The sequence below is a fragment of the Lethenteron reissneri genome, chromosome 17 (genome assembly GCF_015708825.2).
Source record: "Lethenteron reissneri isolate LAM-NWPU_2019-01 chromosome 17, ASM1570882v1, whole genome shotgun sequence".
Taxonomy (NCBI): domain Eukaryota; kingdom Metazoa; phylum Chordata; class Hyperoartia; order Petromyzontiformes; family Petromyzontidae; genus Lethenteron; species Lethenteron reissneri.
Window position 1 is genome coordinate 7,476,321 of NC_083795.1, and position 60,948 is coordinate 7,537,268.

The following is a 60,948-nucleotide window of genomic DNA, read 5'->3' on the forward strand; positions in this document are numbered from 1 at the left end:
GATTTGTGAATAGGTGTCATGGATCGAACTAGGATTGGCCGAGTGTGTAGTGCAGTGCGCTAACCATCGTGCCACCCCTCTCTAAGACATGAAGCAAATCAACTGAAATGTATCAGACTGTTTAAGGACAGCACAGAATTCACATAGACTGCCTGACAGTTAATTCACCGTACATAGCCAAACCGTGCGAATCGGAGGTTCCGGCTTAAGGACAACAAAATAAACACAACACTGCCTGCCAAATGCATTGATACTGCCTTAAAATAACGTTGCTGTCTGACTGAAAGACAGGCACTAGCAATTTGGATTTGCAGAAAATTCGGAAAAGTTGACCTGATGTTTTTGTTAAGTTGTTCCTTCGTCTGCAATAAATATATATTAGACTGTGGCTCACATATTCCTTAAAGTCCGTATACAAACATTCAATACACTTGGCTGACCTCATCAAGGCGTTCATCAATTATTTAAGAGTATTCCTCAGCTGTACGATGTAAGCATTCCTCGCGCCAGGAACGACATTGTATGATTCTCTTAAACTCTTCAGGACATCCCTTGCATCCAGTCAATCAATCAGGGGTGCAAAGCAATGAATAATCAGGCTCATTTAATTAACTCTCTAAGGTATGGCTTTTTTTTTTTAAATGGACTTCCCATAATGAATAAGCAACCGAACAATCAACGTCTCAATTGAGGTGGGAGGGGGGGGGGGCATTGAATGGACGAGCGGGCTGCATGGTTTGATGCTGCCCAGGTGACGGTCATTAACTTTAATTTAGCGTCGCAATTGCTCGTCAATAGACCATAATGGTACACGTGTACACACAGAGCCTAATTTAAAAGACCACACAACAATTGACTCGATGCTTTGCTTTTTTCTACGTCGCTATACTGCAGCTCAGCTTTCTATTGATGGACTGTCTATTCACACGCGGTTCATATATTAATATATATCAATACCGGTCCGCATACATTTGCAATAATGCGAACGTCATGAATTGGTCTTGATAGACTTTCCAAAGCGCAAATTGTGGAAATGAAATGACGGTTGGCCTTTCTCTCTGTATGCACACCACACTGGGTCTCTTGCAATTGCACCCAATTTAAAAGGCAAGACCTTCGCTCTCAGAACCGTAACGACCTTCGGGGATGTATTCATTCATTTACCCGTGGGTGGAGATGGTTTTTTATTGTTGTTGTTTTTTTTCGCATTAACATTTGAATATAGGTCAATGTCAGATGAGGAGCACAAGAAATGCAGAAAGCATACGTATATATATATATTTTTTTAATGCAGTCATTTGAGCACAAGAGTGGTTGCGTGATGCCTGGAGGTATCTTCCTTGGCTGTGGATGTTTGGGCTGAGCGAGAGAGCGACGACAAGGCCGAGGTTTGCGCGAGGAATTCTCAGCCCCCCCCGACTCAACGGTGCCTGGGAGCAGTGGGACAGAATTGCGTGGTTGGCATAGTCCCTGGTGCAATAAATATACGGTGGCGAAATGTTAACTACCTCGCCTAGTGTATATATATAGGAGATCGTGGGTTCGGTGCCGACTCTGACACCTGTATATTTGGAGTTTGCATGTTCTCTCTCTCCCCGTGATCGCGTGGATTTTTATCCGGGTCCTCCGGTTTTTCCCTCCACATTTAGAAACATGCGCTTAGAGTATTTCCACGTGATAAGCCACTTCGTTGAGCTATCATTTGTGGCCAGGATGCTTCTGAAATAGAGCTACATAGCTCAGTGGGTTTTACCCGGTTGACTTTACCGAAAGAACCAAAGAGTAATTCCTGCAATCACGAAAGCTCCAAATCAAAAAGTGTAATAGTTTAAAAACGGGACCACCATGATCCAATTTCCTCCCCTCTTTGCAACCCGTCCCATGGGCCCCTCTGGCCCTTGAGCCCCCACCAGTGCAGTTGCACTGCCTGCACACTCATTAGCCCAGTATCCCAATCCCTTTGTGATATGAAAATACGAGCTTACATGCCGAGGACACCAGCTTTCTGTGGACCTGATCCTATTGAATTGGCTAAGGGAATTGCCGGAACTTCGTGCACTTACATGCACGTGGAGATGGAGCAATTAAAGTAGCCTCTGTGCGGGCGCTAGATGACATGTCACACATAATCACAGCAACAGCGTGGGGAGGTCTATATCCAATAGTGGATAGACCATGCCTGTAAATTACAATCATGATGATGATGCAGTGCACAGACTTATCTCTTGCTCTTTGCTCTACCCGGAGCAATGTCTGGCGGTGTGAGTGTCGGAGTGGACGGTGGGGTGAGTGTTGGAATTGAGAAACTTGATAGATGGTCTAAAAACAATGCGGCACCACTGCGTGTGCCGTGAATGTGCGTGATCCGCGCGCGTTCTTCACACGCAGAGATGGTCTCTGCTGAGGCAGCACAGGAATGAGACGTGTGGGTGAGTCAGTAATTCGCCGGAATTGTTAGGCAAGTTCGAAAGATAGGAATATCATGGCAAGACAGGATAAGCCATGAGGACATCTGGAAGAGAACACCATTGCGGGTTTAGTGTTTGTCAAAATAACGAGGCAAAAACGGCTGCGCAGAGTGGAACGTGTGTGTAGGATGGTGGAGGGTCGATGGTTCACACTAACATTGGAGTGGTCTCCACGAGTCCAGCAACAAAGGGGAAGAGCTGAAAGCAGATGGTGGCAGACTGCCAGGGCAGATCGTGGAGGTTGCGTGCCTGTACTGCGTGCTGAGGCAGCTCCCCTGTTGTCTGGAGGAGGGTGGACAATGCTGGCGGCGAGGTGTGGTGACGTCGACGGTTTCGGCCAATAATGACCTCTTGACCTTTATCCTTGAAATACGGAGATGCCTCCGTGTCTACACGTGTTCACCTCTTTCAAAACTAAGCTAGTTTTATTCTAGCAGCTAAGGCCCACTGAGCTGTATAGATTTTTTTTCCAGAAGCAGCCACAAATGACAGCTCAATGAAGTGGATTATCACTTAGAGATTTAGAGCGGACGAATACTCTTACAGTCCAAGTGTCTATGTCACTAGTCTGCAACAGATTAAAGAGTCGTATATATATTTTTAGAAGCAGTAGCAATAACCAATAACTATTATCGCGTCTCAAGCGTTTTGCGTGGGTCTCACGTTTACATGGCGGTGGTCGTGATTTCCCATGCACTCCGCGTGCGTGAGATCCGAGAGTTGTTCTGCGTTGTTCCCTTTCGCTTCACAAGTGAGAGCAGGTGTGCAGGAGCTCTGCTGAGACTCGTGCTCACAGGGATTTGCACTTGTGACTTCCAGGTTTATTTAGCGGTTCTGAGAGCAGATGTCTCGTCTCTGTGTCCCGTTCTGTTCAGAAGGGGTGGGGTATAGTGGAGGGGGGAGACAGTTGAGAGTGGGGGGGGGGGTAGAGAGTCAGAGACACTCAGAGAGACACGCGGTGATCCAAACAGCGACTGAGACACACCGATAAAACAAAAAGACAGTGGAGACAATCTCAGACAATAGAGAGATGGAGTGACAAATGTGCATACAAATACAAGGAGAGTGAACCTGACCAAGGAGTGAACGCGGCTGTGTTAAGGGGACGCGTGGTGGTGCAGTTCCCATCTCAGCAGCCTCCTAGTAACGGCCCTGCTCTCAGCTACACAGTCAGAGTTGCCGTTACGGTTTCCGACTTCATTCAAGTAATCACTCCGCGGTGTATCTAGAACGTAAGACAGCGGCAGGAGCCTTGTGTGATTCGTCCGTGAGCTGAGTCGCGAATGTCATGTTCACGTAAAACGGAAGTTATCTGAATTGCCTGGGCGTGAACGAACTTATCATTTGACTTCGTGCGTGCGGCAAGAGCATGAGTCAAACTGGGGCTGCGAATGATCACGAATTACTTGTGCCCACTGAACAGCTGATAATCTCGTGGGTGTTTATGTAGTCGATACTGCTGTGGGTTGCGTTGAAATAGAATGCAATCTACAAATACATTAGGTTAAAACAGTTTTTTTATGCAATTTGAATGTAAAGGTTTTGCCAGCGCGTGCTCCTCTGTTTATGAACAATTTTAATCTCTCCTATGATCCATCTTCCAATGAACCACGGATCTTACGGGTGATGAAATTGTATCAATCACTTTGCGAAATATTCGTAGCTTGCTTAGCTGTGTAAAAAAAAGCATTTTCCATTGGGATGTCCTCCATGTTGTCATTCATGCTACCATTATCAGGTGGTTCATGATGTTTCAGCTCTTCAAATGCATGCACTTGATTAAAATCATTTTGCAACTGACGATGCCGTTACCGTTGAATTACCATGTGAGTGTTGGACATCTTCAACAATTCTTCTTTGGCAATACATGCTGCCTTAGCTGTTTCAAAGCCCTTAAGATGTTCGTGTTCATTCCTGAAAGAAGACAATTGTGCTAGCAAGCTGTCGTAGTAGTTCTCTGGATCAGATGAGGATTTAAAGTAGGGAACTCTAACATAAGCCGGACGAGTCCTAATTCGCGTTTTGCCGTTATCTTGCAGTGTAATCAATTGAATATTGATCTGTGCAGTCGGTTATTGATAAGCATCAGCATTTCCGTCATCCTGATCAACTTGATCTGCCCTCTTTGTATAATGGGGCTCGAAAAGCATGGCAAACTCTATCAGGGACATGTCGTTAAAGTTGTAGTCGGGGTGCTTAAGTGGTCGCTTTTCGTAACGATGAACGATGATGGATCAAAATCCAGACACCTCGTCATCCAAGATGAATGCAAGAACGTTCTAGCGCTGCTTATGTTTGCGGCTGTTGAGAAAGACATTTTTAATTACTTTCTCCGTTTTAAGGTGGCACAATCGATGGACACATTCACAAGCAAACACTTGGCATTGATTCCGCATCGACTTGCAAATTTTAATTGCTTTTGAGATACATCTCCTTCTTCTCGGCGAATTTGATTGCTCTCATATTATAGACTTGAATTCTTTTCTGATGGCTCGTTCTGGGAGATATACTTTACAATGTAGAAAGTGGATCCACAAGGTTGGATATACATGTTGGCCTTCCAGAGCTTCAACATATTAGCATTGCATTTCAACACGTAGGATTTTGCGACAAATATCATCCATAATATAGGTTTTTTGGGTTAGATCGCGTAAATATAAATGTGTCGTTAAACCCGTGACAAACCTTACTAATTGTCTGTGTCGGGTGGTGGTGGGTTTAACGACACATTTATATTTACGCGATCTAACCCAGAAAACAATATTATGGAGCATTGTGTTTGTTGACAAATTCCTCATCTTTGCGCCGTTTCAATGTGCAAATCCTACCGCCGTTTCTGATGAATTCATCGGATGAGTGAGCTTCAATTGTAGCCGAATCAGAAGCTTTGCGTGGGAAGTTGAATCTGCAAGATGTTGAAATGTTCTTGTTGCATGTGGGAGTGTGACGATGAATTTGTAAGGTGTCCACTAACTTGCTAATTACTGGATCCTATTGCATTTGACATCTGATCAGTTCACCGATCCTATTGATGAACTGTTCGGTGTCAAAATCATGAGTATTCTCGACCCAAATGACCATGTGAAGATGGGGAGATCCTCGAATCTGGAACTCAATTCACCACCATTAGTCAATAATATTTCCACCAAAGAGCTGATCATTTGATGTGATGTAGGAAATGAATGCATTCAATCGGATCATCAAATGGTCACTGCCATCAGTTGTATAATTCTTTACGAAATGTTGCACCTCATGCATTGTTAGGTCCGTCGGATGCCTTTCTTTGTACCCATCAGCTTTCAGCAGCGTCTTGATCATGTCTATCCAGTGCAGATAATTGCAGCTCAAGGTGATGAAGTAGTGAGGTGGCCCCAAGCAGTGAATTTTAGCAATCAGGTTATTGAGGGCCCTGCTCCAATAAGCACCAGATCCGTAGAAGTTTTTCACATGTAAATCCTTTCGATTTAAAACTTTCGTGACGGCAGGGATTCATCTTCTTGGTTCTTTCGGTAAAGTCACGTAGAAGGGAAGTAATAAAATAATAAAAATAAAACATAATAAAGTAATATAATATATTTTTATTTTATTGTTTTATTTTTTATTATGTTATTACTTCCCTTCTACGTGACTTTACCGAAAGAACCAAGAAGATGTAAATCCTTCTGCCGCAAAAAAAAAAAAACATTTGACTTGACCCTGTAGAACTTGTACATGGAGTGCATATAAGAGGTAATTGTTGCGCTGAAACCTGAGGTCGCTGCTAAGTATTCGATATTAGAAATAGTCCAGTGGCATGATATCTACCAAAGTTTTCTTTCAATCCATTTTAGCCTTTTGAAAACAGGTAGAACCAGGCAAACTCTTCCATCTTTAACTCGTGTGCCTCATTAGCAATGTTAGCCATAGTTTTGCGCTTGATCTGGTTAAGGATGGCGTCACCTTGAGGAACTTCTTCCAGCACTACATCTTCTCTTGGCTGATGACCATCTATTGCAGGGGTGGGCAACGTCCGGCACGCGGGCCGTATAAGGCCCGTGAAATCATTTGGTCTGGCCCTGCCAAGGCAACCGCATGACTCGAAATTCAATAAATCTAGAAGCTTTTTTTCATAGCAACATAAATTTAATTTTGTATGGCCCGCGAATGATGTTATAAATATCCAAATGGCCCTTGGCAGAAAAACGGTTCCCCACCCCTGATCTATTGGCATCAAAACGGAAGTCTTAACAGGCAAAGTATCAATGGCTGCTCCTGTTCCGACAGCGCTTGTCTCTTCATTATGTCTGGTGTGAACTGTCTGGGCTTGAATTATGACATTTTTGGGCTGGACCTCAATGAGATTCAAAGCATACACTGAGTTAGTTGTAGCGTTTATGTTAAACTGTATTTTATATATGGTGAGACATTGCAAGAAAAATTACGTTTTAGTCCCATGTTAACTATTAAGAACAGCAAGAGTCAAACCTAAATTCCTATGAACAAATCACCCGAAATTGGAATGTGGCTGATCTGTTTGGACCTCGAAAGCCAAGCAGTTCTGAGCCTGGACAGTGGCTGTAGGAGTGCGCACCATGCACGAACAAGTTGTCATAGGGCTGCAGGGCCACGTTGTGCTTATATGCTGTTGTACTATATGTCTATGCTGCCCGCCTTTAGCACTTCGAACTGACCAGCCGGAGGTGAAATATGGTCAAACGGCCTCCACAACCAGCGCGGAGTGTGGAGGCCCTCATGCGGCAGTGGCATGACAAAAGGTCTCTATGCTCTCTACGGGCATTGTGCAGCACCCATCTCCACCAGTGGCCATTCCTCATTCCTATGACAGGGGCCATCTTTAACAACTACTGACGACTGTGCCTGTGGAACCTATTTTATGAGCCTGTAGAGATGACAATGATAGCGTGGGTATGTCAACCGTTGCTGTTTGAGTCTAGTGAAATAACATTTAGAACAAGGCGATACGTTTCGCGCGTTAAATTGTCGTTTTTGCGATCATTAGGTATTGAAGTGTATGGAAGACGGCAAGGCACAACATGGACTGCAATGCTTTAACAATGCACAAGTGTATATATCGCGGCAGCGTATTCAACGTGCACAGAATTGGCACTTTAATTTAAAATATTTGAACATTCTGCCAATTATAATAGCGATAACATTAGGACATGTAATGTAAGTTGTCTTGTGGTTGTTGTTGTTGTTTGACTTGCATCCCACTGGGATTTTTGCACACAGTGTTGGTATACGGTGTTTTTTTCTGCAATATTTTGCTGTCTTTTCTTGGATTTTCTGTTTGCACTTAGTCACATATTCACTTTAAGATGTTTTTTGTTCGTGTCTTTTTTGTTGTTGTTGCGGTTGTACCCGATTCCAGAGCCGAATGGCTCACAGGGCTACACCTAATCAATGAACTTGAATTTGAATTCAAAATCATGAGCACAGCTCTCACCTGCTCGCTCAACGTCAGCATTACAATGCTGCCCTCAGCGTGTCGCAACGGGCGCCACAAAGTAAATGATGATGCAATGTATGACGATTACAACTATGTAAGTATGTTAAGAATATCAATATTAGTAATTATTTTTAATAATGTAATTGGTGATCTCAAGCTAAGGAAGAGGGCAGCACAATGGCCGCTCCGGCGCCATGACGAGCGGCGCTGTAAGCGCGCCTTGCATTGGTCATAGGCCGCCCAACAACAGCCGCTCTGATTGGACAAAACATTTCCCCTCGTAGATGGGCGTGACCAATTGTGACTGGGGATAAAAAAGAGGGGGGGGGGGCGATCGCGGTGGAATGTATGAGTATCGATTACAATATTTTTTTTTAAAACACGAAGAGTCCCAAGATTGGCGGGACCTGGACCATCTTATTTGACAGGTACTATTCTACTTTACCGAGTGTTGACATCCCCAGCGATTAACAGAACTGCCTTTTTTGTATTTGGATTGTCAGCCAACACCGGTTACAACCCCAAGTCGAGGTACACTGATTGTTCTCTTTTGGCCCCACCCACCACCCCCAACGCGTTCCATTCATTGGCTACCACATTCAGATAAGCCCCTCCTCCCCCCCTCCCCCCTTAACTTGTATTTAAGAGCTTGTCTCTTGGAATTTTGCCTCACTTGATACAGTAAGTTTTTGCTGTGACGGTCCCACCTGATGACGGAGACTTATGTTGCCCCCGAAACGTCGTGATTTATTATATTATTTATATTATTTTTATAATTTATTTTTACCTACGTGACTTTACCGAAAAAAAAACCCTAAGAGTATGGGACCTGGACCGTTTAAAAAAATGAAATCTTGAATTGTCTCGCGTGACGAGTGTTATTCTTCGTAGATCCGAAGATATTAAGCGTCAAAGATTTGAAAGACTATAAACAGACAACTGGGCAAGTTCAATCAAATATGTAACCCCCCCCCCCACCATCTCTTTTCTTGTTGCTACACTCCTGATCCATTGTGTCCTGCGAAGTCGGACACGCCGGTTGAAGCATCGTTTAGCGAGGCCTTACTCGATAAGTGGCACTATTGATGTTATTGTGACAAACAACGAATCTTCAAACTCGTGATGATGATGCTGATGGTGATAATAATACGATCAGCCCAAGACGCACGGCTTATAGATGTATTTGGCTTTTGTGTGACCTCATCTTTGAAGTGACCTATTGATGGACGAAAGAGCACGCGGCCTCCCCAGTCTAGACGCGCGCGCACAAGTGTGTTAGCGAGCACCTATTAAGGTCAACACGGCACACGAGGGGGTGGTGAAGCCAGCACCCCGAAGGGGGGGAGGGGGTGGTCTTTGTCTCTCCAACGCTTAATTAATCACTGAACACCTCACTTAAGGCCGTGTCAACGTCGAAGAGGCCCATGCTATGTTCAGATGCCACTTGCTACTGATGTCCACGGCTTAGCAATTGAATCTGTTTTTTTATAACAACCACAGTTCGCCACGAAGTGGCGGTGATGTTACGACGGCACCTTGAGACCACGTGACGTGTGGAAGGCTCGCTACTGATAGGTCACTGGACAGAGCCAGGTGCCGTTGGATGATTGGCTGAGATGACTCGCAGATGCGCCACCAGTGCTCCCCTCCATCACACACAAAGATCCCCCGTGTAGCCTACGCAGACTGTTGGGGCAAGTGCTGTGTTAGCAAGTATATATGAAGGCCAGCACGGCACACACCAGGAGTGGGTGGCCAACTTCGCGCAAGGCCGCCTTTGTCACCCTAGTGGTGAGTTTTACACACCTAACAATATACATCTTTTACTGGTAGGAACCCACTGGTTCCACCAGCCCACAGGTGCTTATTGTGTCTGTCCGTCGTGCAGGAGAGGGACTGGGTGGGGAGGGAGAGGCTGGGTGGGGAGGGGAGGGTGGGGAGGGTAGGGAGGGGCTGGGTGGGGAGGGTGGAGAGGGCTGGGTGGGGAGGATGGGGCTGGGTGGGGGTGGGAGGGGTGGGGTTGGGTGGGGAGGGGAGAGGCTGGTCACCCCGTGGTGCCCTTATAAAACTCAAAGTTTAACCTACTCACGCCGGTTTGTGCCCACCCTCACAGTCGGGCATATTTGCGGAATACACCACGCCGCCGTTGACCCTGGCCATTGACTGAGCAACCCAACGTTCCTACCAGCTCCCTCCGCAGGAATGTGTTTTTAAAGGCTGAGTCGACATACGGGATGCTCCAGAACAGGTTCAGATAATCGTCACTGGAGTTGGCCGTGAGCGGGAATTGAATTCGGGTAGCCGGGTCCATAGAGCAGCGTGCTAACCGCTACACCACTGCTCCCTAACCACATATATACAGACACACACAGACATACACACAGACTAGCATACATTACCTATTGTTACACGCTGCTTTTAAAAGCGGCGATCATATCGGTATGTGTCAATAGCCAAAGCATTGTGGACCTTCTAATGTTAACAATGTTAGCAATTTCGAATTGCTAACACCCCGGTAACCCTAGCCTCATGCATGCAGCGGCACCCCTTTTAGATAAATGCTGTGAGTGGTCGAGGGGGAGAGGGGTGAGCGTTGGGGTCTCGGCTACAGCCAACAGTTCCTGCGATTGAGACGAAGAGATTTCGGAGGCTGTCACACAGCTTTAATAAATAATAATTTCAACTTGTAAAGAGCACAGTGTTCGCTCGCCCTCGAAGAGGTATAAAGAACGACTCAGAGCTGCGAAGAGTCACAGACAAGCAGGGAAGGCAGCCACGTGGTGATTTGGCGACGATTACCCCAAGCTTTGCAGTCCTCTCTATATATCAGAGGTCGCAAACGGGTTTTGATTCCTTACCCGTACCCGTACCCGGCCGCACCAGGGTCGCAAACGGGTACCCGTACCCGGCCGTATCCATACCCTACCCGTACCCGGCCGGGTACGGGTAGCGTATGGGTATCGGGTATCGGGTACCTGATTGCGACCTCTGGGATGAAGCCATGTTGCAGGCGCGGGTGGGTTGATTCTAGAAACTTGAATTGTGAGAAGAGACAAGACGTTGGGAAATGAGTGACAAACGGTGACTCACCAGTGACTCACGGCCTACCCGTACCCGGCCGCACCAGGGTCGCAAACGGGTACCCGTACCCCGCCGGGTATGGGTAGGGTACGGGTATCGGTTACCCGGTTGCGACCTCTGCTATATATTAATGTGTGATCGGCCAATTCACGAGTGTTCACATGTGAGACCTTGAAACTTGAGCACCCAGAGGATGGAACAGGTGGAGTCCACATTTTGCTGTACAGCATTCTCCTCGCAAGCCAGGGTATGGCACCTCCTCGCCACCCACGGGAAGGGAGTTTCACAACCTCAGTGCGATCCACTACCCCTCGCTGCTACATTACAGGCGTGTATAGTCACCACCCTCCCGGCTATCCTTCAAGTTACATTTGAATCCTTCACACACGAAAAGTCGCACTTTCCGACACGCTCCGCAATGATATTTGCTCGCCAGGTGACAGTCAAATATTTTGGAATGTTATTTTCGGTGCGGTCAAGTGTAATCCTGCTGAGACCATCAGCTCCACACACTTGAGACTCCGGTTTAAGGACGGACATCTGCAACGGAGATGCGAACTCGGGAACTCAGCGGTGTCGGCTCAGGTGCCCTGGCCTCTGAGCTACTCAGCCACCTCCGATTATCTCGCCTTTTTCACTTCATATCTTCAGCCAATTCCAACGTATTTTCTCTGTCTCCCAACGTCCTGTAAATGCTTGTATCAGGCACGTGGATTACAACACGTCCTATTGTGCACACTTTGATTCGTTCATTTACGTAACAGGCGCAAGCGATTGAAACAAATAAAAAATATTTAATGCGTTCTGCGTATTTCAAATTTATAACGATTGGAGGGACGTCGACCCTGACAATGACAAATGCACAAACGCTCAAATTTGTCCAAACAAGCACGGAGAGAGAGAGGAGAGATGCGTGCTCGGAATTCCCGCTGAGAGATGGGAAGAGGTGCGCGCGGATCAAGGGACAAACGCAAATCAGGGACGTCGTGTTTTACCGTCAAGGAATGTCGACGCAGGGGAGGCCCGGACCTGGTTAAGATATTCTCCACTGATGTTGGCCGTGAGTGGAAATCGTCATCGGAATGCCAGGTTCGCAGCGCGGAAGCGCTCGCCACACACTCCCCCCAGACAAAGATCACCTCCTCTACAGCCTTAACAGACTGTTGGGGCAAGTGCTGCTTAGCGAGCAACACCTTTGAAGGCCGGCATGGCACACGTAGAATGCGGTTGGCCAACACGGCGAGCTCTACAGGATGATGATGGCCCAATGGACGAGACGAGTGATGGATTGGCTGCCAATGGGGCGAACACAGCGGAGATGTCGAAGGGGTATGGCAGATGGGATCGGCTCGCGCGCAGGAGCGAGATGAATTGCGGCATCGCGGCACCGTGAGGGATGACGACGGCGTGGAGAAGCCTTCATCGAGCGGTGGATAGAACGCGGTGCTGCCGATTACGCTTGCTGATGCGTTGCTTAACATGCGTCAGCCACATGTTAGAATGTGTTTCTACACTGCCCTCTGCTGCCCGTAACGTAGCCCAGCAGCAGCCTTACACACCTGGTTTATCTTCGGTGGTGGCCCATCCAAATACACTCGTTGGGTCTTTCGGTAGTCACGTAGAAAGACCCAAAGAGTATGAATTCCTGCAGTCATGAAAGCTTTCCAGGCGTAAATCCGCTTAGCTTCCGAGATGTGACGATATCGGGCGAATGTTGAGTGATTGGGAGGCACCTACGTAATGTTGATCGACCAGCGTGGGAGTAAGCAAAGCCGGAGGCTGCTCATGAGACAATGAATATCGAAACCGGTGCAGAGTTTTGTTTCTATTGATCCAAATGCTGATGAGAAAGTGCACTCCTAGAAGACTGTTGAGCCGATGGGGATGCGGAAATTTTTTTGTAAAAAATGTATGTTTTTATTTGGAGAAATAATGATTGGAAGGAGGCATCGTTCTGTTTGAGTATTTATTTTTTATGAGTTCGAGGGTTTCATTTGGGGCTGAAGCGTCTCGCTCGGCTCCTATGCTGATGTCCACAGAGCACGGTGCGTGCCTTCATTTAGCGAAGGACATCCGAGTGGACGCGTGCACACGGGAACGTAAATATGGAGAAGACAACGTCAATCTGCCACTGTGGCACCCCTTTAGTTGCGGGAAGGATTTTGGTGTTTATCTTTGGAGGAACGTTTGCATAGCGTGCAATCGGCGCGGATGCGCGAGACGTTTCGGTCTCGCCTTGCGCGTGATAGCAGCGGTATGTTCAGGAGACAAATGCCCAATGTCGAGTTCTGCCAGTCACGACGAGAGGGCTTCAGGTGAGAGTTCGTGTTGTGTTGCTATTTCGTCATTGAAGGGACGCAGACTGCAGTGGTTAATAACATGCCCATTGGCTTACATTGCCCGTAGACAAACACTGCCCGTAGACTAACATTGACCAGAGGCTAGTCTTATTCTTGCGGATAGCAACAATATATTCAGGAGCTAAATGCCAATGTGGAGGTCTGCTCGCCACGACGAGAGGGCTTTAGGAGGGAGTGTAGTTCTGCTGTTCCTCCAACACTAAAGGAACAAAGACCACAGTGCTATGGGAACCTCATTTGCCAGTAAAAATATGATAATTGTTTTTTTTACCCTTCTATCTGGCAACAAAACTGACACCTTTTTACAAGGAGTCATGTTTGCATAGACCGCAATACCTGCAGTCATAATACAAACAAAAGACATAACTCTGATAATGTGCACTGTCCTGTCTTTTGTTTGTATTATGACTGCAGGTATTGCGGTCTATGCAAACATGACTCCTTGTAAAAAGGTGTCAGTTTTGTTGCCAGATAGAAGGGTAAAAAACCAATTATCAAAGACCACAGTGGTTTACTCTATTGTTGTTCATATCGATGGGAAATGGAATGGACGTTGTTGATTCGAATCCAGATGACGTCGTACAAACGATACAATTAACAACACAAATGATAATCTGCGCTGCTTTACATTTGCCTGGGCGAAAATTGGGCGACATTTTTTGCCTAATCCTGGCGAGCTGGCTGAAAAATAACTTAATAAATAAACAATATCATCAATAGATATCTCGGCTCGGAATACCATGCACGAGGTGGGTTGTAAAGTACGTTTAAGACTAAGTTATCACGACACACAACACTAGAAGTGACAGTGGATTGGGGAGACCATCTATTATCCGACAGCGGATGGACCGTGGCTAATGATGACGAGGATGAGCATGTGTATGACTTTTTATTCAACGCTCGTTAGGTGATGGTGAGTTGTGTGAGTGTTGTAAAAAACGCGAATACGCTAATAATGTTTTGGGCTATAGAGCTTAGATTCAACACAATCATAACGAGAAAAAATAAAAAATAAATTTATTGGGCCATCCAAATATGACTTGCCGGTGAGTTGAATGTGTTTACTGCAAGGGCAGTGAGCCCGGATAAAAAAGACATCGTTGAAAGCATTGTTCTTGACACTGCAACGCAGACAATCTGAGTCATCGATAAATCAAATATTTGGTGGAAACTAAATATTGAATATATTTTATGAGCAACGAGTCGAATTTAACAGCGGCATGATGTACACGTGTACGTGTGTGATGCTTGTACATGTGTGACGTTACGTCTAATGATGATGATGATTGTGATACTATTTGTGCGGAGCGGTAGTGCAGCGGTTTGCGCGTTGTGGTTCCATCCCGGCGTCCCGAGTTCAATTCCCGCTCACGGCCAACACCGGTGACGATAGAGCGATAGAGTGGGTGAAGGAGTGATAGCAAGAGAGCAATAAAGAGTGGTGGTGAGAAAGAGAGAGAGTGATAGTGAGAGCGTGAGTAAGAGTGAAAGTGTGATAGTGATAGGGTGGGTCAGTAAAGTGTGGGAGTGAAAGAGTGAGAGAGTGGGAGAAAGAGAGGGCGAGTGAGAGAGATAGCGAGATCGTGAGATAGAAGGCAAGTTGGAGAGTAAGTGAGAGCGAACGAGAGAGTTACGGAATGATAGTGAGCGAGAGTTACTTGGAAGATAGAGTGAGTGAGACAGGACGACAGTGAGTGGGGGCTAGCGTGAGAGAGAGAGAGAGACAGAGTGCGATGAGTGTGTGAGAGAGCGTGTGAGATAGAGAGTGTGTGAGAGAGTGTCAGAGAGAGTGAGAGAGAGGGGGGAGCTTTTGTGTCGAGAGGACGAACTTTGGGCTGTGTCCCGCGTTCTGACTGACAGATCGCCGGCCGGGCAGCGGGTCCGCTGGGTGTGACGCCTGTCACTCAACCTCGCCTCGACACGTGACCTTTCCCCCCCTCCCAGCTCCCCTCCGGCACCATTCATCTCTGCCCAAGAGCCACACGCGGAGGGCCTCGGGGCCCCGTAATAACCCAATTAGGTAATGGTCGTTCACTCACGAAACCCGCCCCCGCAAAGACCGCAGCACAAAGAAGAGAGCCGCGTGGCTCCCGCACCCGACGACGAGTCGGGAATGCGAGCGACTCGAGCGAGCGCGGGGCGAGTCTCGTCGAGTTTATGTCGCTCTCGCATCGTCCCCACTCACTCACTCACTCGTCGAGGCACTCTTCACTCGGTCTGCGTCTCTCTCTCTCTCGCCGGGGTTACCGGCAGAACCAGGGAGGCTCAAACTGCACGCCTCGCACTCGCACCCGCCACGCTCGCTTGAATTGGCGCATTGTCCGACCCTCTCAATGGTCTTATAGGGGGGGGATGATTGTCCGATCGGCGGAAAGAAAGGGGCGATGTTCTGACAATGGAATAACTGGCCCGCAACTCGCCCCTCCTTCCCTTGTGCGATCGCCTTAAACGCATTCATTGTTTTTTTTTGAGTGGCCAAAGTCTATAAATAATTAAATAACGGCGATTTTGCCGACGTCCCCCAATTTTTTTGTCTCGTGCGCCACTTTTGTAATGTTTATATAGGTGCCTCTTGAGAAAAAAAAAATCTGACATGAAGAAAGGGTCATTGCCCGAAACGTCGCATATTGTGCATTAGATATGCATCTTAGTGCAGTGTCATTCACGGATGTGTTGAGTTGTAGGTGGCGGCGGCGGGGGGCGGACGGTCTCGTGGTTTCCATCCACGCGCGGCCGTGGAGTTGTCGCACTCGGAGACCTTCTGGCGGTGGTCGTGGTTGTGAAAGAGACGCGCGCGCTGGCGAACTCTGCGAGTGAGTCGATCTCGCTGCGCGGTGCACGCCTCCACGTCTACCTGCCCCTGCTGCTGCCGCCGCTGCTGCTGCCCGGGCCTCTCCTCCACACACGCCGAGTCGCTGTTGGGGTGGAGGGGACGGCGGGGAGAGGTGGAATCGCGGGAAGCGGAGCTCCCTTCGCGCGCGTAAGACAAAAAAGAAGCAGAAAGCGCCTTGAAATATTCGCCTCTATTTCCGATCTATAGTTTGTCACGCGGAGCGGACGCGCGCGTCGTGGGGGGGTAGGGGGGTGGGTGGAGGTGGGGGGGGGGCAGTGTTTGGGAGAGTGGGGGGGGGTCCAGTCGGTGTGGGGACGGGTGGTGTAGTGGAGGGGGGGGGGGCTCGGGTAGGGAAGAGAGGGAGGGAGAAGGGCGGGATACTGCCTTGGCGTTAGGCGCTTGCTCTCGCAGAGTTGGCCTATTATTCAGTCAATCAAAAGGCGGATGATCATAGGAGCCGGCATCATCGCCGCTCGCACTCCTCCTGACCGCGCACAGCGGCCGCGCCGAGGCCTCATCGCTCGCCACCGTTTCCGCGCCGCGTGTGCAGCAGTAGCAGCAGCAGCAGCAGAAGCCCCTGCAGGGTTTGCCCGCCGTGCCCCCGACCGCATCGCCAGTGCTGTGCTGAGCGCGGTGTCGACCACGCTTCGTGGCCCGGCGAAGATTCCAAATCACCGCTCTCTCTCGCCGCTTTCTCTCTCTCTCTCACTGCTCGGCAGCGCCGGACCGCTCGCGCTGTGTCTGCCCTCTGTTTTCCATCACGACTAAACCCCGCTCTCAGCTCTCTCTCTCTCTCTCGCTCTTTAATTTATCCGCCTCTCTCATTCTCACTCTCTCGCTCGCTCTCTCCGCCAACTCTGCCCGCTCACGCTTGCCCGCGCGCGCTCTCTCTCTCGGTCTATTTGTCACACGCGCGCACGCACGCACAGCCCTCGTTATCTCCGTGTCTCGGGCTCTGCCTGCGATTTGGCTCACGGACCCGCGGGGAACTCGGCTCAATCTCATCGCGGCGAGCGAATCGGCGGGCCCATGCCCCGTGAGTAAGGGGCGCCTGCGCGGTGGGACATGGAAGACGAAAGCGCCAAGGGGCAGGGACAACAGCAACATCACCAGCAGCAGCAACATCAGCATCAGCAACATCATCATCATCATCAGCAGCAGGGTCGGTCGAGCACTGCAGCGAAAGCAAGGCGAGAAGAGGCGGGATCCTCACCCGACCTGCCGCCTTCTGGCCAGGACTGCGCCAAGGACGGGTCTTCGGATCCCACCGGTCCCGACTACTGCCGCAGGATCCTTGTGCGAGGTACGGGGTTGGTTGTGGTGGTTGTGGTGGTGGTGGTAGGGGGTGGGAGGGGGATAATGGGGGGGAGGGTGACTTCGCCTGGGCATCAACGCGTTCCCTCCAGCACTTTAGTCGAATCTCAAGTTCAAACTGCAGCGTCTATTCATTCTTTTCACGCACACACACACGCGTACACGCTCGCACAGCAGCTGACGTGCGCCGCTAAGTGGCGGTGACGTCGTCGCGGCGCTTGTGCCAGGCTAGGTGCACCTTGAGGCCCTCACGTGAAATGTATATGTATCGCTGCTGACAAGTCACGGGACAGACCCATGTTGACTGACTCACTGACAGGCGCACCACCTGGGCTCCCCACTGCGATACCTTGCTCTGCCTTAGCCGCCTGGCACTACAAAGACAAAGATCCCCCGTATAGCCTTGACAGATTGTTGAGGCTGTTAGCGAGCACCTATGAATGCCGGCACGGCAAACGATGAGTGGGGGGGGGGGGGATATCCAACACCACGCCCGGCTACTTTTGTCTTCCCAGTGGCGATGTTTACGCACCGCACCGGCTACTCATTTGAGGCCGAGTCCACCCAGGGGGGGGGGATAATCGTCACTGATGTTGGCCTGAGCAGGGATCGAACTTGGATGGCCATATCCGCGGCGCAGCGCTGTCACGGCAACCCACCGTACGACGAGATGAGACAAAGATCCCCCGTATAGCTCTTAATATATTATTGGGAAAAGAGCTGTTAGCGAGCACCAATTAGATCCGGCGCGGCACAAAGACACACACAGACGTATTCGTAATGCGTTATTTTACGCGTTTTAAATACATTTTAGGAAGATTTTGAAATGTCTTAAGAAGCAAAACTGTTCGAGAAGAAGCTTTCGCTTAGCTCGGGGGTTTGGGATTTCCTCTCCCGTTGTTAGAAACTTGGCAGCGGTTGTTCTGAACGCGTACACGTGTTCATTTGTTGTGATTGTTACGTGTGTATGTTTAGATGTGTAGGTGTGTTTAGATATGCTTGTTTGTGTGTAGGGGTGTATGTTTTTGTCTGTAGGTGTCTGTGTATGTGTAGTAGTGTATGTTGTGTATGTGTGTATGTTGTGTAGTATGTAAATTGTAGATGTGTTTTACGTGTATATATGTGTAGTGTAATATCTTTGTACGCTTGCGTGCATATTCACGTGTATACGCCTACGTGGATATGCGTGTGCATGTGTACGGCCTGAATATGCGTTCGCTAACAATATTTTAACCTGAAGTCTATAAATGTTAAAGCGGGGATCTCTAAATATATAAACGCATTGTCAACAGCACCCTAAGCCGTGTATTGTTGTTGTTAATTGTATTTGTGCACAACTGCAAACGCAGCAGTGTGTTCGTGATCTATTATGCATATCACCGCTGCACGTGGATATGTTGTTGTGTACATGCTACTGGATACACCCACGTGCGTATATCCGTGTATACAAGACAAATATCTCACGACCATAACAGGTTTTATTTGGGCAAGTGCTATTCGCGAGTAACCTATAAAGGTCGGCACGGCACACGAGGGGGTGGGTTGCCAAGCACCACGCCCGACCGCCTTTGTCTCCCACAGTGGCGATGTTTATGCACGGCACCGGGTTCTCAATTTATGTTGAGTCGACCTAGGGGAAGGCCTACGACCAGTTAAGATAATCGTCACTTGCTATTGCCCGTGAGCGGGAATCAAACCTGGGTCGCACGTGTTGACCCCCCACCCCTCCCTATATATACACGTGCGGTGTATATATATATACAAAGATAAAGATCCCCCGTATAGCCTTAACAGACTGTAGGGGCAAGTGCTGTTAGCGAGTACCTATGAAGGCCAGCACAGCACACGAGGGGTGGCCAACACCACGCCCAGCCGCCTTTGTCTCCCCAGTGGCGATGTTTACACATCGCACCAGCTACTCATTTGAGGCTGAGTCGACCTAGGGGAGGCCCAAGACCGGTTCAGATAATCGTCACTGGTGTTGGCCGTGAGCGGGAATCGAACCCGGATCGCCAGGTTTGTAGCGCAGCGCGCTAACCGCTACACACACACGTACATTTACGCTAACCGCTACACACACACACGTACATTTACGCTAACCGCTACACACACACACGTACATTTACGCGTGTATGGACCAGGCCAGCGCCGAATCATTGTCTCCGAGAGCTGCATGGAAGAAGCGCCATGTTGATCGGCGCTCAGCCAAGTTCGGTCACGGGGGGCGGTGTGGGAGGGAGGGAGGGGCGCGCGGTATTTATCGATTCAAATTTAAGCCTACGAAATGCAACAATTTTTTTTCATCGCGGCGTATTCCACACTCGCCTACCGACAAGACGACGCTACGGGCCGATCGACCGAACGTGACCCAATCATTGCAACGCGCAGTTGAACGCGTCCATTCACAGACGCGCACGTACGGAAGACGCACACCACTCGCCTCTCACACGTCACACGTAGATCACACAACACACGTAGATCACACACACACCACTCGCCTCTCACGCATCACACGTAGATCACACACACACCACTCGCCTCTCACGCATCACACGTAGATCACACACCACTCGCCTCATCACACGTAGATCGCCTCTCACACACCACACGTAGATCACACACCACTCGCCTCTCACATATCACACGTAGATCACACACACACCACTCGCCTTTCACACATCACACGTAGATCACACACACACCACCCGCCTCTCACGCATCACACGTAGATCACACACCACTCACCTCTCACACATCACACGTAGATCACACACCACTCGCCTCTCACACATCACACGTAGATCACACACCACTCGCCTCTCACACATCACACGTAGATCACACACCACTCGCCTCTCACACATCACACGTAGATCACACACCACTCGCCTCTCACACATCACACGTAGATCACACACCACTCGCCTCTCACACATCACACGGAGATCGCCTCTCACACATCACTCGCCTCTCACACACCACACGTAGATCACACACCACTCGCCTCTCACACATCACACGTAGATCACACACCACTCGCCTCTCACACACCACACGTAGATCACACACCACTCGCCTCTCACACATCACACGTAGATCACACACCACTCGCCTCTCACACACCACACGTAGATCACACACCACTCGCCTCTCATACACCACGCACACATACACGCCTCGCCTTGTTCAGTCATCGTGATACTTATTTTGTTCTCGTAAAATTACGTGAATATCGAGTACAGTACGGTAATATAGGATTATTATTTTTATGATTATGGCCGGGGAGTACCTTCGCCTTTGCAGTGGTAGTGCCTTACGCCGATAATCCAAGCCAGCCGAAGTTATCAGCGCTCCTCAACATATCGAGCGAGAATGATGAAGCCCTCAATGCAAGCCTCATGTCCAACCCGTACCGCCCTACTTGCATCACGTAAATAGGGTTAGTGACGGTCCTACTCGGTGGCTGGAGTCGCTGTAGTATATTTGGTGTTAATCGCCGCTGTTGTTTCGTAGCCGTGCTACCATTTTACGCCTTCGCGAGGATGAGAATAATTACTCGTCGTCGACAGCGGACGACAGCGCTTGCGACGGTGTGCGTGCGTGCGTGGCGAGGGTAGGCCAGCCCTGATTTCTCAGGGCTCTGTGCTAGAGGGTAGAATGATGATGATGATGATGTTGTTGATAAATCGCACAGCAGCAGCAGCAGCATGGTTTAAGTGCTGGACCCTCCTCCTACTCCTCCTCTCTCGAGCCGGGCCGCGTGAGTGACGCGGGCCCCGCGCGCGCGGACAAAGCCCACGCGCCCGCGTGATTGACGCCCGTGAAAGAACCCGGCAGTTGTTTGCAAATCATTAGCAGTAATTATGAACTCGATCCACTCTCCCTCCTTCTCTTCTCTCTCTCTCTCTCACACACACTCACTTTTGTTTTCTTCTTCTTTTTCGTCCAGCATTTATTTGTTTGTAGGGAAATAAGAAAAGGGGCTCCCACGCATAATTCTTTGCTGCCGTATTGTGACAGCCGAGGCCCTGCCGAGCTGTAGAACGAGGGAGCGGAGCGAGCGAGCGAGCTTTGAGCGTCCGTCTGTCGCTGCGTACAGACGAGTTGATGCGCCTGATCGTGTGAGTCGCTCGTCGCAGCATGGACGTAGCCCGCTCACTTTATTACGTTATAGCCCAAAACTACATCGGCTTAATTCGCAATTCGTTTTTCAGTTCGTTTATTTACTTTTTGTTATTAACGTAAGATATTTTTTTGGGGGGGGGGAGGGTATTTCCATTATTTTGTCATCTCTGTAGGTCCATGCGATGATTCGAAATCGAGCTTGGCTGAACGCATAGATGTCGACACACGTGCAGCACAACCACAGCGCGCCTCTTGCAAATCAAACTTTGTACGTGCACCACCGTGACCTGAAATAGATTGACATAAACTCCCGCGCTGTGCTAACTAAAGTATACCACGACGTACTCATCCGTGTCCGTAATACGTTAACGAGACAAGAGATTTGAAACATCTCGACGAAATAAAACAAAAAATATTTCCGGCAATATCTGTTAATTTCAACACCGTTTCGTTCCTTTGATACCGCGTTGGGCAGTTACCGCATAGGCGCCACTGTGCTACGAAGGCCACTTCCCGAAACGTCGCATACTAAACGAGCGTTTCCTTTCAGGGCAGGCGGTGTTTATTGACGAGTCTGTTGCCTTTTGTTTTGTTTGCTCCAAGTGCCAGTTGTAGTTACCATCACCTGCGCAGAGGATACCTAACCCGCACCGAAAGCACTCGTCTCACTCGAAGAGCGCGCGTCGCCGGCCGCGTCGATGCGCATGCTCGTCCCGAGATCGCAGCGGATTAAGCGATGGTTGGGGGATACGTGGCGATGTCGCACCAAACGTCAACTGCGTGAAACGCGCGATTAATTGTTCAGAGCTAGTTCACTCGCCACGAAGGCAAGTTCCGTTGGCTGCTTATGTTTTTTTTTCCCTTTATGCGAATCCTAACCGTTGGCAATTTTATTCGGACGTGCGAATTCGTAATGTGCGCAAACATTGCCTATGTACTGGAGGTGAACATTTGCCATGCTTCCGTGAAGATTGGAAGAGCGCGCTAGATGGCAAGATATTTTAGAAGGTTATTTTACAAACAATTTTACCACCGCACAATTACAGGTGCGTGCGCTGTCATCATGCTGCTTGAAGTGTAATTATATCGGTTTGGTGAAAATTAATTTAACGATAGTACGTGTGTATTTATTATGTTGTTGTTTTACGCGAAAAATATGTTGTATAACATCATACGCGTTCACATTTTCGGTGGGGGTGAAAATGTTTTATTATCACGCATACATACAACATAAGTAAAATATAAATGCGTGTGTATACGCGCATACCAGATCTAAAACAATAATTATAACATTGTGATATAATACTTTCATCTCCGTATCCCCATGTGTTTAAATGCTTCCGTATTTTCGAATTAAATAATATTTAACGACACAACGTACTATTTGCATTGATATTAATTTTCATATTTCACAATTGAGACTCAAATAATGAAGTATAAATTAATTTATTTCACAATTCATATTTATACTAATATACACACTAATTATCGTATCGATAATTATTTACAGACAATACTCATAACATAGGAATTGAATAGTCATGTACGCGTATATTACTACCAGCAAACATTCGCCTTTGCTGATTAAAAATAAAATATTTATGTTGATAGGTGCTTGTTTATAATAATGATGATTAAAAATAAAATATTTATGTTGATAGGTGCTTGTTTATAATAACTAGAATAATACTCAGCCCTTACCACATACGTATTTACACCGGTTGCAAGTAAGACAATAAAATATTAGCTCGTAATCGTATTATTTGGGAGTGCATCTTTACCCCGGTGCCGACAGCGGGCACATTCGTCAATCGCGATACGCGCGTCACTGTTGTTATAGGCGGTGAGATTGTTTTAATGTTATACATATATTATGCTAACTTGATTTAACAGCGAACTATATATTATATCTTTGCATTGCGAAAGTGACGTGGGTACGGTAAAGGTGCACCTGAACGTTTTATCGACAAATAATGTTTGACAAAAAATGAATATCACAATTGATGATGCCCTTAACTATTCACAGTATCGTAAAAAATCTCGGAGAGAGGATCGTCACGAATATATTTATGTCAGCTGTGATGTATTAACATCGCTGAATAGAGAGATGTCGATATATTGAATGATGAGCTGTAATTAATATCTAAATCGACGGACAGAAATGCATTGTATTTGTAGCATAGAGGCGCGTTTGTTGATATAATTCTTACACGCAGTTCTCCAAACTTTTTTACCGCTACGGGCATTTGCGAATGCACATATCTCATACGCTACATGTGTGCGCTTACGAGTATCGTATACCAAGGTATGTATTGCATCATCAGCAGCGGGTAGGGAAGGAGGCAGCAGTAGCCATGGTCAATCCACTGCTGGATGAAGGCCTCCCCAAGTATAGTCGCTGCCACCACCTATTACGATCCTTCACGATAATAATCGTGTTTGTTTGCTACCATACTCTTTGGTTTTTTCGGTAAAGTCACGTAGGTAAAAAAAGAAAATAAATTAAATCACGACGTTTCGGAGGCAACACAAGCTTCCGTCTTCAGGTGCAACCGTCACAGCAAAATTACTGTATCAAGTGAGATACAGTAATTTTATCGTAAAGATCAAAGACTATGAACCCTTGCAGTCACGAAAACTTCAAATCTAGAATATTTGCTACCAATTAATTGTCGTGCGAATTGACCTGCACGCGTGAATGTATTGTATTTGTACACGCACACAAAGGTCCCCCCTATAGCCTTAACAGGCTCTTGGGGCAAGTGCTGTTAGCGAGCACCTATGAAGGTCAACACGGCACACGAGGGGGTTGGTGGTCGGCACCACACCCGGCGGCCTTTGTCATCCTCGTGATATTGTTTACACATCTCACCAAGTAATCATGTGAGGCCGATTCGTAGTTTCAGGACCGGTTCGGATATTTATCAATGATTTTTTATGCTAGCCGTTTCGCGGGAATCGAACTCGGGTCGTGTGATTCGTTGCGCGGTGCACAAACCACTACACGTGCACACTGCACACGCACACACTAATATACGCGTGTGAATGATCACGTTTGTATTTTCACGCTTGTTTATTGATATTGCGCTGTAGAATGCTCGAGTTACACGGATTTCCGAGGGACTGTCTTTGCCAAAGCGACACCGATGGCCTTCCACATCACACGATCGCCCCGTCTTCCCATCCTAACGCACGTGCTTGTTACAGTCTATACAACACGTGCATAGCATGTGCCACAATCCGTATGCATCGTCCATGTGTACGAATGTACTTGTATGCACAAACACACACACAGAGATCCGTTTATTTATTTATTTATTCACTAACAATAATCCGGAACTTTGCCCCAGACAGCTCCGACTGAAAATGAAGCCGTCTATACAAAACGTAGGTCCTACAAATACGTACGCCTTATGTAGCGTAATATTAGCTCGCACGTGTGCGAGGAACCTATGCAATGCGGTATGTGAATGTATTTATGCATTGTCTATACGTTGTACGTGTACGAATAAAGAATCTGTAGCCCGCGCACATGTAGTATACATTACTTTTGTCAATCTACTGCTGGATGAGGTCGTGTGGGTTATTAGACCACACTTCACCCAGGTCGGTGTACGGTGTATAGTGAATGCACGCGGAGCAGACGTGGGAGCATATACGTACGGTACAACAATGTTTTTTTTTGCTGTACTACCCTGTACTCCCCAACATGTAGAGCGGCCGCAGCCTAGAGCACATTTGTGTACGTGTTAGTCCTCCACCCACGCACGACCCAGGCTCAACTGGGCTTAGCTTCCGAGAGCGGCTGCGATCGGGCCAATTTCCGGCCGATTTAGTCATAGGTAACGTGTGCGTTATCATCATCATCATCAGCCCCATGTTTAATCCACTGCTGGATGAAGGCCTCCACAAGTCGCCGGAGCTCTTCGCGAATCCTGCGATGCAACAATCCACCTGGCACCAGCGCACGGACTGACTTAATCGTTCCATCTCCCCGACGGTTGGAAGGAAGTCCTCTCGGACACGTTACGTCCGTGCGTAATATGCGTGTAATTATAAACCAACGCAATGCGTTCGTGAATAGAAGCGTGTGTGTTAGATGTGTTGTATTATAGCGTATAGACCTTGGTTCTACGGCATGCTTCGGCCCTACATGTCCACATTGTGCCAATATATCTCGTGCACAACATGTGCAGTACAGAGTGACTCTATAATATGTGTGTGTGGTGTGTGGGCACAATGTGTATGCCACCTCCGATGAGTGCACGGGAACACGACCCATATATTGCACATCCCTCCTTACGAACACGCACTGTACGCGCTCGCCCCGTGTGCATGCGGAGGCCCCCCCACACTCACTCCCAGCCGTCGCGCGAGACGGAAAGGGGGGGGGGGTGGTGGTGGGTGGGAGTTGCGGGGGAAAGCAATGTAGGGAGGGAGGGAGGGGAGGTGGGGGAGGGCCACGCCGCCACATCCTATCGGGAGGCGCGCTCATTAGCGAGCCCTGACCTGGTTTGAGAGCCCCAGGGAAGGGGAGGGGGCAATCTCGCTGGGGAGGTCATCCCTGGGTCAGCCGGGCGCTCCAGGTGCCGCACAAAAGACCGCGGAGGGCCGCTGCTACCGCCTGCATTTCTACTGGTTCTCCTGCCCGCCTGCCGAGCCTCACTGGCCGCGCGCCGGCGTACCCAGCCCGCCTGCACATTTTCCCGTTTACTATCGAGCCCTCCAGCCCGTTTGCTTGCCATTCCTGCCCGTCTGCCCGCTCGCTAGCCCGTCCCTCTCCGAGCGAACGGTGAAAACCACGCGCCTGCCCACTTAACAAGCCTTCATGCGCGATTCTAGCCTGCCTGTTTACTCGCATTGCTGGCGAGTCAACCTCCTTGCCCGCGTGCTCGTCCGCACGCCATCTAACTCGCCTGAACACGTTCAAAAGACGGACAGCATGGGTGGACAGCGGGGACATTCTGGCCAAAAGTAAATCATTCAGGAGGCCCCAGAATTGACCCAGCCAGGCGGTGGATGGTCCCGGTGTGCGTGGTCCGCATCTGCCTTGCAGCTCCAGTTGGCTCTCATATGTGTCTGGTCCGTGCCCCTACAGCCACGGACGCCAATCTCAATTTCTCTTCTGTCCACTGCTCGATAAGTTAGACACCACCACCACGGCGACGCTTGCCCTTGGATGGAGATCTTTGCGCGCTCGCTGGAATCTTGAGAGGCGGGGTTCGGAAATGTGCCAATTCGTAGGATTGTTTGGACCCGGTCGTATTTGCTCGCAGTAGCCGTTGATGCTTTCTAATATCTGCATGGGGGGTGGTCAATACGCATCGCTTTACTATATTACACTCTAACAATTTTTTTTTCCCATGCATCGTGTAAACGTGTAATTCTAATTTAAGAGTGTGTATGCTTTGGCAGGTTTAACAGATAATGCTCTCTAGATTGTATTGAATTTTTACTGCCATATGGTGGTGCCTTCAGATAATGGCACGTGCGAATGAAATATGAATGTCGCACAGGTGACCTCGCGAACCCGTGACGTCACGTGCACTGCAGTAGAGCGCGTGCTTTTCACCGTTCGCTCGGAGAGGAACAAAACGCGGGGAAGTATGACGATGTGTGCATTTCATTCGAAGTGTTCGCCACGCGAGACACGGTATCGCCGATTCACGAGCGCACGTGCTAAATGACACCCACAAACGCGCCGATATTATTGTTACACTATCGTATGTTAAAAAAAGGGTCATCGGCATCATCACCAGCCATTGTCAATCCACTGTTGATTGAAGGCCGTAGCCAGGCCTTCACCGCAACCAATCACGACCCCTGCGATCTGACAAATCCACCCAGCAGCAACCCAGGCACACGAGTTGAGTTCATCATCGCTCCATCTCGCTCGGTTGGATGTCCTGTCGGACGCGTTCCGTCTCTTTGACGCATGTCCGTTGCTATTATTGGGCTTCGCCAGGACACGCTGATAAAGAAGGGACCGATGGTGAAGGATATTAGAAATATAGCATACATGTAAATGATCACATTTGCTCTGTCGTGTAAGCTCTAGTATAAGTTGTATGCTAATATATTTAAAGGTTTATTTATGTAAAGGCTAATAGCTAAACACGAATAGACAGTCGTACGTGTACGTGTTTGTTATTGTTTGCTTTTCTTGTGTGAGTTGAAGCGTGTTCATAGCAGTTACGTACACTGACTGCCTAGCCTCGGAATATCGTGCTAAATTATTGATGATCGGCACTCAAAGGGCCGCTATAAATAGCATAATTAATAACACTCTACCCCTCTCTGCAGGCTTTTTTTACAATTGCGCAATACTTTTTAAAATTCAGTTTATTGTATTTTAAATACGAAAAGTTAAGGTGGGTGCGTGTGGGGAGACCAGATTTGGATCATTTTCTACTGACACCTGGTACGTGTTTGGGGGAACGCAACTCCATTGCACTGCCACCCCCATCGCGAGCTCCGGAATCGATAACGATCGATCGATGAATCGACGATGGCTCATTATCACCCCTCCACCGCCACCACCACTAACCACCACCACAACTCCGAGTAATAACACGTACAGTAGATAGGGCCGCAAGGCTTCTCAATGCGCGCAGTTGAAACGCCACTGAAATATCCCCACCCACGTGTGCGTGTTATTACATTAAGTAAGGGCGATGCTCTAACGTGTGCGTGCGGCAGACGCAGCGTGCATTTAAATGCCCGCACAAGGCCATTTTAAAGTGAATCTACCCTTTTGTTGATCGCGGGATGTGCGGTGCAAAGATAATGCGATGGCCTTAGTGCAACTGAGGTCTCAGGCTGTTTCATTTTTTATTTTGTGGCAGGCGGAAGGCGCTCGGTGAGTTGCATGTGGGGGGATGCTGTGCTTTTGTGAAATACCCAAGGACGTTGGTTGGAATCCCACTGCGCGCGTCTTATTAATGCGATGTTTGCATATGCAGTCATCGTCAGCCGTTACCAATCGTCACAAAGTCAACGATATGTCACGGTGAAATAATCCACACCTCGCTTCTTCCTCAACACACGAGCTGATGTCATGGCTCCATCTTCCCCGATGGACGAGTCCTGTCCGTCGGTCTCGTTCCACTCCTTGACTGCCGCTCCGTCATTTCTCTTCACCATGGCCCATCAACCCTTCTCGCCACCCGCAGTGTTCCTGACCAAGCCTCCACGCCACTACCTTAACAGTTTGAATGATGCACTTGAGCAGTGTACGTTCTCTCATCCGTGTGCTCTCTCTTCCTGTCTCTGAATGTCATATATATAGAGAGACGAAAAATGTATTCTAGATGCAATGCCATGCGAAAATCTTGCCGCAGCTCTGCAAGGGGGGGGGGGGGGGGGTCGTAGCTCTGATTTGGCATGGACACGAAGCAACATGAGTCAACACGATGTACAGCGGTGCACAGTTGAATGCTACTGCCGCTCAATGCATCGCCCTTGCACGCACGTGATGCGCATTGTGGTTGTCTTTAATCCATCTTGAACGTGACAACGTTTAAACAAATCACGCCGTAACAAAGGAAAACGAAAAGGGGGCTGGGGGGAGCTTGGGAGGGGGGGGGGCGGTTGCAGAGGCCTTCATCCAGCAGTGGATTGATCAAAGCAGATGATGAGATACAAACGTGTGGCGACGTTTACTATCGCGACGAGAATGTTCTTCGCAAATCGCGCTGCCATCGCTGTCAATGGATGTGAGGGTTTGTGTCAGCTGTCGTCTGCATGAATCGCATCTCTGTTTTTTCTTTGTCCGCTACTTTGCGCCAAATACCAAGTGCATTGCCTGGAACTGGACTTAATCACAGCCCCGAGTTGAGCTTAGCTCAGAGTCACCAGTAGCCGAGATGATGCGAGTGGTTCATCATCATCATCATCCCCAATCAGTCAGGATCACTCCACTGCTGAAGGAACCACCTCCCGATTCAGTCGTCACTCCTCGCGGTCACGAGACGACACAACGAGCCATCGAGTCGCTTTGATCGCTCCATCTCCGCGGTGGTGCACGCGGATCTCGGACCGTGCTTTGACAGCGACTCTTAGAAGCCGTGCTCATAATCGTCATTTAGTCACGATCCACCCACTGCTGCGTGAAGGCTTTCACCCAAACCTGCCGCCACCCCTGTCACGTCACCGTGCGATGACAAATCGACCGAGCTAGCAGCAGCTATCGCGACGGGCCGGTTCAACCGCTGGGCGTCCGTCTCGGGCGTGTTCTCATTCTTCGGCCAACAGAGTTCATGGGCATCATGGGGCGATAGGCGCAAGCACAACGCTAACGTAACATACGAATCGTGCAGTGTGGGGTATACGGTGCAGCGTGTGATGTTGTATGACTCGAACGCAACACTTGACCAATACACACAAACTAACGTGCTCATCAAGTGTGACAACACCGTTGATGTTTATTGTGTGTCAAATGTAAAGTCGTAACCCAGCAAATCTTAAATACACCGATGTGTATAGCTCTTGTGACTGACACACGGATATGAAAATTACGTACGATTAAATCAGTCTTTGTCTTTAGCAATAAGAACACACGCGTCTAATGAACGCCTTTTGAAACAAATAATAAGTTGCTTTGCGCTTCGGGGCATTAGCGCGGCTACTTTTAATCTCGAGCGCGCCATCAGATGACGCTCGCACGTGGTGTGGGAAATCTCACGCGCGTCTGTCGCCGTCGCCACGAACTATTATCGCAATACGATCATTATTATAATAACAACATCAACATCAGCAACACACAGTCCCGTATCAATCCACTGGCTCCGGACGAAGGACCGCACACGCTGTGTCGATCGTGGGGATTTCTCGAGCCCATCTCAGTTGCCCGGTCGGTGAAGGGAGGCAGTGAACAGGATCAGATCACGGGTTGACGATTGCCTGGCCGTGGTCGGGGATCGGAAAGCAGTTCGCTTACCATTGAGCCACACCCATACATTACAAATAAAACAATTTAGTTACCATGGAAAGACTCTTTTTTGTTTTCAAGAGGGTGCTGCTACATTGGGATGTAGGGACAAATTCCATCGTGGGTGGTCGGGGGAGGAAACAGCACGACCCGCAGGAAACGCGAACATACGAGGAGGGCGTCACTCCCAACTCCGCACAGCTTGATTCGAGAATGCATTGGCGTAGTGCAATCTCCAATCTGCCTCCTAGCCTGACCCCTACACCACCTGGTATTGCCATACAGTTCCCCGTCAAAGTACTAACCAGGTTCCAACCTGCTTACCATCCGAGATGCGATGAGGTCGAGCGCATTCCGGGCTGCTGCGTCATGGGCGCGTCGATCAACCAGACCGCTTGTGCGCAGCATACACACATCGTGTGTGCGAGTATGTGTTCGTCTGTGTGTGTGTGTTTGTGTAGGGAGCGGTGGCGCAGTGGTTAGCGCAGTGCTGCAAACTCGGCGACCCGCTCACGGCCAACACCAGTGACGATTATCTTAACCGATCCTGGGCCTCCTCTAGGTCGATTTAGCGTTAAATGAGTTCCTGGTGTTACGTAGGTAGGGGGTGGTGCTGGCCACACACCCCCTCGTATGCCATTCCGGACTTCATCGGTGCTCGCTAACAGCACTTGCCCCCTGCGGTCGAGCAAGGTTACGCGGGGGGGGGGGGGGGGGGTACTGTGTACACAATGGCTCGATAGCTGGATAGGGAGCGGTGGCGTAGTGGTTAGCGCGCCGCGCTACGAACCCGGCCACCCCGAGTTTGATTCCCGCTTACGACCAACACTCAGTGGACGATTATCTGAACATGGTCCTGGGCCGCATCCCCTAGGTCGACTCAACATCAAATGAGTACCTGGTGCGGTGTTTAAACATCGCCACTGGGGAGACAAAGGCGGTCGGGCGTGGTGCTGGCCACCCCGCCGCCTCGTGTTGCCTGGCCGGACTTCATAGGTGCTCGCTAACAGCACTTGCCCCAACAGTCTACGAAGGCTGTACGGGGGATCTTTGTCTTTGATAGATGGATGGGCATGGTTCGCTGATGAGCCTGTGTGAGGGTGAAACCCGCGCCCATGTCTAACATTCTACCGGCGATGTCTTTGTCTGGGCGGATCATTGACGGGGGCGTTCGCACTCGATCTCACATCGTACAAGTCGTTGGGTGTATGAACTGTTGGGCACGATGTGCAGCGTAATTGTGTAACTATATAATACTCTTTGGTTCTTTCGGTAAAGTCACGTAGGTATAAAATAAAATGGGAAGAGCTTTTCCCACCTGATGACGGACGCTTGTGTTGCGCCCGAAACGTCGTGATGTATTTTATTTTATACCTACGTGACTTTACCGAAAGAACCAAATAGTATAGATTCCTGCAGTCACGAAAGCTTCAAATTAAGATTAATTATATTTTCCCGAATATGTTTATTCCTCAAAGCGTTTTACGTGTATTCAGGTCATCACGTCTTCTGATACAATCATGAATAATACATGTATAGATTAGCACAAATTAGTTTACTTCGAAATAGGTATATGGCTAATTTGCATCTACCATTTTTAATTATGCGTGTTCAACCCAGTTTCCAACGATTTCCCATATATTAATTTTAATATAAATTAATGTTAGGATATCAATTCTAATAATTATTGCGTACATGTTTTGTATAATATTAAACAAGGACTTTACACCGATGACAAACGGTCATGTTTGAAATAAAACACACGTGGATTGAGAGGTATAGGAGCGATCCATTTATAGATACCCCGTTAAAATAATATGGGGAGATGATCGAGAAGACTACATTTTAATTTCCAAGCCTCTCCACGTCTCCTTGCTCCGCCAATATCAATGCGCGCGTCAAGCCAAGGAACACGTCTCCCTAGTAGGGTACCGAGAAACGGCGTTCACAAAGTTTAACCACCTGTTGAGAATAAAGTTGGGGTCATAATAACGCAGTGTGGTACCTATTAATGGATCACCATCAATATGTATATTTGCATAATACACACACACATTATGAACAATAAGAAGAGGTTTTAACCGTTCTGGCAATAAAAAATTATTAAGATATTCTTGATTCTTTCTGCAAAGTCACGTGATGATGTCACATGATGATGATTGCTTATGTTGCAATCGAAACGTCATGATAATTTTATTGTTTTATTTTTATTATTTTATTATTTCCCTTCTACGTGACTTTACCGAAAGAACCAAGAATATGGATCCCTGTAGTCACGAAAGCTTTAAATCGAAATTATTAAGATGTTCAAATACCAAATAGATACATTTTTGCGATGAATCAGGTCTCCTTTAATCACACGTTCTTGTGGTGAACATGCTCTGATAATATATAAATATTTGATGGTCCAATGACACACACACACATATTGTGCCGGGTATCTTCTTCGGCGGTAATAATTCGATTTAGCATCGGTCGAATTTAAATACCAGGAAAATGTAACAAGGTAACAACATTTTTGATTTGAAGTTTTCGTGGCTGCAGGAATCCATACTCTTTGGTTCTTTCGGTAAAGCCACGTGGGTAGAAATAATAATAGATGACGACGTTTCGATCGCAATAACAAGCGACCGTCTTCAGGTGAAACGTCGCGATCTATTTTTTTTCTACCTACGTGACTTTACCGAAAGACCCAAAGAGTAACGTAACAACATGTCAAGGTTTCGTTCGATGGTCTTCAATCAGTACGGCGTCGGTTATTTTTCCGTATTCTTTCATTTTACAAGTGGTTACGTTTTACCTGCAGTTCACATCACATGTAGCGGCGCTGCAAATATCAAGGTGTGTGTGTGTGTGCGTTAAATGAGTACCTGGAGTGATGTCTAAACACCGTGACGAGAGAGACAAAGGCGGTCGGGCGTGGTGCTGGCCACCCACCCCCTCGTGTGCCGTTCCGGCCTTAATAGGCGCTCGCTAACAGCACTTGCCTCAACAGTCGGTTAAGGCCATACGGGGGATCTTTGTGTCTGTATAGCTCACGATAATTAGTTGACAAGCCCCTCGTCAATCCACTGCTGGATGAAGGCCTCCACTTGCCGCGTCGATCCGTGGGTATTTCTTGACCTACAGCGCCGCGCTGGTCAACGCGCGTTGTTAAAGGTGAGACGAGAGGGTGGAGGGGGTGGGCTGTCAAAGATCGTTTCGATATAACTCACCAAAGATGTTGGCCGTCGCTAGGAATGTAACTCGCGTGCTAAGCCGGTTTAGTTATGCGCATTGTTCATTGCGTCACGTATGGATGTAACGGTAACCTTGCGAAGATCGTCACGTGGAGATCACGGTGCATTACGAAGATTACCGGTACGTGCCCACTAATCCCAAGCGTGAAGGTATACGCCCGTGCGATTCGAGTGGTTAGCGAGCGCATTGTGTGAAGATTACGCGGCTTTCACAGTTAACCCAAAAGTCTCTGTCGCAGGTGCCTCTCAATTTGCGATATTGCACCGCCACCGACAGTACACGCGCACAGTCTATACATACTGCATCGCGCGGGGTGGAGCGGTGGCGCAGTGGTTAGGGCGCCTACCTATGGAACCTGGTAGCTTCAGCTCGATTCCAGACCACGGCTAACATCAGTGGCGAGTGGTTATTTTTTTGTCTGAACCGGTCCTGGCGCCGCTATACCCCGCTTCTCCAACACGCACTGACCGTTGTGGGGAAGTATGGTCAAACACCCCCCTCCCCACCCCTGCTCACACTACCGATACGGTGTGGGGAGACCTTCATCGCGTTGAACAAATTCCTGCACATTACTAACGGTAATAGCTATTTAAAATTACTAATATATAACATATTTCTAGGTAATTAAATTTGTAAACGTTCTTTCGTAATGTATTCGTAAGGCGGTGCTATTTTCAAACCTATGAACACGTTAACGCCAATACGCATTCATCACTTTGATTTCTACGCTAAAGGGACATTGTTATATTATGTTAGGTATAACTAACATCATATTATGATTAACATAATACACAACTTGTTACCCATGTGGTCGTTGTGGTCTATATCATAACATAACACAAAAAATAAAGCGGTGTTTTTTTTAGCTGCTTACTAGATGAAAGAGAAAATCCCGACGTTTCTGCCTAGTGGCCCTTTTCAGGAAGAAAAAAACCCCATGTATGACCCCACCGCATGAGAGAGCTGGAGCGATGAACTCAACTGGTGAGCAGGAGAATGATTATATCATTATTATTGAATCGCGAGAACGTGAGCGGTGACAGGGGGGGGTGAGGGGAGAGGCTTCATCCAGCAGTGGACGGATCATGGCTGACCGTGATTATTGCTATGTATACAAACGTGTGCGCGTTTGTATGTATGCATGTATCATGTGCGTGGGTGTGTGCATGTGTTGTTTGCAGTGTAGTGGTTAGCGCACGACGCGACGAATCCGGCGACCCCTGGGGAGACAAAGGCGGCCGGGCGTGTTGTTGTCCACCAACACCACCCAACCTCGTGTACCTTTAACAGTACTTGCCCCAGAAGCCTGTGTGGGCTACACAAAAACCTTTGTCTTTGTATATGTTACGTACGCATATATATTTAAAAGTGTGTGGTGTTGTCCGTCTCGTGTGTGTATGCGTGTGCTTTGTGTGTCCTGAGTATTAGCAAGTGTGGGTACTGTTGTGTGTATTTGTTTATTGTTAATATGTAGAGCTTGTGTTTTGTGTTTGTTCTTACGTGCGTAAATTATATCCACGTGGTTGTGTGTAAGTGTTTTTGTTGGGTGCGTATGTGTTTGGTTTGTGGGTGTGTGAATGTGTGTCCGTGTTTTTATACTTTGTGTGTGTTTTGTGTGCATTGTTTGTGTGCTGTGCCTTTCTGTATGCATGCATACGTATGTGTCCTGACAATATTTAAGATGTGTATTGTGTGTGCATTTATATTTATATATGTTAAGCGTATATGTGTGCGCTTTGTAAGTATATTTGTATGTGTACGTGTCTAGTGTGTGTTTTGTGTCTGCAATCACGTCTGTGAATTGTCTTTATGTGGCTATTGTGCCTATGCGTCTGTGTTAGGTGTGTGTATGGTAGGTGTGTTGTGTGTGTATAATAGGTGTGTTGTGTGTGTATAGTAGGTGTGTTGTGTGTGTGTGTGTAATAGGAGTGTTGTGTGTGTGTATGTAATAGGTGTGTTGTGTGTGTATGTAATAGGTGTATTGTGTGTGTGTATGTAATAGGTGTATTGTGTGTGTATGTAATAGGTGTGTTGTGTGTGTGTATAGTAGGTGTGTGTATATAATAGGTGTGTTGTGTGTGTATGTAATAGGTGTTGTGTGTATGTAATAGGTGGGTTGTGTGTGTATGTAATAGGTGTGTTGTGTGTGTGTATAAGAGGTGTGTTGTGTGTGTGTATGTAATAGGTGTGTTGTGTGTGTATGTAATATGTGTATTGTGTGTGTGTATGTAATAGGTGTATTGTGTGTGTATGTAATAGGTGTGTTGTGTGTGTATGTAATAGGTGTGTTGTGTGTGTGTATGTAATAGGTATGTTTTGTGTGTGTATAAGAGGTGTGTTGTGTGTGTATGTAATAGGTGTGTTGTGTGTGGGGGGAGTTGCAATATCGCTGTTAGCGCTACGCTGCGCTACAAACCCGGCCCCTGAGTTCGATTCCCGCTCACGGCCAACACCAGTAACGTTTATCTGAACTGGTCCTGAGCCTCCCCTAGGTCGACTCAGCCTCAAATATGAACCTGGTGCGGTGTGTGAACATCGCCACTGGGGAGACAAAGGCGGTCGTGTGTGTGGTGCTGCCCCCCCCCCCCCCCATCGTGTAACGTTCCGGCATTCAAAGGTGCTTGCCAACATCACTTGTCCCAAACGTCTGCTAAGGCTATACGGGGGATCTTTGTCTTTGTTGAGTGTGTGTGCTTGTAGTTTGTAGCATGGATGTAGTGCAACGTTGAGTGGTAACCCGAGTTGGAATCTCGAAAAGTATGTTCCACCAGCCTGACTGCCGATGAGATCCAAAAGGTTTGAAACTCGTCCAGAGTAGCTTCAACAACAAGAAAAAAAATCTGTTGCATAAATAAATACGTTTCTATGCCATTAAATATGCATCTGGACTAACATATTTGGGTTCATACGTGGAGGCACTGAACGGAGTTTAACCAGAACTCGTGAGTTTGTACTCAGACGCATAAGTATGTACATCATCATTCAGGCGATCTGATCAATAGACCTTGTTGGATCAGCGTGTGTGTGTTCAGCACGCTCAACTGACACGTACAGCCTTAGCAGACTTAGTTGCTATTCGCGAGCACCTATGAAGGCCTTGCAGACGACACGTACACACGCACACACGTATGTATACACAGAACTAACGTCGCTTTGTTTAGACCTGTTTAACACATTCCTGCGGAGGGAGCAGGTAGGAACGTTGGGTTGCTCGGTCAATAGCCAGGGTCAACGGCGGCGTGGTGTATTCCGCAAATATGCCCGACTGTGTGGGCGGGCACAAGTCTGCGTGAATAGGTTAAACGTTGAGTTTTATAAGGGCACCACGGGGTGACCAGCCCCTGTGGGCTGGTGGAACCAGTGGGTTTCTACCAGTATAATCTGCTGTTAGCGGGCACCCACGTCACACACTGCCACACGCAACTCTTTCACGCGCATTTGGTCCACTTTTACAAACACGCTCTCACACTTACACGCCCCAATACGTACCGTCAACGCACTCTTACAAGAATAAACATCCTGACAGTCACAAACCTAGAGAGAATTATACATATCGCCCGTAACAGACCATTGGGGCAAGTTCTGCGAGGGAGCATATATGAAGGCCGACACGACACACGCCAGACATGCTTACCGAGTGGAGGCGCATGACCCGTTGAAATATTCGCCACTATTATTGGTCGTGAGCTGGAATCGAACTCGTGTCGCCGGCTTTGGAGCGCCACAAACGCTACACTACTGCTCCCCACATACAACAACAACAACGCCTTAGTGGCAGTGACGTCAACACGGTGCTTGTGCCAGGCTACGTGCACGTTGAGGCCATGTGAAGTGTCGAACGCTCGCCGGCAGGAGGTCACGGGGCAGACCCAGGTCGCCATGGGTGGACTGACTGAGATGACAGGCCCGTTGCACCAACTATGCCCCCTACTTTGCCCACATACACTCACCTACACTCATACACATCCACACCCTCACTCGGACACACCCTCATTTTTACGCAAGCAGACCCCCCCCCCCTTTGCCACACACTCAACACGGCGCTCGTGCCAGGCTAGGTGCGCTTTGAGGTCACGTGAAATGTCAAGAGCTTGATGGCAGGAGGTCACGGGCCAGACCCTAGGTGCCATAGGTTCGCTGACTAAGATCGTTGATATGTGCACCCACTGTACTCCCCACTGTGCCAACTCACGATATCTAGCCGGCCAGCCCTCCGCTCGTTGCTGTGAGTGCCACTTCTCTACCCTCCGCTATTGTTGGAGGGTGACTGCCTCTAACTGTCCAGTAATGTCCTTCACGAAGCCTCCTCGATAGAGGCTGATATTACACCGATGATACCAGTCATCGGCAGGTCTAATCAGCTCCACATCATCCTGTACACATCAATCAATCTCTTCTCCAGCCCGTGCCGCGCCCGTTTAGCACCCTCTATCTGGCCAAACATATGCTGCTTGGGTATGCGGTGGCTGGGCATGCGGATTACATGACCCAGCCAACGCAGCCTCTCTTGCCGGAGCAGCTCACTGATGGGACAATATCCAGATCGTTCAAGGATTTGTAAGCTCCTCACACAATCTAGCCTGTTTAAAGCCAGGATGGATCGTCGGCAGGCCAGCCTGAATGTTTCAAACTGGCACAGATATTCCTTCAGAGGAGTCCACGTTTTGCAAGCATATAGATAGGAGGGCATAACTGTGGCGAAGAAGACCCAACACTTTGTGTGAAGCAGCAGGCCAGGTAGCTTCCACGCTGACTTACGAAGCTGATGCAAATATAATGCTGCTCAACTGATTCGGAGTACGATCTCTGCTGCCAAACCAGAGCTAGTTTAAAGCACACTGCCCAGGTAAGGACACTTGTCCACTATCTCCACAACTGTTCCATAACTCATTGGGAGTTGAGAGAGTGGAGCATTTTACGACACAAAATATCCAGGCAGGTGCTTAGTGTTGGTGGGGCTGATGTTAAAGCCCCATCTCTTCGTGACTCGCTCCAGGTTTAGTAGCAGAGCCTCCAACTAATTCTCAGAGTGAGCAGCAACCACCACATCATCAGCATACATAACATGGTTGGCCAATAGGGAACCATCCCTGGACTGCACCAGGGCATCGATCAGCCTCCCACTGTGTCTGTACCAAATAAAAAAAGTCCTCTGCTACAGCCATGGAATGTTTCTCGAACTACGTGGTTGAAACATGTGGTAATTAATTTAGGAGCCTGATGATATCCCTATCGCACCCCAAGGTAAAGAGGGAATGTGTGGGACTCCCAGCCAACCAGCTTCACTGTGTCTGCTCATCATCATGACGTTCTTTATTGATTGTGAGCAGAGCCATGGACCCCGAAAGCACGCAGAACAACCCACAGCCATGACCTATTGATCGTATCATAGGCCTTGACCAGATCAATAAAGCAGAGATGTAGGTCCCATTGTAATTCCCTATATCTCTTCTGTAGCAGACGGACAGAAAATATGGCATCAATACAGGACTGCCCAGGCCTAAAATCCCACTGGGCCTCTGCACGCCTCTCCTGAGCATGTCTGGCAAGACGATGTTGAATAATCCTTGCCAGAGCCTTTCCCGGCACATTAGGAGGGAGATGCCCCAATAGTTGTTAAAATCAGTACGGTCCCCCTCTTTAAGAAGGAGGACATCCTTCCAATCCTGCATAGCCTGTCCTGTGGTAAAGACTGCTGTAATGATGTCATACAGGACAGTCTGCAGACAAACACCACCCTCTCTCAGCATTTCGCTTGGGAGGTCATCTCTGCCTGGCGATTTTCCTGGTCTCAGACACTGGATCGCTCCTGGTACATCCTGAACAGATGGCACCGCAGCCAGCTATTTATTCCAATATTTGAGACACTGCAGCCCCAGCAAGGACATCCCCACCTTGCCCCGTGATGTTATCTGAGCTTAGGGGTTTGCCCTACCCCAATACCTCACTTAAAAACTCAAAAAACCTGCAGAGTTGTTCCTGGGGGTCGGAGATCATATCACCATTATTTCCCTTAAGCATGGTAATAGGGATGGCGCCGCAAGTTACTTTTAGATGTCATTAAAGAGTGATTCGTTGTCGTGATCTACTGAAGCATTTACCACCTCCTCTTGTAAACCACCACCACTCATCCTCGCAGGGCCGGATGGCTCTACGAACCTCTGAGCGAAGGCTGTCATAAGCCTCCTCATTCGTCGACGTGGGATGATGTAATCGGTGGGAGCTAGCTGGAACACCTCCATCTTTCAGGCTTTCTGTGGAACTCTGGGCTTCATGAACCATAGTTATAAACTTAAAGCTTTCGCGATTACAGGAATTCAAATTAATTGGGTCTTTGGTTAAAGTTCTTTTTAGAAACTAACCCCCCTTTTCCTGATGACGACCACTTGTGTTGCGATCGATACGTCGTAGTTTTTTGTTATGTTTTTGTTATTTTCTTTGAACCTATCTACGTGACTTTACCGAAAGACCCAAATAATGCATAGTTCCAAACCTCACCCAACCCCAGCTGAATACTCACTTGCAACTTTCGTCACTTAATTGAGACCAGGCCACTGTGGGATTGAATGGGGTCCCAGGAGGACACCCACCACCACAGTAGAAGAATGGCAGGTGTATCTTACAGATGACAAGCCGATGATGACTGGGCTGACCAGCTCCACGGGAAGTTCTGGTATCAAGGACAAGGGCCTGCATCCGTTGTTCGATCACTATGTAGTCAAGCAGATGTTGTTGCTTGGACGAGGCGTGCATCTATGATGGTGTGTGGATGCACCAATGACGGGACGGCATATTGATGATTACAAGAAGACGAGCAGTTTCCTACTATTATTGAGCTGATCCAATCACTCCAGCCCAGGTGGCTAAATTATGACCTGCTTGGATATTAAAGCCATCCAATATGATCACTCTATCCCGAGGGGTCACTTTAGCTAGTACCTGTGTCAGTAGGTTATTTAAGAAATATGACTCATCAGCCAGACGACATAGACGCCTGTCCTCCCAGGGCCTCTACACAAGCTTAGTTTGATATTTAATTCGTGGCTTTCTGATTGAAGGTGAAGGGGTTACCAGCCCCTGGCCCAGAGCCACCGTTGGCCACTGCATAGAGGCTTACAGCGCCAGGAAGGGCCTTTCACCCAATAGCAATGCTCACAGCCACCACAGCGTTACCGATCTGCAGCCCTTACACGTAAAGGCAAAGATTATCCATATAACCTGTACCATACTGTTGGGGTGCAAGTGCGAGCACCTATGAAGGCCTGGACGGTGCACGAGGGGGTGGGTGGCCAGCACCACGCCCGACCGCCTTTGTCTCCCCAGTGGCGATGTTTACACACCGCACTGGGTACTCATTTGAGGCTGAGTCGACCTAGGGGAGGCCCAGGACCGGTTTAGATAATCGTCACTGGTGTTGGCCGTGAGCGGGAATCGAACCCGGGTCGCCGGGTTCATAGCGCAGCGCGCTAACCGCTACACCACCGCTCCCCACACACGCACCCACATACACACGCACTTACACACACACGCACTTACACACACACGCGCCTACACACACACGCGAGCGCGCACTGCTGCACCTGACGCGCGCTCTTCTCTCGCCGCCGCCGCCGCTTTCGCCGTGGCGCACGCGGGGGGCGGCACTGCAGACGCCAAGGGCGCCATCCGCGAGCTCGTGCTGCCCAAGGGGTTGGACCTGGAGCGGCCCAAGAGGACCCGCACATCGTTCACGGCCGAGCAGCTCTACCGACTCGAGTGCGAGTTCCAGCGCTGCCAATACCTGGTGGGCCGGGAGCGCACGGAGCTCGCGCGCCAGCTCAACCTGTCCGAGACTCAGGTGCGTGCTCCCTCCCCCTTCTTGGCAGCCGCCGAGTAAACGGGAATTATTGCGGCGTGTGGCTGTGATTGTGGGCCACGTGTGTGTGTGTGGTACGTGGGTGGGGAGCGGTAGTGTAGAGGTTAGCACGCCGCGCTACGGACCTGGAAACCCCAGTTAGATTTGCCGCTCACGGCCAACAACAGTGACGATTATCTTAACCGGTCCTGGGCCTCCTCCACTAGGTCGACTCAACCTCAAATTAGTACCTGGTGCGGTGTGTAAACGTTTCCACCAGGGATGCAACGGTGGCCGGGCATGGTGCTGGCTACCCACCATTCTGGCCTTTATAGGAGCTCGCTAACAGCACTTGCCCAACAGTTGGTTAAGGCTATACGGGGAATCTTTGTCTTTTGGTATGAGGATAAAAGTAATGTTATAATCGTCACCATTGTTGCCATTATTGTGGTCGTCGCCATAATCAAAACCACAATAACAAGCTTCACGAACACAAACATTATTACAGTAATTACTCATTTATCCAGCCACACTGAGCCTGATGACTGTTTTTTTTCAGTTGGGTTCCTGCATTGGGGTTTTATTCGAAGATGTCTGCCATTTAATGACGAGTGTTTATACGTGCGGGAGGAAGCCGGAGCACGCGGAGGAAACTCACACGCGCGAGGGGGCAACGCTCTATCCCCCCCATCTCCCCGTAACGATGGAAACAGCTGGTGATTAGTCCACTTGCTGCACTGCGTTCTCCTGGCGAGCCAGGGTATGGCACTTTATCGACGCCCACGGGAAAGGGAGTTTCACAACATTAGTGTGATCAATCTTGATTTGAAGCTTTCGTGACTGCAGGAATCCATACTGTTTGGTTATTTCGATAAAGTCACGTGGGTATAAAATAAAATAAATAACGACGTTTTGGGCGCAACACAAGCGTCCATCATCACAGTGCTGGATTATAGACCACTTGCATAGCCACCACCGCCCAGCATTATTTTCATCATCATCATCCAAAAAAATCAACATCATGATCATCATCATCATCATGACCACCACCGCCAAATATCATTACCATCATCGCCACCATCACATGGATCATCAACATGTACATGAAAGTCGGATCGGGGGACGACGACACAGTCTGCAGTGTTCTGTGGTATGAGTGTCAAATACGGCATGGGCTGTGAGTTAGTCCACGAGTGAAGTCACGTGTAGTCTCAGGCAGTGGTTCTCAACCGGGGGTATGCAGACCTCTCGGGATACGTGGCAATGTTCCAGGCGGTACGTGAGATGACTTATAAATGCATGGAATGGTATCGTACATGAGTGTCATTGGTGAATAATCATGTATGAATCTGCCAATATAAATAACTTCGATAACACTTAAATCCATATGGTAACCTCGAACAATATTAAATACCTTTCTAGCCTCATTGATCGTAAACAATGTGGTTTACAAGAGTAACCAGCGAGCATGAACAAATTACATGACACATGCAGAGCGTCTTGTTGAATTAGTTTTTATCCGCTTGCAGTTACAATTCGTTAAAATGTTGATGTTCACTATGCATACATGTATTCCACGTTGAGTTAGGCAAGGGGGGTCCTCGGTTGAAACAAAATTGAACAAGGAGGTAAAGCAGCCAACAAATCGTCTTGGTTCTTTTGTTAAAGTGACGTAGAAGGGAAATAATAAAAGTATATTATTATTTTATTATATTATTTTATTATGTTTTATTTTTATTATTTTATTATTTCCCCTCTACGTGACTTTACCGAAAGAACCAAGAAGACGAATCCCTGCAGTCACGAAAGCTTTAAATCGAAATTCAGCCAACAAATCTTGAGAACCACTGATCTAAGGCGTCACCAGTTCAATCAAACAGGACTTGAGAGGGAGATTCAGACTGTAGGAGTCGCAGAGGAGAAGGAGCGACCACCAGCCAGCACGTGCCGGCAACGTGGGGGGGGGGGGGGCGGGTAGCAGTGTGTGGGTTGTAGGCAGGGAGGCAGGGGTTCGGGCCTGGTTGAGGCGGAGCGAAGATCGGCGCATTTGTAACAAAGACAAATCATCACAGCTGCTTTCCTTTTGAAGTCCACGACACCAAAATTCACCGGCGCAACACGTGGTCTATTAGCTCTCGAGTCTCTTTGTACAGATCGTTTGGTGCTGCTGCTGCTGCAGCGTTGGCAGCGGTGCACAAGCTCAATCAACAACACGAACAACTCAACAATTTCGTCAATTGCACCGTCTCAACAAAACATATCGCCGGCAACATTTTGGACAATGACCCTTCTTCATAGCAAATATGAAATGGGGGCCTTTGGGTCTTCTATGACAAATGGTCATTCCCCAAAGGTCAGCTCTTGTGTGTATATATATGTTTTTATTTATTGCAGTGTTAATAACGAACGTGTTGAGCTTTTTAGGCTATAGGTATCAATCAATTATATTATATTGCTGCATCTGTAACATACTTTCAAACTGCTGCATAAAATACATGGTTAATGAATAGCAATATACTATCTTCTTGGTTCTTTCGGTAAAGTCACGTAGAAGGGAAATAATAAAATAAAAAAATAAAACATAATAAAATAATATAATAATATAATATACTAATTGTCAAAAAATTATCAAGGTTAAGGCCTCCTAGTCCTTTTCAGAAAACATTGAGTTTTATATGTAGAGAGAATGTTAAAGAGTTTTGGTAAGTCTCAATATTATATTATGAGACCTCCTTTGCCAGTAGCAAGATATAGTATTAGGTTTTTACCCTTTTATCTGGCAACAAAACTGACACCTTTATACAAGGGATCATGTTTGCATTAACCACAACACTTGCGGTCAAAATGCAAAAAAAAAAGACAACTCTGATAATGTATGCACTGTGAGACTGGGCTCTAAGAAAAGCTGTCTCAGGTGTGGACAAATCAATTTCAAGGACAGTGCATACATTGTCAGAGTTGTATTTTTGTTTGGGGTCATGTCAGTTATATTCCATTATATACGAAAAAAAACGTATTAACCAGCTGGGTGCTGTTTGCTTTTAAGCCTTGTGCGGAAAGAAAGCGTTTGTGGATTGTTGTTGTGGTTGCAGCAGCTTGCACAAAAGACTTGACGCTGCATTGTCTCATTGGCAGCTTGATCTCAATAAATGCCCGTGTCTGTGGTTTACCAATGTACTGCGAGAACTGTGCTCAACAGTGTGTGACGTGGTCGTGGCCTTTCCTGCCAACAGTCCCTCCGATGCTTTGTTCGCCCCGTTGTCGACACCCTCCTCTTGTCAATCCACTGCTGGATGAGAACTTTCCCCGCGCTGTTATTAGACCATATTTGACCAATCTTAATTTGGAGCTTTCGTGACTGCAGGAATTACTCTTTGGTTCTTTCGGTAAAGTCACGTATAAAGATAAAATAATAAATTAAATGTTGATGGAGTGACCGCAGCTCCCCTTCCACACCCCTACCCCCCACCCCCATCGTTACAATTACTATAATCATATATTTCTGCAACTAACGCTTACAAATGCGTGGTGGATTTTTGTTTTGTCTGGGCTACTCTGCTTTCCTCGCACATGAAGCCATACGTTCTATTAACACGGGAAGTGGCCAACAATCCCAATGGGGCAGGTACCTTCCTGAAACATTGTCTCTCGAATCAGCGATGTTTTGCTGGATACACAGAGACCAAATATCACTACGATTATTATCACAACGTGCGCAATGAATGCACGCAACGCACTTGGATGTCAATCACGTGCAACGTCTGCATAGCATTTACATGACGTCCTGGAGATCCTGTGTCGATTGGAACTAAACACATTCCCTTTGTCCATCCACCTCTCGATGAAGGCCTCCCACCCACGTCACGTCGGTGCAATCTTTCGTTTGACCATACTTCACCACCAATCCTGATCAGTGCGAGCGCCGGTAAATGACCGGGATGCCATGACCGGACGTTCAGATGACTAACTGCTGATCTTAGCGAAATCACGTATCCCGTCCGGCTGGGCTCATGAGCTCAACGCGCTCACAAGCGCGCGTCTGCCGCCTTTCAATTGCAGCTCTTTATTGCTATATCCGCAGCTGGATGACAGTTGTGATGGTGATAGGAGTGGGGTGGGGGTAGGTGGGTTATGCGGCGTTTGGCTGTTTCGCTTCGTGAAACAATGAAGCCACCTGCATACCAGACAGAGCCGCGCAGGTCGTTAACTCTGAGCGGCAGTGAGAGGCGAGTCAATGCGCTTACTCGCCGTGTCCACTCACGCGCACAGGGCACCCAGATTCCTTTGTCACCTCCAGTAGCCACAGTGGCTCAAGCTCACGAGCGAGCGACGCAGACAACCTGCTTACAACACGTCGTAGTAATAATAACGTCGGCAGCGCTTTGTCCATCCACTGTTGGCCTCCGATGGATGGAGGTCTCCCCTCGCTCCCCATGACCGCGTGACGATCATGCGGGGTTGTTTGACCATACTTCACCACGCTGGTGAAGGACGTGCGGTGGGGGTGGGTTTGGGAAGGGGAGGGGGGGACACCTGGTGCAGATATCACTCGCCAATGATGTTGAGCCGCGCCTGGGGATCGAACTCTGTGAGCACGACACTTCGCTACCAACCCCTTCCAGGCCGTAAGCGGCATGCGTGTCTGTGTATGTCCGCGTGTGTATGTGCCTTTCATATCCGGGGGGGCGAGGGAGGAGGCTGTAGATGTGCTGCAATGGTTAACACAATGTGAACCTTGCAACCTAATAAGCCACGACTTATCACATCAGTGGCCATTCATCTGAACCGGTCCAAGGCATACGCCTAGGTCGAATCGGTCTTCAAAATAGTACCCGATGCGATGTGTCAACATCGTCACTGGCGAGACAAAGGCGGACGGGCGGGCGGGCGTGGTTGCAGCCACACCACCTCGCTTGTGCGCTTTGCTGACCTTTCTAGGTGCTCGCCGATAGCACTTGCCCCAGCATCCTGCTATCGGGAGGATCTTTGTCTTTTGTGTCTTTTGTTTAACTATGCATGCGCGAGAAATTGCGTGGGATGATGCAAGCGGAAGTCCCGTTAAAAGCCTCATTTTGAAGAATAATTCCTAGAAAACCTGCACACTGGTCGACACCCGAATGTGCACGGCCTCGGGTTTTGTGAAGCAGCAGCAGCAGCAGCGACCTGCACAACGCGCCCGTCCATTCTCTTGTGTCTTTGTGTGTTCTCTGACGCGCGTATATGTGTGTGTGTGTGTGAAGGTTCGCGCGTGTTTAAAGGGTGTGTGCTTTGGGGGTGTGTGTATTTTAAGCGGGGTGTGTGTCTGTGTGTGTTGAGGCAGAGCGGTGAGCGCGCTGCGCGACAAACCCGGTGAGCCGAGTTCGTTCCCGCTCACGGCCACACCAATACTAGGGGAGATTATCGCAAGCGATTATGGGCCTCCCCTAGGTCGACTCAGCCTCAAATGAGTACCTAGTGCGGCGCGTAAAAATCACCACTCGGGAGACAAAAGGCATCCGGGCGTGGTGCTGGCCACCCACCCACCTTCGTGTGTCGTGTCGGTCTTCTTAGGTGCTTGCTAACAGCACTTGCCCCAACAGTATGTCAAGGCTATAGGGGAGGGGATCTTTGTCTTTGTGCGTTTGAACCTGTGTCATGACGGGGGCGTTTAGGGTGTTGTGTTTTGCGAGAGGAGGGTGGACGGTATGTGCGTGTGTGTGTGTGTTAGAAGGGTAAACATGTTTGTCTATATTTCCTACGGTTTTTTTTTTCATGAGTGGGGGCGTGGAGTGGGTGGCGTTTGGAGCCGTGGTGCGGCGCTACGAGCCCGGCGACCCAAGTTCGATCCCCGGCCATGGTTATCATTCGTGGCAGGTGGTGGCTGAATCGGTTGTGACCCTCCCCATGCGTTCTGGGGATTCATTTTAACTTCAGCAGTGGGGAGACAAAGGCGGTCGGGCGTGGTGTTGGCTACGCAGCCCCTCGTGCTGCCGTGCCCGGCCATCATAGGTGCTCGCTAACAGCGCTTGCTCCAACAGTCTGTTAAGGCTACACGGGGGATCTTTGTCTTTGTGTAAAGCAGCATGCATTCCGTTATTCCTGCTACGTGTGCACACAACGTGTGCTATGAGGACACACGACATTATCACCATGATCATCATCTGCAGCAGCAGCTGCGGTCTCTCCACTGCTGGATGAAGGCCACCGCACGCCAAGCCGTGATCGTCTCTCGCGATCTTGCGACGCAACATTCCCTCAAGCTGCTCCACGATGCTACGAACATACTGTACCGTCGATGCGATGGTGGTGTGTAAGGCTGCCCATTCAGCTGCTCCTCGCAACCATTTGCAAGCTAAAGGAGCGAGCATGAACTTGACGCTGCACGCTGCGTACGCGCCTGCACTCGCACGTGAGACGGTGCAGATGATTCGCGGTGTGTATATTCGCGACGCATCATCACGACGGTCACGTGCTGAATCGAGAGCCCGTTGTGTGCTGACTGTCGAGAAACGATGTCTTATATGGAGGTATGACGGTGCCTTGACGCTGGTGGCAATGAATTACCGTTACATATTCCATTCGCGTTACAGTATGTATTGTGTTGTATCGCCGTTACACATTGTATTGTCGTTACACTTTGCATCACCGTTACATATTGCATTGACGTTACACTTTGTATTGTAATTACATATTGTATCACCGTTACATATTGCATTGACGTTACATATTGCATCACCGTTACATATTGCATCGACGTTACAAATTGCATAGACGTTACATATTGCATCACCGTTACATATTGCATCACCGTTACATATTGCATCACCGTTACATATTGCATCACCGTTACATATTGCATCACCGTTACATATTGCATTGACGTTACATATTGCATCACCGCTATTTGGGTGCAGCGGTGTCGCGTACCGGTTCAGCGCACTCGCGCTATAAACCGTGCGACTTGAGTTCGATTCCCAGCCACAGACACCCTTCCCCAAACCCGCACTGCCAGGCCTGGTGAAGTTGCCCTGTGCACGCCCAGACGACTCTGCCCGTGACAGACGCTACAATGGGGAGGAGGAGGGGAGGGGCTTCAATCCAGCAGTAGATTGACAAAGGAACCGTACAAGTACATTGTTCATCATTATTATTCATGGAGCTCTCAGCCACAGCCACGGTGGTGTCGCTGATGCTGTATACGATGCAATAAAATCATCACCGCGATCATACATCGACCGAGCACGCATGCACGTGCTCGGTGCATCATTGACATCGCAGGCTCGTGATGAGATGAATGGCGGTTTGGAGAGAGGCCTTCAAACCCAGCAAGCGCGTTAACAGAGGGCAGCAAATGCTGATAAAATATGATGATGCTGATGATTGTTATTCGTATTATTATTATTATTATTCTACACAGCAGCCGTCGGCGCCATAGGCCGTCGTCTGGCGAGCCTGCATCGTGTTGCTTGGGTGGGGGAGGGAGCGTCGAGTGAGGAATGATGGAGCAGTCCCAAGCAGTGTGAGCAACAAAGCGCTCTCGGGCGGGTTTGGAGCGTCTCGTTCCGTGATGGTGCGGGCCGCAGACCCATTATCCGTAAATTAAACATCGCTATGTGTGGTCGCAGAGCACGTTCAGCGGTCTTTATCACGCGACGGCAGGTGTGGGAGTTGTGGTTACGTGCGTCTCGCTGCAATGCCTTTACAGTAGTTAGTTGAAGATACATCTCGCATATACACAACGATTAATATAAATGATGATGATGATTATGCACGGGCTTTTATCTCATCCACTTCTAGATGAAGGCCCTCCCCCGTGCTGTGTTGGTGGTCACGGGAGGTGTTGGCTCTCGTGCTTGTTGCCCGTGGAGGTCAAGTGGGGGCAAGCCTAAGGCCGGCTGAGATGGCACTCGCCACTGATGTTAGCCGTGGCCGGGAATGGAACTCGCTCACAGTGCAGCCGCGCTTACCGCTGGGCCACCACTGCTATGAATGTTACGTACGCATTGGGAATGAGTTTTTGGTTAAATGTTTTCGGTTATCGGATTTTACACCTAATTTAGACAATTCCTATTTTCGGATGTAAAAAAATATATATGAATCTTTAAGATAACGTCGTTGTTTATTCTCTGAATTGAATCATCGTAATAATGTTCATTATGAAGCTTTGCATATGTTACATATATGAAGTTAAATCGAGTAAAATTATAATTGTACGTGAAGATCTTTAGATTTAAATGTGATCGATCGTGACGTCACACATGGTTAAATGAACGTCACGTGACAGCATGTTTCGTTACCGCGAAGTATACGAAGTTGACGAAATCTTTTCGGATCATTCCGGAACTTGCAATCCAGTCCCGGTTCTCGGATATTTCCGAATTGTTTCCGAAAATCTGGGGACCACATCCATTGTGTGCATGCAGGCATGCGGTTAGTGTGTGTGTGTAGTTGACGCGGTTGTATGGTGTGGTTCTCAACCAGGGCGAACATCACTGGTGATGTCAGAAGCTTACCTGGGCGCCTTCACTTGATTTGACTCACATGAATACTCGGTGGGGGTGTGTAAACAGCAGCACGGGGAAGACAAAGACGGTCTGGTGTGGTGCTGGTCACCACGACCCCTTATCTTGTGCCGATCGGTCTGCAATAGGTGCTCGTCAACAGCACTTGCCTCAACGGTCGGCGTAGGATGTACGGGGGAAATTTGTATTTTTGTAGCTGAAATGGGTAATTCCTCGAAACGTTACCTTATACAGGAGTAATACTTCTAATGTAGTGTTACTTTACAACGCTGGTGAATGGGTTGTGTCTAAGCTGGTTCACCACTGCCAACGCAATCCCTTAATTATACTAATTATGATAACGTATAATTATGCATAATGTTTTTTTTTATCTATAAACATACACCTATGTGCGTGTTTATGTCTTTGTGTGTTTTTGCGTTGTGTATGGACACAGTACAATTGTCGTGCCCTAAGCATTGGGAAGCCATGTTGAGATTTTCCTTCGATGCGTCTTGCATAGGAGCGGTGGCGCAGTGGTGAGCGCACTCTGCTGCGAACATTTGATTCTCAACCACGACAAACATCACAACATTCCGAACTGGTCCTGTGTCCCCCACCCCACCCACCCCACCAGCACGCAGTGACCAGCGTGGTGAAGTATAGTCAAACAACGCCCCACGTGACCATCACGATGTTGGGGATCGTTGGCTTCTTGCCGGCTGTGAATTAGACAATTCGCTGAACATAATATTTGACTAAACTATCTTTAACAGAAAATCTCACGTTGCTCATTTATGCACGAGAGAGATTGTACGCGCGCGCGTGTAGGCGGGAGACTGTATAGAATGTTTGGTGAGCGGAGGCACATCGATTACCGCTCACGGCCAACACCAGTGACGATTATATGAACCGGTCCTGGGCCTCGCCCTCGGTCGACTCACGAGGGAGACAAAGGCGGTCGGGCGTGGTGCTGTCCACCCCACCCCCTCGTGTACCGCGTCGGCCTTCATAGGTGCTCGCTAACAGCACGTGCCCCAACGGTCTTGTTCCGGCTATACGGGGCATCTTTGTATAGAATGTATACTGTATGTGCACACGTACAGAGGGACTGCATGTGCACGGGTAGGGGAACGAGACGCTTGAGCCCAGCTCGTGGGCTTATCAGCGATAAAAGCAACTGACATCTTTGCAGGACTAATTAGACGACGTATCATACTCGAGGGGTCTTTTTCTCTGCGAGCCTCATCTTGTTTTGGCACGATTGCAGCCCCGACATACCACCACTACCATCATCGTCAGCATCATTAACCACGATCAATCAATCCACTGCTGGATGAAAGGCCGTCCCAAGTCGTCGCCGTCTCTCTCGGCCATGCGATGTTCGTGGCAATTCAGATCGCACGTGCACGCGAGCTGATTTGATTTGCTCCATCTCCGCGGCAGACTCGAGCGCGTCCCCTCCCTTTGGCTGCCACTCCGGCGTTAGTCTCGACCGCTGTTTGCTTACGATTCGTGTTGTCTGGCTCAGACTTGATCCTGTTGTCAGCATGTGCAGCGCGCTTGGATTTTCACTTAATCATGGACACAATGTGCCGTGTTAATGGTAAATATTGCGAAGCAACGCCAGGCTGGTTTCACGTGCCAATCGCAATGCACAACGTGGGTATTCGTAAATACGAGACGCGGCGACGTTTCGACGGCACCCTATCGTGCTGAGCACGCGCGTGCGCTTGTGTCCTATTTGACGGTGATTTTAATAAATTAACGTCAGCGTGCCGTTTGAAGTTTTTAGATACTCGCTCCCGATTCAATATAAATGTGTAAATATATGCACTTCGTATTGTGAGCGTTTGTCTATACTGTATATACTGCAGGTTTCCCTCGCTTCGTGCCGGTTCGGTTTGTGCGATATCGCGTATATGCGGCTAACCTTTTTTCCCCCGAAATTCGTTATATGCGGTTTTAATTAACTCATATGCGGCTATGCTGTCGAACTTGGGGCAACAATGTGTGTATGTGGACTGTATGCGCTCCTTGGCAGGCAGCTGTTTCGTGCGGTGTATATTTTGTGTTAATCTACGCGATTTTGCTTTGTGCGCCTTTTCTCGAAACGCATCTACTACCGCATAAAGGGAGGGAAGTTTGTACAGTCCAAATGGATATGGGCCTCTGACTTACATTATGGGTCAATATGCTCAGCGCATTTGGCATGTTAAGAACATGCGAGATATTATTTATAATTAGGTCACATTGGAGAAAGATGTTGATTCGTTTTAAAATTATTTAAACGTACTAACTCTACGTTAATGAGTGACTTTACATTTAATGTGGCAAGCGACACGTTCAATGACCGCTTGGTGAATGTTTGATGGTTTAATACATGAGTATATATCTATACACACAAACATTAACAAAATATTCGCTGTGATAAAATGTTCAACAAAATACTCTCAGGCCTTCAAAGTCAAAACTGACAGATGCGTCACACGCAACTGTAATTCTCGTTTCGTGCTTTTTTTCACTCATCAGCACGTCACACATTTGTTAGATAACTTTTAAAAGTTTATACCTGTTCATTACATAGTTATATATGTATGTATGCGTATGTATGTAAGTGGGAACGGTGGCGTAGCGATTTGCACGCTGCGCTACGAACCTGGCGACCCGGGCTCGGTTCCCGCTCACGGCCATCACCAGTGACGATTATCTGAACCGGTCATGGGTCTCCCCTAGGTTGACTCAGCCTCATATGAGTACCTAGTGCGGTGCGTAAACATCGCCACTTGGGGAGACAAAGGCGGTCGGGCGTGGTGCTGGCCACCCACCCCCTCGCGTACCGTTCCGGCCTTCATAGGTCCTTGCGAACAGCACTTGCCCCAACAATCTGTTAATGCTATACGGGGGATCTTTGTCTTTGTACGTATGTAACTGGAAGAGAGCGGTCCTGTTAGCGGTCAGTGCACTTTGCTACAAACTCGGCTACCTTAGTTCCATTCCCATTCACGGCCAACATCAGCGGCTAAAATCCGAACCGATCCTGGGCCTCTTCGTAGTCGACTCAACAATTCTTAAGCGAGTCCTTTTGGGCGATGTGTAAAACACCGAACACCGGGAAGACAAAGGCGGTCGCGCGCCGTCCGGATAACATCACTTTAACCCGAACAGTCTGTGTGGCCTGCACGGGGGATCTTTGTCTGTCACGTGCTCGCATTAATATATATTTTTGTTTAAATCATCAAACGCGAACACAAAATAACGCAACGTTTAACTCACGAGTCGACGTCTCGCGTCCAGGGTTCTCGGTGTTCAACGCACGCGGCTCTACGCCGCACGCGATGCCCGTGCGCGCATTCTCCACGGGGCAATTTTGCGCGTGACCAATGCAACCCCGTGTCATGCACGCCGTGACGCGTGAGCCGGTCGGAGCAGCAACTCCACCGCGGGTAACTTGATGGGACTTGCACCGCCGAACGCTCATATGTCACGGAACAGCGTGCACGTGTGCACCGTGCAATGTGAGACGGTGGCGGTCGTCAAACTGCCCCGTGAATGTCATTCAACATACACGAAGTCACTCTCAGCCATGGTCAAGCCACTTTCGGGTAAAACAAAAAAATCCTGCCCGTGTCGGCCATGGGTTTGGTTGTTTGACCATACTTCGCCACGCTGATCGACGTGGGTTGGTGAAAGCAGGGGGGGGGGGGGCCTCAACCGGTTTAGATCTCCCTCGCCGCACGTGTTATTAGCCGTGTCCGGGAATTGAACTCTGCTTTCGGTATTCATAGTGCAAGAGAGCGAATCGTTCTTGCTTCTATTCTATAGCTGTTTTTCTGGAGCTGTTATTCGAGGATTCTTGCTTGCGGTGTAAGGATCCGGATTGGTATCGACTCAGAACTGAAATGCATCCTGAAATCTAGGCGCATGTAGACCTATGGGGGATATACTGTATATACTGCATTCATCATCGCCAGTAGACATTGATGCTCGTAACAATTGCTGTACGGCTGTATAATGTTGAGTAGAATTATGATAATTCAACTTCAATGTAATTGGTCGTATTTTTCTATCGATATAATAATACAAACGGAACGTCATCAATCTATGCCAGACTTACCTGCGATTAATTATAATAGGCGGTTAGAGAGTGCAAACATTGAAGTTGTCTCTATCAAGGGGAAAGTTTAGGTCGGACGGCTGAAAGGTTGGGCCTTAACGTTTACTACAAACACATTACAACAAATATAACGCTCTCGTGATTAGCACACAATATAACGTGTCGGGCAATATCCATCAGCTCAACCTATTTGTTTAGTTAGCGCAGAGTTGTGAAATAATTAACTTATGTAAAAGTCCATCGACTATTATGCATTGTTGCTAATGGGGTAAACGCAACTGCACTAATGAAACGGGGATAAGGCAAAACATGCGACCGAGACAGTAACATTTATAGGGGTTAATAATCGATGGAATCGTGGTAATGTGTTAATTTGTTATGGATCGGGGTGCATCGTGACAGGTTAGAGGGTTACTCATTACTATCAGAATACGCAGTTTTATGTTCACCGCAATCGGTGGATTAACGATGAATGGCGTGCAATCCCCACTCTCCCTGTCTCCGCCTTAATCCAAGCACGCACACGCCCACCCACTCTCTGCTATTCGCTCAATTCCCATTGCTTTGCGATTCGCAGATGGCAGTGAGGCGGTGACCGCCGAGCTCTTGGCACTCACCGTTAAACGTGTTTGCCCACTCTCCAGGTCAGGTCACGCCCACCCAAAACAAACTTACATTTGGGGAAGGTTGTTACAGCAGATTGTTGCTCAAATACTCTAATAGACAGTGACGCATGTATGTTGAACTTCTTTCGCACCCTACGTAGCCAACCGTGCTAATCGGAGGTGCGTGCGAAGGACACCAAGCGTAAACACAAAAAAACATTTCTAAAGAAATTAGTCTTCAATGAGTGACAATCAATAGACACTGGTTTTATATTTCAGTGGATCGATCGTAGTCTCGTGATGATCAATTACATTGAGAGACAGAAAGTGGAACAAATTGCCTAGAGAACATTTGCACGTTAAGAAACACAAGAGGGCTATTGGGCAGGACACGTTGCTCAAACGGATTATGGTCCATAGTGAAGAACAGTGACGTGTCCGAGAGCACGTCGTCCGAGGAGATGGAGCGATTAACTCATCTGCTCGGAGGATTGTTTGCATCATGGAAAGGTGAATCGTGGTTTTCATCTAGCAGTAGATTGATTATGACTGACGACGATGATGCAATGCAATGGCACCACTTTATCAACGATTGCATCAACTCAACCGCACCGTCCTATCACTCACGAAACCCCCGTTTCAGGACTCCAATCACGCGCGCTTTCTCCCTATTCCTCCCACAATCTCCCACTCATCTCTCTGCATCTCCCTCTTTCCATCTCCTCTCCTCCCTGCCACGCCTCAGGTGAAAGTGTGGTTCCAGAATCGGCGCACGAAGCACAAGAAAGACCAGACCAAGGACAGCGCCGAGGGCCGCTCTCCCAGCTCGGAGTCCGCGGCCACGTGCAGCGTGCTGCGTCTCTTAGAGCAGGGCCGTCTGCTGCAGCCCACGGGACCCCCATCTGCGCACGGGACTGGACACGGCCCACGGCCAGGCCCGCCGGCCTTCCTCACCGCCCCGGGTTGCCCCGGCCTTCCCGGAGGGCCCGTGTTCCCTCTGTCCATGCCGTCGCTGCCCATCCACGTGGGCCTTCCGCTCGAGTTGGCTGTGCGGCCCCTCCACGGGACGTCGGCTTTCGAGCCGTACTCGCGCAACGGCAAGAGCGACGCGAGCGTCAATCACAAGAAGGGGCATTCCTAACCGGGCGTTACCGTTGTACACTTCTCGACCCGTGTGTCTCCCGTCCCGAACGACTAACTTCCCTGTCTCGCCCCTCACAAGGAAGGGACGGCACTAGCAACGGTGCGAGCGAGGGCTGCGTGAGGCTGGCCGTCGAACGATGGGCCCGGAGCGCAACGCACACACGCACGCACGCACCCAAGGCTCGTTTTTATTTTGGCGGACAGTTTAATGTTGTATCCCGTACATTGTTATAGCCAATAATCGGAAACATTAATCGATGTTGTATATTGGTGTTGTCTCGCTTAGGGGTGTGGTGTGTGGGTGTTCGTTTGGGGTGGGGCGAGGAAGGGGAGGGGCGGGAGGGACCGTGTCAGGGTAGGATGTTGATCCAAGTCGAAGAAAACACGATAAAATATTAATCGGTAATTGGCTGAGGTTTGAGATAAAAGCATACTTTTCGTTTTGCTGTGGTTTGTGTATGGTGTGTAATTAAAATTGTCGAACAAAAAAACAAAAATTTGATTACTAATAAAAGTGCGCGCACTCCTTCGGATGTCCATGCATTGTTTACAGAGACTTGCGTTAAGTAGCATATGTATGTATATTTCTTGCCGTTTGTGTCCAAGTTGCGAGCTCAGGTATAATATCAGATGCATAATATAGCTGCATTCCATGCAGAACCCGTCATACACATGAATGTATTGCTATAATTTATGTCATGAAAAACTGGTGCGTTCTGTGTTTATAATTTCGTTTTTGTTTTATATATTTTTTTTCTTGACGCAAGCGCGTGCGTTCTCTTCTGTACGCCTCATATAATATAATTGAAAAAAATACTGTACATATTATAATGTATATCTCGATGGCATTTAATGAATAGACAAACGCGCCGGGGGGGGGAATAAGAGATAATATAATGTAGGCAGACTTACATCACAACAGCCGTGCCCTGTGGCTAACGCATTGGTTTTGGTGAATATGTGATCAGTGAAAAATGGTGTCTATATACGTACACGTCGTGTTTTTTTTCTTTTTGTGGTTTTTATTCATTGAAATAAAATGATTTATTGTATCTTTGTCGATGTAAATATCCCACAGGGCAAATTGTGTTGTCTGCGTGTTTAAACTTAAAAAACAAACATTACGCAATGTTTCGACCTGCCGAATCTTTATCAATTGCCATAATTTACCCACTGCCTCTGCAGGTTTTTGAATATTAATGGCATTGCATTGCTCACTAAGTGAACATTACGTTCTGATATCTTACAAAGATGCCCCCCCTCCCTCTCCACCGTATAGTCTCAACATAATGTTGGGGCAGATGCTGTTAGCGAGGACCTATGAAAGGCCGGCAGAGTACACGAGGGGGTTGGTGGCCAGCACCTGACCCGGCAGCCTTTGTCTCCCCAGTGGCGATGTTTGCACATCTTGAAGCACACACGCTCACATGCATTGCACGTCGTAATATACATACGTATACGGTACACATATACATGTCTATGTAGTACAGAACATGTGCAAAAGTGCAGTATACCTTATAGAACTACAGATACAGTACGTTGTATACGTTATTATATGGAGGAAAGTTTGCAGATGTTTAAATAACAAATTTTTCTACACCTCGATTTAAAGCTTTCGTAACTGCAGGGAATCATCTTCTTGGTTCTTTCGGTAAAGTCACGTAGAATGGAAATAATAAAATTATAAAAATAAAACCAAAATAAAATTTTATTTTATTTATTATGTTTTATTTTTATTATTATTTTAAACATAATAAAATATTATTTTAGTTTATTATGTTTTATTTTTTTTATTTTATTATTTCCATTCTACGTGACTTTATCGAAAGAACCAAGAAGATTTTACACATTTATGTAAATCCACTGCCGAATGAAGGAAATCACTCTCACTGGTCGTGCTGGATGTGGTGTAGGGGTTTATTTTGGCCATGCTTCACCACAATGATCAGCGCGGGTTGGTGCCGTGGCAAGGCTCATAGCGCAGTGCGCAAACCACTGCGCCACCGCTCCACTTGTGTAGGCATAAACAAAAGACAAAGATCCCCCGTGTAGCCTTAACCGACTGTAGGGGCAAGTGCTGTTAGCGAGCACCTATGAAGGCCGGCACGGCACACGAGGAGGTGGGTGGCCAACACCACGCCCGGCCGCCTTTGTCTCCCTAGAGGCGATGTTTACACATCGCATTAGGTACTCATTTTAGGCTGAGTCGACCTAGGGGAGGCCCGGGACCGGTTCAGATAATCGTCACTGGTGTTGGCCGTGAGCGGGAATCGAACTCGGGTCGCCGGGTTCATAGCGCAGCGCGCTAACCGCGACACTATCGTTTAAACACACACACACATACATATTGTGTGTATCCGTGTGTGTGTAGTCCTATATGTGTGTGTGTATATATATTGTTGCATGCTCACGTTTATCGACGTATGCGTACAGGATATAATTGTTTGGTGGTGCTGCGTTGGCAATGGTGCTCTAGGCACAGTTCACAAACTAAACTTTAACACATTCGTCAGTAACGCTGCGTGTGGCCTTAAAATATGTAATAGGCGACGTTTCGGGCGATGGCCCTGCTTCGTGGCCACATGGTGCGTACCCGCGTGTGGATGTGTGCGTGTGTGTGTGTGAGCGCGCTTGTACACGCAATGTGTCTGTGTGTGGAGTGTGTACGTACGTATGTTTTTATATATGGTGTATATTGTATGTATACAATGTCTGTATGTGTATATATGTGGCGTCTGTATGTGTTCGTATATTTTGTGGAGTTGCGCAGTGTATTCATGTGCACTCGATGTGTTTTTGCGTGTAATGTTTTTGTTTACGCAATGTGTAGGCTGTGCGGCATGCGGGTAGTATAGGCACGTGTGTATGGTGTACAGTATATGTGTGTGTACATATTTAGATGTATAGAGAGTGTCTGTCCTTGTATATGTTTGGTGTATATGTATAGTCTATGTGCGTATGTACGCGTTTGTCAATTGGGGAGCGGTGGCGTAGTGGTTAGCGCGATGCGCTACGAACCCGGCCACCCCGAGTTCGATACCTGGCCGTGGTGATGATCAGTGATGAGTCTTTGAACCTCCGGCCTTCTAGAGTTAGACTCAGCTTTCCATGAGTACATGTAGACGCTGCGAGGAGACAAAGGCGGCCAGGCGTGGCTCTGGCTACATCACCCCATCGTACGCCGCGACGGCCTTAATAGGTGCTCGCTAACACAACTTGTTCCAATAAACCACATGTCGAGGCTGTGTAGGTTGGTAGTGTTGATGCAGAGTGGAGGTGCCGGGGGTACGAACCGGGCACTTAGTCCAGCATTCCATGTCGACAGTGCGTACAGGGTGGCCTAAAAAGTCAGGGCACATAGGACTGTTATATTTATTTTAACAAATCACGTCGGGTTATTAAGTTTATCTGAACACATTTTCAGACTGGCTTCCATTAACATTCATGCGTCGTGCATGGATTTTCTTTTGAAATGAATCTATTACTTCAAAAAAAATAATTACAGGTGTAATATTTGAACATTCATCATCAACTGTGTCTTGTTGACTCAATTCATTCGCAGGCTTTCTTGGTCGAGTTTTGTAAACGACGGATTGGAGGGGGACCCCCACGGGAAGAAGTTTATAATGAGAATAGATACAAAATATTAACTTTAAGAATACACAATTAAAATGTTTTAATGCCGGTGTTAAAATAAATGAAATGACTCCAACGTGTCCTGGCTTTTGGGCGATCCTGTATATGTGGTGAAATGTGAAATACACACGGCAAACAAGCGTTCGCACCCCACACACGGACCAACACCCCCCGCTCCGTGTGTGAACACGTCGGAGAATACGCACCACCGGGGAGATGGAGCGATTAATTCAGCTCAATTGCAGGCATTCAGTGGAATTATTATTACATCCCAGGATCGTGGAATATGACGGCGGCTTTTGGGAGGAGATCACCATGACCTCTGCGACTGATCAGTTATAGTGTGTGCGAGTGCAATTACAGATTGGGGAGGCCTTCATCCAGCAGTGTATTGATCACGGCTGCTGTTGATTGATGATCATGATTGAGGTGTATGCGTGAAGTTAGCAGCGAATGGAGGCCTCCATCCAGCAATACATTGATCACGACTGCCGTTGATTGGTGATTATTCTTAAAATGATGATGGGGTACGCTTGAAGTTCTCATCTTGGGGAGGCCTCCATCCAGCAGTGGATTGAACATCGGTAGATGATCATGGTGGGGTGCGTTCGTGCGTGCGCGGGAAGTTAACGATGGCTACATCTGCTGTCGCATTGCTGAGCGGAAACCGCGGTGCCTCGCGACTTTAATAAAAAAAAAACGGAATCACGGGAGCTGCCAATCATGAGATCATGAGCATGGGGCTTAGGGGTGAAGAGTTCACGGGGGGGGGGGGGGGGGCTGGGGGGGGGCTGAGTCAGGTAAAGGCGGCGATCGCTGCGGTGGCGGCTCCAGGTGCACAGAAGTAGGATAACATAAAAAAACAACCTCCCAGACGAGAGCACACGTGGGTCGGACTAGAGGGGTGTTTGCTTATTATTAAGGGAATTCGTAATCCCCTTAATGTGTAAAGCAGTCCTAGTAGACGTGCGTGTGTGCTGCGTGTCGCGTGTGTTGTGTGCACCCACCGTTACGTGGGAGCGGTGGTGTAGTGGGTAGCGCGCTGTGCTACGAACCCGGCGACCCGAGTTCGATTCCCGCTCGCGGCCAACACCGGTGACGATTATCTGGCTGAGTCCCCCTAGGTCTACTCAGCCAATAAAATAGTACCTGGTGCGGAGTGTAAACATCGCCTACTAGGGAGACAAAGGCGGCCGGGCGTGGGGTTGGCCACCCACCATTTCGTGTGCGATGCCGGCCTTCATATGTGCTCGCTAACAGCACTTGCCCCAATATCTATTAAGGCTATGAGCGGGATCTTTGTCTTTGTGTGTACGCAATGGTTGGTGATAGAT

At 48.3% G+C, this 60,948-nt stretch overlaps 1 protein-coding gene across 1 annotated transcript; it reads left to right on the forward strand.

Annotated features, from left to right (window-relative positions):
- Positions 1-16,659: 16,659 nt before the first annotated feature.
- LOC133343417 (ventral anterior homeobox 1b-like) lies at positions 16,660-56,268 on the forward strand. Its single transcript, XM_061553000.1, has 3 exons — positions 16,660-17,494; positions 41,449-41,636; positions 55,581-56,268. The coding sequence occupies exons 1-3, from the start codon at positions 17,257-17,259 to the stop codon at positions 55,974-55,976; spliced, it is 822 nt and encodes a 273-aa protein (XP_061408984.1). The 5' UTR covers positions 16,660-17,256; the 3' UTR covers positions 55,977-56,268.
- The last annotated feature ends 4,680 nt before the right edge of the window (positions 56,269-60,948 follow it).

Coding starts and splice junctions, on each gene's coding strand:
- LOC133343417 (XM_061553000.1), top strand. CDS start 17,257: ATGGAAGACGAAAGCGCCAAGGGGCAGGGACAACAGCAACATCACCAG. Junction 17,495..41,448: donor CCGCAGGATCCTTGTGCGAG/GTACGGGGTTGG, acceptor GCGGCACTGCAG/ACGCCAAGGGCGCCATCCGC. Junction 41,637..55,580: donor TCAACCTGTCCGAGACTCAG/GTGCGTGCTCCC, acceptor GCCACGCCTCAG/GTGAAAGTGTGGTTCCAGAA.